Genomic DNA, 72,089 nt, shown 5'->3' on the forward strand with positions numbered 1-72,089 from the left:
TTGATTCATTTTGACTTTACTTTAGTATGAGTCTAGTTTTAGTCTTCGGCCTGTGGGAAACCAGTATTTCTAGCACCATTTATTAAAGAGGCTGTCTTTCTTCCAGTGAACATGTTTGCCTTGTTTGTCAAAGATGAGGTGGCTGATTGTCTTTGTAGCTGTGTCTGCATCTTCTAATCTATTCCACTAATCCTCAGGTCTGTTTTTTTTTTTTTGCTAGTATCATGCTGATTTTATCACTGTAGCTTTGTAGTATAATTTCAAGTCAGGTATTGTGATGCACCCTGCCTTGCCTTTGTTGACCCCCCCTTTTTTTGGAGGGGGTACCAGGGATTGAACTCACAACCTTATACTTGCCAGGCAGGCATTTAGGCCACTGAGCTAAATCCCTGGCCCCAAGGATTGCCTTTGGTATTCAAGGTCTCTTCTGCTTATTTTTTAAAATTTTATTTTAGAGAGGGAAAGACAAAATGAAAAAAAAAATACAAGAAAACAAGAAACAAAAGAGACAGATAAACAACAATAACAAGAAACCCAAAACAATAACAATATAGGCTTCCCAAACAAGGTGGTAGAAATTTAACAAAGGTTATTATTTTGCATAGTTATCTTCAAAAGAGTTACTCATATTGCTAGATATAGACATACAAAATTGATCTAATCCTATTAGAGTTAACTGTTTTGTTTCAAGAACTAATAAAATTAGTAGTACAATCATCTTAGCTATCTTAAGTGTATGTATACAAATTTTTATCTTTTTCCCTTCTTTTCTCCTTTTCCTTATTTGAGTTTGAGCAATGTATTTGCTTCCTTTTGAGCAATTTCTTAGCTTTTCACAATATTTGTTGAAGATCTTGGATCTTGTTTACTGTTTCAGTTTCTTACACTAGAGAGAAAAAACAGTATTTACACATGTGAGTTTTATTTATTTCACTTGTGAGAATGGTCTGAAGCGACATCCATTTATCGATGAAAGCCTCAAGTGTTCCTTCTTAATAGCTGAGTAGCATTCCATTGTATACAAATACCACATCTTTTTGACCCATTCCTCAATTGATGGACACTTAGGTTGTTTCCAAGATCTGGCTACTACAAATTGTGCTGTTATAAACATGGGTACATGTATGCCACTCTGGTATGATGCTTTCGATTCTTCTGGAAATATACCGAGAAGCAGGATAGCTGAGTCAAATGGTACCTACAAATCCGTCTTTTTGAGGATCCTCTACACTGATGTTCACAGTGGTTGAACCAGTCTACATTCCCACCAACAGTGCAGAAACGTTCCTTTTCCCCCGTAACCTCTCCATCATTCGTTATTAGTTGATTTCATGATGATAGCCATTCTTTTTGAAGTGAGATGGAATCTCAGTGTTATTTAAATTTGCATTTCTTTAATGATCGATGGTGCTGAACATTTTTTCATGTATTTATTTTCCATTTGTACTTCTTCATCTGAGAAGTATGTATTCATCTTAGATGCCCATTTTTGGATTGTGCCTTTGAATTTTGGAGGCCTGAGTTTGTAAAATTCTTTATATGTTCTAGATAGAAGTCCTTAGTCAGTTGACTAAGATTTTTTCCCCCAATTTGTGTGTTTTCTTTTCACTCTGTTGGAGATTTCTTTTGACATGCTAAAATTTTTTAATAAGAGGAGATCCCAGTTATTGATTCTGGGAATTTTTTCTCATGCAGATTGATTTTTGTTCCTGAATTCTCTGTCTATTCCTTTGTCTTCAATGTTTCTACCTTCTTTGTCTTCAAGCAGATTTAGTGTTTCTGTTTTAATATTTAGGTCTTTGATGAAGGTCTCTTCTCTTTCCAAATTAATTTTAGAAATGTTTTCTGTAGTTCTGTGAGGTGTGCTAATGACAGTTTGACCAAGATTGCTTTTAATCTGTATAACAGTTTTGGGAGCATAGCCATTTTCATTATGCTGCTTTTTCCTATTTATGAGTAATGGATAACTTTTCATTTTCTGATATTCTCTTCAATTTCCTTTTTCAGAGTACTGTTAGTTTCTCACATGTAGCTCTTTCACGTTGTTTGTTAGGTTGATTTCTGAGCATTTCATATTTTTGGATGCTATTGTGGAGGGTGTGGTTTCTCTAATTTCTCTATCAGTGAGTTTATTGTGAATTGTATAGGAATGGTATTGGGTTTTTAGTGTTGACTTTGTATCCAGTTATACTACTGAATTTGATTATTAACTTTAGTAGTCTTTTAATGAAGTTTTTGGAGGTCTTCTAGGTATAGTATCATATCATTTGCAAATAATGATGTTTTACTTCTTTTGTTATGCTTAGTCCCTTTATTTCTCTATTATCTAATTACTCTGCCTAATGTTTTCAGAACTATATCAAATAGCAATGGATATCCTTGTCTTGTTTTTGATTTTAGAGTGAAAGATTTCAGTTTTTGTCCATTTAGTATGATGTTGTTTGTTTTAGTTTTTATCAAATTGAGGTAGAGACCATCTATTCCAATTTTCTATAGGATTTTTTAAAATCATAAACAAATGTTTATAAAAAGCTTTTTCTGCATCTATTAGATGACCATGTGATTTTTGTCTTTGCTCTGTTGATATTATACATTACATTTATTAATTTGTGTATGTTGAGCATTCCTGCATTCTTGGGATGAATCCCACTTGGTCATGATGTATAATCTTCTTGATGATTTGCTGCATTCTGTTTGCAAGCATTTTATTGTGGATTTTTGCATGAGTGTTCATTAGGGAGATTTGCTGTAGTTCTCCTTTTTGGTTGAGTCTTTCTCTGTTTATTTGTCAGAGTTATACTTGCCTCCAGAATGAGTTAGGGAGGACCGCTTCTCTTTCAATTTCATTAAAGAATTTGAGGACTATTGGCATTGAATCTTCTCTAAATTTCTTGTAGAAGTCAGCAGTAAGTCCACCAGGACCTAGACTTTTAAGTGTTGGTAAGTTTTTGATCATGTTTGCAATTTCAGGTATTGGGTTATTCAAAATTTTTGTATCTTCTTAATCCAGCTTTGGTAATTCATGTTTCTAGGAATCTGTCCATTTCTTCTGTGTTTTCCAGCCTATATGAGTAAAGATTTTCAAAGTAAGTATTCACAATCTTCTGAATTTCCACAGAATCTGTAGTCATTTCACCCTTTTCATTGCTCATTTCATGAAATTGAGTTTTTTCTTCCCTTTTTTGATAAGGTTGGCTAGAGTTTTATCAATTCTGTTAATTCTTTCAAAGAACCAACTCTTAGATTCATTAATTCTTTGTATTTTTTTAGTGTCAACTGTGTTAATTCATGGTCCAATTTTTATAATTTTCCCCTTCGGTGAGCTTTGTGCTCGATTTATTCTTCTTTTTGTAGAAGATTGAAGTGTAGCATTAGGTTATTTGTGCTCATTCTATTTTCATGATATGAAAATTCACTGCTAGATTTCCCTCTTCAGACAATCATTGTGTCCTCTGAGTTCTAGTATATTGTATCTGCATATTCATTTAATTGTACATACTATTTAATTTCTTCTTTAATTTCATCTGTGATCCATTAAGTTCTGTTGATTGAAGGTATTATTTAATTTCTATGCTTAAATAGCTTTTACACTTTCTTTTGTCATTAATTTCCAGTTTCAGTGCACTATGGTCAGATAATATGCATGGGATAATATAATTTCTTTGCATTTAAGCATATTCTATGGGATAATACATGGTCTGTGTTAGAGAACTTCCCAAGTGTAGCTGAGAAAAACGTATATTTTGATGTTTTTGGATGGAACACTCTGTAAATATCTAGTAAGTCCATTTGTTCATGGGTTTGATTCAGTTCTATTATTTCTTTGCTGACTTTTTGTCTAGTCTATCTACCTGTTTGTGAAAACAGGGTATTAAGGTCCCCCATTACAAATATGTTATTGCATACTTGATTTTTCATGTCTGTTAATATTTGTCTTATATAGTTGGATGCTCCCATATTTGGTGCATATATATTTATGACTGCCATTTCTTCCTGTTGAATATTTCCTTTAATGATTAGGTAATGACCTTCTTTATCTCTTTTGATCATTTTTGGTTTGAAATTCCATTGTCTGCAAACAGAATAGCTACCCCTGCTTTTTCTGGGTTCCTGTCACATGGAATATTGTTTTCCATCCTTTGACTTTCAGTCTTTTTTAGTTAGATGTGTTTCTTGTATACAGCATATTGTTGGATCCTGTTTCTTGATCCATTCTTTCAACCTATTTCTTTTGAAAGGTGAATTGAGGCCATTTGCATTATTGGATATATCTGATATATATTGCTTAAACTTTGTCATGTTGTGTTCCTGTTGTTGGTTTTCTGCTTTTCCTCCTTGTTTAATTGCTTTCCCTGCCTGGTGGTTTCTTTGTGGCCATTTTTATCTCTATCTGGTATGTTTTTCAGTACTCTCTCTAGGGTTGGGTTGGTTGATACGAATTTCTTCAGCTTTCTTTGTCCTTGAAGTATCTTATTTCTTTATTAATTTTGAGAGATAACTGTGTAGGGTACATCAATGTAGATAGGAAGCTGTTTTCTTTTAGGGATTGAAATACTTCATACCAATCTCTTTTTGACTTGAGGGTTTGTGTTAAAAATTCATCATGATTCTAATGGATTTTCCTTGAAAGGTGAATGTGTCTTTTCTCTAACAATGTTTTAATAGTCTGTTTTTATGCTGAATTTCTGGGATCTTCACTTTTATGTCCAGGTGTAGATTTGTTTTGGTTATGGCTGCTTGCAGTTCTGTATACTTCACTTATCTGTTTTTCCCATGCTTTGGAAATTTTGTATTATTTCTTCTGGAAAAAAGTTTTTCTTTGTGTCATTTGCATTGATTTCTGCATTTTCATTGACACCTATCAGTCTTATATTGTTTTTCTTTGTATTGTCTTGGAGCTATAGAATTGTTATTTCATCTTCCCTTGTTATTTTTAAGAGTTCTTACCTTTCTTGATTACCAGCTGTGATCCTGTCTTCAAGATCTGAAGGTCTATCTTCAGTTTCATTCAAGCAGTTTTTCTGGCTTTCAGTGGAGTTTTTTATTTCCTGAATATCTCTTTGAGTCTGTTACATGCAGTGTATTTCTTTGCTATATTGTTCATTCAAATTTTCCATCATTTTTCCATGCTCCTGTACTTCTAAAAAAATCTATGTGTTTTCTTGCTATGCTAACCAATTTCTTTATTAAGGTTGTCATTTCTTTCTTTACCTGAGGGATTATTTCTGATCTGATTTCCTCATAGACTCATGGATTTGTTTTTTACTTCACTTGTTATCTTTTAAGGGTTTCTTATATAAGAAAAACTATGTGATATTATGCTTGTGTGTCTGATTTACTTCACTTAACATTGTGATTCAAAGTACATTTATTTTGCTACAATTGATTTAAGCCTATCTTTCTTTAAGGCAGAGTAATACTCCATGATGTATAAATACTATATTTTCTTTATTAATTTGTCTTTTGATGAACATTTAGACTGCTACAAAGGTTTACCAATTTTGAATTGTGCTGCTATAAACTTGCATATGTATATATGTTACTGTGGTATGATTTCTTTAACTATTTTGGGAGAGATACTTAAAAAGGGAGTTCCTCAATCAATTGGAATTTCTAGTTTTCTTTTTTTGAGGATTCTAATACTGATTTCCATAGTGGTTCTACCAGTTTTCACACCCACTAACAATGAAGAAGAGGTCCTTTTCTCCACCAAAAGCCTCACCAGCATTTCTCAATAATAACCATTTTTAGAATGAGGACAGAAAATATGCAATATCAGACATGGCACCAATAGACATAAACAGATATCTCTGGAGCCTCATAGACGAGTTCAAAAGTGAAGTATTTAACAAAGTAAAGCAAGATATAAGTAGAATAGTTAGAGAAACACTAAGCACTGCCCAATTAAAAACAGATGGTGGAATGGAAGAACAGAAAAAAAGACGAGAATTGTTTGATGGAGAAAATAGAGAAAATATAGAATATGCAAAGCAGGTTGAAAGAGATTACCAAGAAACTAAAAACTCTGTTGAAAGCTGGCATAACAGCTTGAAAGAAACTAAGGATAGATTATCTGAACTGGAAGAAAGATTTGTAATGTGGGAACATGAAATGAAAAACTTCTTAAAAATAACAAGGAAACAAACAACAATAATACAAAGGCTAGAAGATGATAAGAGGATCTATAACTTAAGAATTAAGAACATAAAGGAAGAAGTAGGGACACAAACAAATGAACTGCAAAGGCTATTCTCAGAAATAATCCAGGAGAATTTCCCTAATTTAGCAAAAGGTAAAGATACTCAGATGTATGAGGCATACAGGACCCCAGCCACCTACAACCCAAACAGAATTACACCCAGGCATATAATAATCAAAATTCCAGAGATCCAATATAAGAACAGAATATGAAAAGCCATCAGAGACAAGAAACAGATCACTTACAAGGGAACACCCATCAGAATTACGGCAGACTTCTCGGCCTCAAACTGTCAAATCATGAAGAGTGTGGGGTGAAATAATTCAAGCTTTGAAAGATAATAATCTCCAGCCAAGATTGATATATCCTGCACAACTCAACCCTAGAAATTAACGAAGAAACAAGGTGCTTCCAGGATAAAGAGGAACTAGGGGAATTTGCAACCACAAATTCAACTCTACAGAGAATACTGCAGGACATTCTAAAAAAGAAAAATACCAATATTCCAGAAACAGTGGCAGAGAGGCCACAATGAATGGAGCAGAAAGTGAAATGAAGAAGACAAACTGACAACTAATGACAGAAAAAGAGCTCAACAGAAATGAGGCAGAGAAGGTTGAATGATATGAACAGCTATTTTGGAGAAAACAAGACACCATAATAGCTAGTGCTGATTTAATATCATCTTGTTTTGAAGTCCCATCAAGCTTTTGTTCTTCTGCCTCCATTGGTCTTAACATGTTGTATCTTATTGGATATTATTATATGTGATAATATAAACAAAACTTTTATAGACAAGGAGATATACAGAAACCATTGTTCATTTTCTGTTAGTTGGTTCTAAATACCCTGTAATATGGTCATTCTCTTGAATGGTTTTACATTGTCTTGATATGTTTGATGGTACAGTATATGAAGTTATACTCAAAGATTTCAAGGAAAGAGCCACTATGGTAACTACTTTTATGTTGGGATATCTTGTGGTGAAACACTATTTTGCTTAAATGATTATGTTTTGACCTGTGCTGTTTTGTTATTATATCCTCTTTTATTCAATCTCCTTTTTTATTACTTACTTTTTAATTTTTATCTTTATAGTTAATGGAAAAATAAATAAAAAGTAGCAGAATATATTATAGTAACCCACTTGGATTTCCTATTAACTTGATTTGAAACCCTGTATTGCTCGCACCATCTTGTTTTGACTGATTTTCCTCTATTGTGTTTTGGTTGATAGTACCAAGTTTGAGAGTATAGGCAACAACTGTGAAGACAATAAGATTCACTATGACACCCATTCTGGTTTGACTATTATCTTCTTTTGAAGTCATGTAATGTCTCTAATGTTTTGGTTTTATTGGTTTTGTTCTTTACTGTTTTGTTCAATTTTATTATAATGGATGATATAGGCAATTTTTTTAAAGATAGCAAAGGCATTATGGTAACCATTGTTGATCACCTTGTATTCTGTTTTTACATTATGTATTATGTCCATCCTTTTGATTTGACTGACTCTGTTTTGTTATGTCACATTTGGTTTTATTCTCCCAAGAACTGTGGGAGTAGTAAAACCCAAAATGTGTAATTGTCATTGTAAAAAAGAGAGGGAAAGAAAGTGCTCCAAAGGATATAACTGCATGTATATTTAAGTATATAAGATGGATAACCATATTACTGAGTTTTTGTTGGATCATTGAACAGAACTGTTTGCAGTCTCACTGTTTCAATGTCTACTTTATGTGCTTTAATTTTGTAACTTGAACAACTATTTCTAAGATGACAATATGTAATCTATTAACTAGTGATTTCCTACTGTTTATTTTTTGAAATTCTGTATAACTTGTACCCTTTTTCTGTTTTTTCTTTTTCTCCTTAAATAAAATTTATAAAAAGAGATAAGAAGGATTACAACTCCATGAACCCCAATAGATTAAAGCCACCAGACAAGACAAAGAATTAAACAGAGGGGGAAAAATGGGAGCAAACAACAGCAAAATAACATGACAAGGATAATTCGGTACATATCAGTTATAACCATCACTGATAATGGTTAATTCAATAATCAAAAGAAACAGATTGGCAGAATGGATCAAGAAGCTAGATCCTACAATATGTTATATTCAAGGAACACATTTAATTAATGAAAATAGACTCATAGACTGAAAGTCAAGGGATGGAAAACAATACTCCATGCCACAGGCACCCAGAGAAAAGCAGAGGTAGCTATACTATTTGCAGACGTATGAATTTCAAGCTATGATTAATTAAGAGAAACAAAGGTCACCAAATCTTGTAAAAGGAACAATCTAAAAGGAAGAAATAACAACCATCTATCTATCTATATATCTATCTCTATATATCTATATATCCATCAGAGCATGCAACTACTTAATACAAATGTTAACAAGCATTTAAAATGAAATGAGCACTAATAAAGTTGTAATGGGAGACCTGAATACTGCACTGTTAAATAGACAGAATAACTAGATAATCAATCAAGAGTGAAATATTGGAACTGAACCAAACTTTTGAACAAATGAAATTATAGGTCTACAGAGTGTTCCATCCCACAACATTAGACTACATATTCTTTTCAACTGCATGTGGGACATTCTCCAAAATATACCATGTACTAGATCATAGAACTTATTTAAGGAAATGCAAAAGAATTGAAATTGTCCCACGTATATTATCAGATCATAGTGCAATGAATTTGGAAGTCAATGGCAAAATAAACCATGAGAACCTTATAAATACATGGAAATTAAACACACCCTACTGAACAACAATGGGTCACACATGAAAGAAAATTATACAGTTTCTACAATTAAATGATAATTCCAGTATAATATACTAGACTTTATGGAACACAATGAAAGCAGCCTTACAAAGGAAATTTATAGAAGTGAATACCCATGTCAGAGAATGGAGCAAGCTCAAATAAAACACCTAACACTGAAAATTAAGCTTCTAGAAAAAGAAGAGCAAGTCAAGCCCAAAGCTTGTATTATGAGGCTTAGAGCAGCAATTAATGCAAAGGAGACAAAGGAAGTAATGCAAAGAGCCAATGAACTCGAGGATTGGTTCTTTGAAAGGTTAAGTGAAATTGACAAATCCTTAGCTGGTTTTACCAAAAACAGGAAAGAAAAGGCTTAAATTCATGTAATTAAGAGTGAAAAGTTTGAAATCACAACAGATCCTGCAGAAACCAGAAAAAATTGGGCTGGGGCTTTAGCTCAGTGGTGCAGTACTTGCCTGGCAGGCATGAGGTCCTGAGTTTGATTCCTGATTATTATTTCTTGTACAACTGAAGCTCTATTCAGAGTCTTTGCTTGCACATAGTCCTTCAAGTGTTCTACCTACTTTTTCTTCCAGTGAATTCACTGTTTCTAATGGATCTTTGATCCATTTGGATTTTTAGTCTAGTGCATGATGAGAGATATGAGTCTAGGTTTAATCTTTGACATGTGGCTAGCCAGTTTCCCCAGGAACATTTGTTAAAGAGGCCATCTTTCTTCCAGCAAAAGTATTTGACCCTTTTGTAAAAGATAAGATAACCAAGTGTGCCTGGAGTTGTTTCTGCATCCTCCACTCTGTTCATCAATGCATTAAGTCTCAATTTCTCTCTTTCTCTTTACAATGCCATGTTACTTTTATCACTGTAGTTTTGTGGTATAACTTAAAGCCTGGGATTATGATGTGCCCTATCTTGCCTTTGTTATCCAGAATTGCTTTTGCTATTCTCGGTCTCTTCTGGTTACATAAGAATTTTAGGATTGCTTTCCCTAGTTCTACAAGGAATCTTATTGGCATTTTGATTTGGATTGCATTACATATGTATAACAGCTTAGCAAATATGGCCATTTTCACTATTTTGAATCTTCCTATTCATGAACAGATGATATTTTCCACTTTCTGATATCCTGTTTTGGTCTCCTGTTTCAGAGTACTATAGTTTTCAATGTAAAAGTATTTTACTTCCCTCGTTAGATTGATTCCTAAGTATTTCATTTTTCTTGTTACTATTGTGAAAGGTGGTTTTTTACCTCCTGATTTCTCTATCAATGAGTTTGTTATTGGTGTAGAGAAATGCTATTGAGTTTTGAATGTTGACTTTGTATCCTGCGTTGTTACCCAGTTTGGTTACTAATTCCAGTGTGAGGAGTGGCTGAAGCTGGAGGTTGGTCACACATGTACAGCTAAAGCAAAAACAGCCCCTGAGAACACAGAGAGCCTGAGATGAGCCAAATAAACAAGCTGTTCCAGATATGAGAACACAAGGTGCTCAGGTCAGCCATACAAAGTTACAAAGCAGAGAGGTTGAAACTGACATTGATTTCCTGAGTGTGTGAGTAGGTGAGCTGTGGTAGTTAAGCAGTTATTTCCCTCCCATCCAGAGAAAGGGTTCCATCTGATATTGGCTTTCCATGTCTTACCTTTATTTTTTCACCTTCTTGCCACCCTTCATTGTCCTCACCCCAGGAAATCTGAAAGCCACGCAGGTCATGGCATTCTAGGAGTCTCTTGGTGGAGAATTTTTGGTTTTCTATGATGAGTATCATGTTATCAGCAAATAATGGTAATTTAAGTTCTTCCTTTCCTATCCATATTTCTTCTCCATTAAAATGTAATTGCTCTGATTAATGATTATAGAACTGCATTGAACAGGAGTGTAAAATCAGTTTTCTATTTCTTAGGTACTTAGAAAACTGCATTGTACAACCTTGTCATATTCCTGATTTTAGAGTGAAAATTTCCATTTCTGATCATTTAGTGTGATGTTGGTTGTTGATTTGTTGTAGATGGTTTTTTATCACATTGAGATGAAAACCTTGTATTTCAATTTTCTGTAGGATTTTAATCATGAATTGGTGTTGGATTTTGTCAAATGCTTCTTCTACATTGACTACAATGATCATGTGGATTTTGTCTTTGGTTCTATTAATGTGGTATAATAAGTTTATTGATTTTCATATGTTGAATCATCCCTGTGTCCCTGGGCTGAATCCTAATTGGTCAATATATATAATCTTCTTAGTGATTTGAATTCTGTTTGCAAGTATATTTTTGAGGGTTTTTTGCATCTGTGTTCACTAAGGAGGTTACTTTTTTGTTCACTTTTTTTGGTTAGATCTTTCTCTGGGTTTGCAATCAGGGTGATGTTTGCATCCAGGAATAACTTTGGGAGTATTGCTTCCTTTTCAATTTCATTAAAGAGTTTGACAAATAGTGGCATTACATCTTTTCTAAGTTTCTTGTAGAATTCAGCAGTGAGTCTTTCAGGACCTGGACATTTGTTTGTTCATAGTTTAAAAAATTTTTTTTGGTACTCAGAATCAAACTCATGACCCTGCACTTGCCAGGCTCGACTGTGCAGCTGAGCCGTATTCCCAGCCCCTGTCCATAGGTTTTTAGTTATATCTATAATTTAATTGATCGATATTAGGTTATTTGGAGTTTTTATATCTTCTTGATTCAACTTTGATAATTTATAATTTCTAGGAATCTGTCCATTTCTTTTGTGTTTTCCATCTTTTAAAAATTTTATTTAAAGAAAGACAAAACAAAACAGAAAATGGATAGAACTAATACATACTTTCAAAGAAAAAAATAGTAATAAATCACTTGTTAATGTTTACATATTGTCCTCTTACAAATAATTGTTCAAGATACAAAAGTGGTACATATAAATAGGATTTCAAGCAGTGAGACTGCAAATAGTTCTGTTCAACTATCAAACAGTAATATGGTTATCAATCCTATACACTTAAACATACACACATTTATCCATATCTTCATTTATGTTGAGATTAAATAAACCAAAGCAGACTAAAATCACTCTAAACAAAGAATAATAGTATTGCTGGGTTTCACATCATGACACTCCGAAATCATCACTGCGTACTGTAGTGTCTTTTTTTCCTTCAAAGTATTTGTTCATTTCATCATGTGTCATAAGATCAGTTCTAATAATCTGTTTGTAGGTTTTACACAAGCATGGGTCTTAACATGTATTTCTATCCTTTCTATATTAGAGGGAGAAACAGAACAAAGCAGGACAGAACAAAACATATTCCTATAGACACATAAAACTAAAAAGACATATAATACTACTGTATAAGGAATTCTACCATGGTTACTGTGTTGTCTCTTGTTATCATCAATAGGATTGGCTATATCATCAGATATAGTATAATTTAATACATCAGTAAATTACAGTATTGATAGAAATACAACTTTTTAGATAGTGTAGAACTACAAAAACAGGTAGTAATAAAACCAGAATGGGTATCATAGTGAATCATTGTCATTTTCAGTATAGTTGTCTATACTATCAGACTTGATACTATCAACCTTAACAGTTTTGAATAAACTCTGTCAATAACAAACAGCAATCAAACAAATCAGATTTAACTAAGATCAGTCATGATATTGCAGTATAAGTTATACAGGGATCCAGATTTAATAGGAAATTAAAGATGATTACTGTGCTATGTCCTGATATTTTTGGGATAGCTGTCTGTGCCCTCAGATCTAGTGCTTGTACACAAACTGGGATGGAATAAGTTCTATCTAAGCAGAGTGGTGCAAGTAATATGGGGTTTAATTCCTGATACACTATTAACTACATCTTCTGCTGTTTTTTTTAAAGACTATTCTTCCCCTTTCACTCCCCCAGGGTGTAATGTGCATTTTTGGGTCTCCCCAGTATCCTTGGTTTTATATTGTGGGAAGCAACCTGCTATTTACCTAAGTGATTCCGAACCTTCTCACTCCTGGACTTGATCTCTAGTTGTATTTCTTTACCTATTAAAGCCTGTCTTTCCAACCTATCCATAAATACTGGTCCAGTTGCCCCTATTACTCTCTGGTTCCCTATCACATAGAGCATTGTTTTCTCATATTTGAATTTTGGTCCATATACCCTTCTTCAGGTTAATTATATTTCCTATAAAGAGCATCTTGGTGGACCCTACCTCTTAATCCACTCTGCCTGCAATTCTTTCCTTTTCCCCTTAATTTAGTGTATCTAGGTCATCTATATTATAAATTATGTCCAACTTTCCCTGCCTCATTTGTGTTGTGCTCTTTTTCCATCATTAGTTGTCTGTTTGTCTTCTTCCTTTCACTTCCTGCTCCATTCATTGAGGCCTCTCTGCCATTGTTCCTGATATCCTGGTACTTTTCTCTCTCTTTAGAATGTCCTGCAGTATTCTCTGTAGAGTTGGATTGGTGGTCGCAGAGTCCCCCAGTTCCTTTTTATCTTGGAAGCAACTTGTTTCTCCATGAATTTCTAGAGAGTTTTTCAGGGTATATCAATCTGGGTTGGAGGTTATTTTCTTTCAGGCCTTGGAATATTTAGCTCCAGGCTTTTCTTGACTTGATGGTTTGCATCAAGAAGTCTGCTGTTATTCTGATGAGCCTTCCTTTATAGGTTATCTGTTTTTTTTTGTCTCTGACAGCTTTTAATATTCTGTTCTTATATTGGATTTCTGGGATCTTGATTATTATGTGCTTGGGTGTAGCTCTGTTTTGGTTGTAGGTGGCTGGAATTGTGAATACCTCATATTTCTGAATATCACTTCCTTTTCTTATATTTGGGAAGTTTTCCTGAATTATTTCTGTGAATAAACTTTGTAGTTCCTTTGTTTGTACCCCTGCTTCTTCATTCATTCTTTATTCTTAAGTTACAAAACCTCTTGCTGTCTTCTAGCCTTTGTATTGTTACTGCTTGTTTCTTTGTTATTTTTAAGAAATTTTTCCTTTCATGATCCCACATTGCAAACCTGTCCTCCAGTTTGGATAATCTGTCCCTACTTTCTTTCAAGCAGTTTTGCCACCTTTCAATGGAGTTTTTAATTTCCTGGTGATCTCTTTGAACCTGCTTCATGTATTCTATGTTTTCTTTATATTCTTCATCAAATGGTTCTCCCCCTTTTTTGTGTTCCTCCATTCTTCCATCTGTGTCTTCTTGAAAGGTGCTTAGCATTTCTTTTATTAATCTATTTATATCTTGCTTTGCTTGGTTAAATATTTCACTTTTGAACTTGTCTCTGAGGTCCTGAAGATATCACTTTGTATCCACTGGTGCTGTGTCTGATATTGCATCTTTACTGTCCTCAATCTCCTTTGTATTTACCTTTCCTGGATCAATGTTCTCAGGGTTGGGGGCTGGGGACCTTTTTTGTTGCTTCCTCTTCTCATATTTTTTGTTCCTTCCATATAGGTGTATATAGGAGGCCCCAGGGTCTTTCTTCGTTGGTTACAGTTCACCTAAGTGCGCTGACTAGGTGCTTATGCCCACTGCAGTGTACTATGGAGGTACAAACAGGGGCAGCCTATACTGGGTCCTCCCTTCTGGGTCAGTCAACCTGCTGAGGCTTCACTGCATTAGGGTGTGCTGCCAGGCATAGGAACTTGGCTTGGGGTAACCTATTGGGTCTCAGCCTGGGGTGTGACCCAGGCCAAGCACACCCCACCAATGCCACTTGAGAAGAGAGCAGTTGACTGAAGTTACTGCTGCTCCTTGTTCTCGCCAGTCTGCCTGGCCCCAGAATGTCATCTGTTGGAGCCCCTTTTTCTGTGGTTTGGTTTTATTCCTCTCACTCACCGCAGGTTGATGCATGTTCCCTGCTAGCTCAGCTCTCAGTTTGGCTCGTCGACCCCCAACCTCAGTGTGAGTGCGTCTCCAGTGAGTTGAAGCAGTGGGCCTTCAGGTAGCTCGGTAAGTCTTGGCTGCATGAGTTCAAGCACTGCAGCAGGAGCACTGTGCCTTTAGCTGTTCCAATATTAACACTGGGACTGTACGTTTAATTGATTTCTCTCAGCTTAGTTTGTTCCTGGGTCGGGAGGATCCATCTCCCTCTGTTTGGGACTCCCCACACTGTATTATTTTTGGAATCTAAGTTGACTATCTCAGGGAGCCTCTGTAGCCTGCTGTTATCTATCTGCCATCTTTACTGGAACCTGTGTTTTCCATCTTATTAAAATATAAAGTAGGTAATGATGATCTTCTGGTCATCTGCAGAGTCTTTTTGATTTCACCCTTTTCATACCTAATTGAATGAATTTAAGTTTTTTCTTTCCTTTTTTTGATAAAGTTGGCTAAGGGTTCATCAATTTTATTTAATCTTTCAAAGAGCAAACTCTTCAACTTATTTATTTTTTGTATTGCTTTCTTAGTCTCAATTGCATTAATTTCTGCTCTGATCTTTATAAATTCCTCCCTTGCATGTGCTTTTGCAATGGCAAGCAGAAACATTGAAATGATGCCCAGGATTTGGAGGCAGATTTATTTACACTGACAGGCACTGGTCAGGATCACTCACAAAATATCTGGCCTTGATCTCAGGTAGTCTAGGGCTTATATGGGATAAGCAAGCAGGAAGTACAAAGGCAGAGTAATTGGCCATCTTTGATTGGTTCTTACTAAATGCAACATAGTGACCAATTATGTATCACAGTGACCAGCCATTCCTAGGAAACAGAAGCAACTGGAACTGCAGCAGGAACTACTACCTGGGTAACTGAAGTATACCATTTGGGGGAGTGTTTTACATTACTTATCTCCTCTCTTTTAGTTTCCCTGGCAAATCTTATCTGAGCATATTACATGTGATCTTCTGAAACAAGACCCACTAGAAGCAACAGCTATCAGGGGAGTGGGGGAGCAAGGACTGGGCAAGGGGAATAGGTATGGAACAATCTCATAAATAGTGTTCTCAAGTTTTAGCCATGCGTGGACTGATCCGCATCCAGAGTGACCAGAGCAAGGCTTTGAGTGCATCATCTCTTCAGAGTGAGCTCCAGAGGAACCGTCTAGGTAAACTCTGGAATGGGAATCTAATGTTGGATTTCTGAAACTTTAAGAGCTCTAGAGGTAATTATTATGTATTCAGGTTATATGTATGTGCAGGAGTGTCTTCAGGTCAACCTGAGTAGATGCAGATGAGCACTAACAATTTGGGATAAACATATTTATAATCTCTGTAAGGCTTTACTTTTGTGGTCTATCTGTATATCTGTAAACAGGAAGAGTTTACTATATTGCATGAAGTCAGGGCCAGCAACACACATGCTGAAGCCTGAGCTGGCTTCAGGGATTTGGGTGCCAGCACTGCAGTTTGACCTTGCAGAACAAATAGTGGGAGCACCTCTGAATCTGTTCTTCTGGGAGTACTGGGTAAAGATTTTTTTGGCTGGGGTTGATTTTCAGTCAGTTGGATCCCCATAGGGCACTGAAGAGCACTGTAGGTTTGGCATCATAGGTGGTAATTTTCCAAACAGCATCAGGAAGCAGTAGCAGAAGAACTTTGGCCAAAATAGCTTTGCCCATGGTGACCACAGCATATCTAGCCTGTCAGATTGCATTCCTAACAGAGCTACTTCCATCTGTAAGGACGGTGTACTCTGCATCTGTCAGCTTTATTTTTCAGTCACAGTCTGATGGGCCAAGCCTGGTAGGCAGATACATGGCAGGACTGAGTGGTCCACAGTTATTCAGGAGATCCAGTACAGCACGGAGCACCTAGACAGTTAGGTCTCTGCCAAAAGTGAGCTTGTCAGCTTTCTTGATCAGAAGGATACTGGGTATCAGTGCAAAGGCAAAGAGGAGGAGGGAACCCTAAGTGACTGGGTCCAAGTATTTGCACAGGTAGATCACTGGACACTCCCAGGGGATGATAGTCTGAGTAAACACCATTGTTTTTGTGAACTCAAGGATCCAGATTGTGTAGAAGCCAGTAATTCCAAGAAAATTGTAGAGCTTTTTTTCTTGTAAGCAGAATATCAGATATCGTAGTAGAGCTTTTATGCTTTCCAGCAGGTAACTTTGGTGTCATTAATCAGAAGTGCAGTGATAGTAAACTAACAAGTTCAGTTTTGTATGGGCTTTGTTTATCCAAAGAGGATAAACAAGTTTTTGAACCTCTGGGAGGCTGAGTCCAGATAAGTTGACTTTTGAGTCCAGAAAGGGGACCTTTCCATTTAACAGTTAAGAGGGGATGACTGACATGTGCCAATCAAAGGCAGAGGAAGGCATTCTTTCGGCTAGGTAAGTATACCATCAGAACATAGGTGGCAGAATACTGAGGCAATGTATACAGAAGGCACTTGGGGTAGCTTTGGCACCTTGGAGATCTTGACCTGGCTTTACAAGCAAAGAGGTGTATTTTAGCAGTTTGATAGTCTATAAACATCTTGTGGTTTCAAAGCCTCATTGTTTTTCTTGGGGGACCATGACACAGCTGGAAGGTACAGAGAAGCAGGCTGTCTCAGAGCCAAATATGTTGCTTGGGTCCCTGTGAAACTTGTGGGAGAGTTCTCAAACCCTTGTGGCAATTGAGTGACAGTCAAAAAAGAGTGTATGGGTTGGGTACCACAGAATGCAGGTGATGGTTGTGTTGTTGATGACACAGAGTTCTTGCCCAGGGTAATTAGCAGTCTCTCAGGCTGATGCATGACTGGACGTCTATTTGTATTTTCTGTAGCATCTGACAGCAATAGGAGTTGTAATGAGGCAGCACGATTGGTGGCCAGGCCTGGAAGTGAGTATTTAGTTCATAGCCCTGGGAGGAGAGTTTTCAGAATTTCAGGATTGTGGTTATTGGTGGTTGTAGGCTGATGCAGGTGTCATCTTTCTTTTAGGGATCAGTCAAAGCTTACTTGTTTTCTGCGTTGAAAGGCAAATTCTTCAGTTAGACAAAGAATACAAAAGAAAGCCAGGAAACATTTAGGAGTGAGAGAAGGTGGGCTGGAGGCAGGTCTGAAAGGGTGACATAAATCTTACTAGGAGTCTGGCCTCGTTTAATCCAAGAGAGCTCAATTGGAGACCCTTAAAGGAGAAAGAGATATGATAAGCTTGAGACTTGAGAGGTCCTAACCTGATTGCAGTGTGAAGATTCATTGTTGGTGCTCAAATTTGAGTCACAAGAATTTCATGACTTATAGGTAGTTGAAGAAATGATGAGACGTTAGACACAAGATGAGAGCCCAAAAAGGCATAGTGTGAATGCAAAAAGACAATGTGGGACTCTCAGGTGATGGAGAATTCTTAGATGGTGACTATTTAGCATGCTACTCCTGATTGAGCTTGAGGAACAGTACGGGGACCAAGAGAAGAAGGTCAGGTGAGTACGAGAATACTCTGGGACGTGAAAGCGAGTAGTCTTGCTGTTTGATCCACTGTTTCCTCTCATGGTTGGAGTTTACTTTGCTTGCTGAAAATATGAGAAAAATAATTGAGAGATGATGGATTAAAATAATTTATAAATGAATTGGAAAAGGTATACTTCAGTATGAAAAACTGTTGTAGGAAAATTGAAGTAGGAACTAAAAACAATAAGTTATGAATTTTTCTTATGAATACTTGTTGATTACAAAACCCTAATGTCTTTCTTGAGAAGATGGGTCAGTGGAGATTTCCAGTTGTTCATGGCCCCAGTTACACTTTTGCAGTAAAGTGGAAAATTTTCCATTAGCTCAGTTAAGTGACTTAAGTCTTTTCTTAGAAAGTCAATATAAATAATGATTTACTAGCAGCTTGAACTTATAAAACTCATAAAAGAGAACTTAACAAAGATTAAAGTTCATTTCTAAGCTCTTCAAATTCCCATACGATCTTTGTTAGTATAACACCCAGATATGTTTGCCTTGTTGCCTAGTTTCATACATCGAATTTTAGGACTCACTCAGACACTGAGATCTTGATTTCCCATCTGTTGTGCTGGTGCACTGCAAGAAATGTGTCCTAAGTGTGGTCATTCCTGCAGTTAGGAGTTTGTGGTTCACTCATAAGCTTTTAAGGTTAATATTTTTCTTTTTCATAAATTTGATGCAATTATTCAGAACTAGTCTTATTAAGCAACTAACTTTTATATTTATTAAAGTGGCCTCTGCAAATGCATTTAAGAGAAATTTTGTCAAAATCACTGCAGATGCTCTGTGGTTAGAAAAGAACAAGATTTTTTTAAGAGGCAGAGGAGCTGTTTTATGGTTACGTTTTAAGGAAAGATGCAGTATCATTGAACATGGTATCTTGAAGTACCCAATGAAATGCATTTTTAAATGAAGATTCACTTGATACTAATATTACAAATATAGACAAAGTGTATCAAGAACATGAAGTCTCTAAATGTTAATGGCCTTATTTCTGAAATTCAATTTTTAAACAATCAGTGATTGTCATTTGCTTTGGGCGAGTAGACCTCAAATGCACCTTCTGAATAGCTTCTAAATTCTAGTGCTGGGCAGTCTGAATGATGTCTCATCCTGTCCCCAGAATTGCCCTTCATGTATTTTTTTGCTCTCAGTCTGTTTATTATCCAGTAGTATCATTACTGGCTGTTTTGTAAATTGATGAATAATAGCTGCACATATTTGTGGAGTACAGTGTGATAATTTGATATTTGTATTATAATGTATCATAAGCAAATCAGGACAATTAGCACTTATCTGTCCTTAAATACTTTTTCTGTTGGAAACCTTCAAACTCCTCCATTCTAGTTCTTTATAAAACTTTTAGTAAATTTTTGTGAATTATGTTCAGTCTATTCTGCTGTATATCACTCCTCCCTTCTAACTGAACTTTAGTATTGTTACTGACTTCCCTTATCATTTTCATAATTTGTAGTTCTTTACTGTCCTAATTTACTAAAATAATGAAAAAGGAAAAACTAAAGAGATGATCCTGAATAGTTAGATCTCCTGATCTTGATCTTGTAGTAACTGAGAAACCAGCATCTAGTACTATGTGAAGGCCAGGAACTCAGGTAGGTAAATTTCCATTTCAAATATAATTTCCTGTGCTCACTTCGGCAGCACATATACTAAAAAATATAATTTCCTGAAATGAAAGTGGGATAACTTTTTTTTTTATCGGTACTGGGGATGGAACTCACGATTGCCTGCTTGCAAGGAAGGTGTTTATGCCACTGAGCTAAATCCCCAGCCCTAAAAGTGAGAAAACTTTTAACTTATTAAGTTGTGTACTGTTTGAATAAAAAGAATATTTTTGAAGGTGATCAATACTTTAAATTCTACCAGGATCATGGAAAGGCCGGAGAAATGATATGAATTTAAGATCATTTTAATTTATGGTTTATTCCTGTAAAAAGGGAAATTACTGCTTGTGTTTCTGAAATGAAGGAAAAAGAAGCGTCCTTCCTACCCTTGAGTTCTGTGGTGGCTTCCACTAGTGGCAAGCCATGTGAACTGTGTGCTGATTTTCAAGGCCAGCACAAGATCCTTCCAGATGGCTGGAATATTGTGGAAACTGCAATCGTAAATAAGGTACATGGGGTTCATTTGATCACTGAATTAATTTTCTGTTGCCACTGTATCAAGTTATCACAAAACTTGGTGACTTTGAGCAAAGTATATTTCTAAGGGTTATGAGTCTGAAATCAGTTTCATTGGTCCAAATCAAGGTGTTGGCAGAGCTCCCTTCCCTTGAAAGTTTCATGGAATCTATTTCCTCAATTTTCCCAGCTTTTAGAGTGGCACTGTCTGAATTCTTTGGCTCATGGCCTTTTCCTCCATCTTCAACTCCTTCTTTGTAGCATCTCGAAATCCTTCTCTGTAAAATTTTCTTATCATCTTCTCACCTGTCTAGCAGATTTTTCCTCTAACTGACTTTTATAAGGATACATATGATAACATTTAGGGTCTTCCTGGAGAATCCAGAATAATCTCCCCATTTAAAAATTCTTCATTTAATTATACTGAAGATGTTCCTATGATGGTATCAGTTGTCATTTATAGTCTCTAGAGGTTAGGACCTGAATATCTTTGGGGGCCATTATTCAGCCTATCACAGTCGTAATTTTTTGCCCTGTTCTCCTCTAATGCCTATAATGTGTCTAATGCTGTGACATATTATATGCTATTTCCTTAAAGATACATAGACAAATGGAGGTTTGCTTTTACTTTCAGGAAATTCACCTGAGATACAGAGCCTTACATGCATGTAAAAGATGTCAATACACAGGTGCTGCCAAAGAGATTTCCAACAATGTTTTCATAATATGGGTGGAGTCATTCTCTGAGGAACTGGGAGAGCTTTAGAGATCTGTTTTCCTTTGTTAAGTGAACCATTTCTAGGGGCTCCATAGTCCATTCACTAAAGCTCCTGGCCCCACTTTGAAATCAACCTCATTAGTTAAAAAACAAAGTATTGGGGAAGGGATACAATGGTCTTTTTGGTTCACTTGCTGTACAAGTTTGCTGGCCCAAGGATGTTTTGGCCAAAGAGCTGACCCTAGAATTATACTTTCTGGATATGCTGAACCAGCTCATATCAATAATTTCTTATTTGACCAGCAAAGAGAACTTTTGTCACATATGAGTATGCATTGAATCCTTGGTTAGACAATCAGTGTGTGTCTGCTAAATATATCAGTTTATGGAAGAAGCTGAAAAAGAAATCAAGGTTTAACTGTACTTAAAACTGGTCATAAGAAAACAGAAAAGAGAAAAAAGTTCGAAGAAAATGATGCATCTATTATTGATGGTTTCTTGGAACCATGGGAAAAATATGTGGATGAAAAGATGTAGCCAAAGCTTCAAAGGAAGAGCAAAATGAATTGGGTGAAATCACAGCAAACAGACAGAAAAAGGGCAAATAAGGAGAAGACAAACCTGGGGAGGAGAAGACAATCTAACAGGTTAAAGAAATGTGTGACATCAAGGCAGGTCCTTTTTTCATATTCTTCATGATGTTGGTGTTAATCTGTGGTCCAATGTGCCACCTGAAAAGTGTTATCTTCCCAGAGGAAAAGTAGATAAATAAACGTGTGTGGTCTGGACACAGAGTGTGCCAGCTAAATCAAGATATTTTCTCTTTCTTGCCATTTATTGCTGTCTTCTTCCATGCACTGTAAAATTAACCTGTGGGAGATTTATGGAGATTGGGCCATCTACAAACATTTATTGGTCACAGTAAAGCTGTTAGGGACATCTGCATCATTGTGGCAGAAACCCACTTCCTCAGGATAGCCTCTGACAGGTATAAACTCTGGGACACTGAGACCAGACAGTGTGTATCAAGAGTCACAAACCAAAATGTACCCCATTACGTCAAATTTGATTCTGATGAAGAAATATAAAATATCTTTGTGGCTAAGATGTCTGATAAAAAAGTTGTGCAATGAGACATTCAAAGTGGAAAAATTGTGCAGGAATCTGATTGGCATTTGGCAATTGGTCAACACCATTGTTTCTGTTGATGTGAACTGAAGATTTTTGAGTAGATCTGATGAAAAAGATAAAAATTTGGGGACAGGAAATCCCTGTGGATTTTAAGTGAGTATGTACCCAGTATGCACTTAATGCCTGCGATGATTTTGTCTCCAAATGGGGAAGTGGCTAGCATGCCAATCAGTGGACAACGAAATCTTAATTTGTGGAGTAAGATTCAGATTGAACAAGAAAAAAATTTTTAAAGGCCATATGGTAGCAGACCATGCTTGTCAAGCGGACTTTTCACCAGATGTGAGCTATGTGATTTCAGGTGATGTAAAAGGAAAGTTAAACATTTGGGCCTGCAAGACCACAAAAATCCTACAGTGGTTTTAAGCTCATGATAAAGTGTGGGTAGGTGCAGTGTGGCACCCTCTTGAAACACCTAAGGTCGCCACGTGTGATTAGGATGGTCTCATAAATTGTGGCATTATTTCTTAAACTATCAAAGATTAATCAAATACCATATTTAACTACATTTAATTATTAAATGTGTTGGATCACAACTTGATTTATAGGTAATGTTTTCCTTACATGATCTTATGAAATTGAGCTATTGTTAAAAAAAAACAAACTTTGTAAATTTGCCTCCTATAATGTCAATAATGGCAGCTTAATTTTGGTCTTTATGAATGTTTTCATTAACTTTCTATTTGATAAATACTCTATTGTTGGCAGGCAGTTTGGATTTATGCCCTATGATATTACTAAAAGGTTCTTTTTGAGTTTAAAAAAAAATCCGTACTAGATTTGGGATCCTCTAGAAAATAATGTAATTAATGACTAGATAGTGCCATATATTTACCTATTCAACAAGGAGGGCAGTAAAGAACAAAGATGACACAATCTAATATATATTTGAAAGAAAAATAAAACCACCCACACTTACTATTACCTTTATGTTCAGTAGGCCAACTACTAGACTTTTGGCTTCATGAATATAATGTTGTATATTCTTACCTGCAAATCAATAATCTCCTTTGAATACAACATTCCTCTAATTGTTAAACAATGTGAAATAAAAACCAGGTCAGAGTTCTTTGCTTGACTTTCTTCCTGATCAGTATAGACAGGACTTACATATTACATTACAGAGAATTAAATTATTTCTGAATATGAACTCAAGAGAATGACCCAAGTCTTGTGAATTTTGCTTCTGTTCATTTACTAGGACCTGGCCACACACCAAGGAACCAGAGTCTTCACCAGTGTCACTCCTGAAACCCTGCTCAGAGAACGCAGGGTATGAAAGTATAGTCCAAAAGCCACTTTGTAATTTACTGGAAGTCATGTTTTATCTTTAAAATTATTCTGATTTTGATTTTAAATACATATAACAGATTTTTTTTCACAGTTTCAACACTACTGTTTTAATAATATGAAATACAAATACAAAACATTGTACAAGTATAATTTTTACTACACAGAGGTGGAATAATACATTTGTATTTTTACTCAAATCTGTATTACTCAGTGCTTGCCACTGTACCAGAGGTTTTCCACAGGGATTTCTTTTCTTTTTACTATTCCTATACAGATTTATTGTGCATAAAAGGCTCACAGTTCTTTTCAACCATGGCAGATTTACATTTATCTTAACATCACTATGAGGGAATTGTTAAGAAATATAAAATTACCTTAGCTAAGTGTTTCCAATGCATACTACTCCACATTGGCTAAGATATACTTTATGCTTTTACTGGAAAGACATTTGCATTTACTTGGCATTAGAAGTAGTTGTAGCCCTTACTATTTAGGAAGACAAATAGGCATTTTCTGAAAAGTTCACAATATCATAATAGTTATTGTCAAGCAGTCACTCACAAAACTCCAATGACAGACGACAACAGCAACAATGGACTATAAATCTTACAAATACTAAAAAATTAAGTTTATAAATACTGAAACTGGCTGTCTTTTCTACCTTGAAAATGGTTTAACCACATAAGTCAGTAAGAAGTAAACTGTGCTAATGCCCAGCATTCAGCTTCCATAGCATATCTCAGTTTTCCACTGATTTTAGCTGAGTTGTGTTTATAACAGATGCAAAATGAAAAGACGAAAGCGCTATTAATTTGTTTGGAAATGTGAAAAATATTGTTAATTTGATAAAGTATTTGAAACTAATTTTGTTTTTATAAATAAAATGGTGTTCATCTTCAAAAACAGTTTTAATCATTCTTGCTCTTAAATCACTCAAAGTTATATCAATCTTGAAAGAAAAACGCTGGAGAATTTAAAGTTACATGTTTGGAAAAGTGAATGACATTTTTAATCGCCAACTAATACGACACTTTGTTCTTGGTAGATTCATTTTTGTTTCTTCTTTTGCTATCCCAATTACAAACTCTGGCCACAGTGACTTCTGTTGTAGTAAACTGATCTCGAAGAAAGTCAAGGTCTTCCTCAAGAGAATCAAGGTTCTTCATGGCAGCTGATAAATTCTTTTCCAACAAGGCCTGAGCTTCATCAATATCATACTCAAGCATTACGTTAGCTCCCAGCCACAAACACACTTTGTCAGTAGGAGGAACCCAAGCTTTGCAGTACAGGTAATCTGCCAGTAAGAACCTGGTCTCTAAGCAAGTGGTAGACTCCTTTCTCTTCTGCATGTATCTCAGAACTTCCAAAGTCTGCTTGATTTCAGGGATCTGACCTTTTAATCTCTCTTTCTTTTGAGCAAGATTGAGTTCCATGAATTTATACTTCTGGGCCTGTTCATCCAGCTTCTTTAGTACCGTTTCTGCGGTCTCATTCCCCGGCTGCTTCATGAAGGAGTCCACGTCGTCCACAAACACAGCCTCAGGAATCCCCAGGTGGAGGCGCTGCCCCTTTCCGGGGTCCACTTGCCCCTCACCGCAACGGTCCTTGGCTGCCGCCATCTTGCGGAAGTGAACCGCCATCTTGCGGAAGTGGGCACGGGAGTGACGTCATATAACAGAATTTTTAAGGTTAGAAAAAAATTGCGTTTTTTCAAAATCTTTGAAAACACTGCCTTACAAGAAGATATCTAGAGCTCCCTGGTTTTAAAAGCTGTGACTCTCATGTAAAGAAATGCTTAAAAGCTTCAGATTATTAAATCAAAAACAGCCTCTTGATTATAGTGCCTAATTCATTTGACAACCCAATTCTCTTGATTTATTGTATTGCTGTATTAGATGTTTTGAATGTTTGAAATGGTTTAGTACCAGGTTGGAAAACTTGAGTGATACCTGTTCTGAGTGCTGACTTGGGAAGCAAAATTATGTTGAGTATTGGTGACCCGTGAGGCTTAAGCTCCAAACCTTGTGCTATCTCAGCAGTGCAAGGCGCTTGTCTTCAGAGAGCTTCCATTGTTTAATATTAACCTTTTAAAAGGCCTGGCCAGCCAGGTATAATAGTACATGCCTTGTTATACAACAGTCTGGGAGGCTGAGACAGATCAAAAGTTTGAGTCAGCCTGGGAAATTTAAAAATTTGTGAGACCCTGTTATAAAATTTTAAAAGGGCTGGGTCTTAACTCACTGTCAAGGCCTTGGGGTGCAGTCCCAGGTACCATGGAAAGGGGAAGAAAGGAAGCTGATAAATATGACCAGGCCCGGTAGCCACATATAAATAAATTTCAAAGAAAATAAAAAAGAGGAAATAAAAGGAGATGTATTTTTTTGACACAGACACCCAAAGAACTAGAAGCACACTGCCTAACTGCTGCCATTTCTTTGTATCTATAGCCAGAAGAGTGGTAGCTAAGAAGAAAGAATTAGTCCCAGCCACTAGTTTTTTAGAAATGCGAATTATTGAAATGAGATGGCACAAAGATAATCATGTATCTGAAATATTGTTCAGCACCAGTATTGTTTATGTCACAGATCATAATGTTTAAATCTAGGTTTATTTTATTGTTTCTCACGTTTCTAAACTAAGTAGCTGTATATGGGTTTTTCTTTTTTGAAAATATTCTGTTTTTAAATAAAGCAGTTTTTGTAGAAAAAAAGTCTTAATGTATTTATCAGTTTGATTAAAATCAACTTCCCGTGCCAATAGCTGTATCCACAGTTCTTTTAAAAACACATCACTTAGATTTCTTACATTTTATTTCTCACTCCAATTTCTTTCTTGACATAACCTTCCATTTTTTTTTTTTTTGGTACCAGGAATTGAACTCAGGACCTTGCACTTGCCAGGCAGGCATTATGCCTCTGGGCTATAGTCCCAGCCCCAAAATAGCTTTTATAGTCCTTGAGTTTACTGGAAATCAGTGGGGTATTTTGTCTAATTTAAAGAAAAATTCCTTGAAGGAACATTTATCAGGGGTTTTTATTTTACTGGAAATAGTCTATTCAGAGGTGCAGCAATCAGTGTAGTGGCTTTTGATTTTATTCCTTCCTTCCTTCTGTTTGATTTGAGAAGCAATGGCCTTGTCCTGCCTTCTTAGACTGAATGTTCTCTTTCCTTTCAGATAGAAAAAAAATGCCAGAATTTTCCAGGTTCACTCTTTTTTTGGTAATCCTTTGCCTCATGCAGCAACAAATGCATCAGCTCTTTCTTTCTGTTTTCCTAGCTTTATATTCAATTTGTTGCACACATGGTTGCCTTACTGACGTTTTCAGATTACCAAACGATTTGTCCTTTGTCCCTTGGATCACCATCTTTCCAGCTTTCAGTATCAACTTTCTCACTTCTCATTGAGAGCTCTTATATTAAAGGCCACACATTTTAAACTTTGGTTTAACAACATCTCTTGTCCCACGTATTATCAATATCTGTATCAGTCAGAACAGATTATATTGTGACAGTAATAAACAATCTCCAATTTTTATGTCACTTTAGTCAGTAAAGATTTATTTCTTGCTTAAGTAAAGTCTGTGTGAGTCAAGGAAACTCTCCAGACCTAATCATCCACGGGATGGGTCAGAATCTCATCTTTAGGTCAGTACTGGGTTCTGTTACTACTTAAACAGAGGAGTTACTGGGTGGAGCACTGAGACCCCACAATTACAAGCTTCTGCATGGATTTTCTGAGATGAGGGATTAGGATTTGTGACTTCTGTTCCAATTTCTTCGACTAAATTAAGCTTTATTTAACCTCAAAGGAAACAAAAGGAAATTCTATAATAGACCTGGAAAACAGAGAAGAATTAGGAAACCCTGACAGTTAAGGTTTTAGGTAAAGGTTTTAAACACTCACATGCATGCATACACACTCACACAGATATTATTCTGCCCTGTAAAATGACCATTATCTCTTTAAATAAATTACTTTTTGATATAATACACAAAATTGTGTATTGAAAACTCAGTGTTCGTTTTTCTTTTTTATGTATTTTCCTGTATCTCAGAAACTGGAAACTTTTTGGAATTTCTTCAAGTGGGATTCTTCATTATATTCTATGAATAGTATTCACATGTGATTTGGAAGGTAGAAGAGAAGCAAAAACCATTATCACTAAAACTATTGTGGTGAGCAGGGGGTGGACTTTGATAAACAGAAAATGTGTTCTCAGTGACTCCTGAAAATTACCCACTCAGAACTCTAGACAGCTAAGATTTCTGGTAACATCTTTCTGAAATTGCTGCACTTTTGGTTCTAGGGATATTTTTACATTTTTGAAAGTTTCTGATCAGTTTTTCTCATCTGAGTCTTTTCTGATGTATAAAGTATGAGTAAGGCACAAATTCTCAAGTATGAGGATCTGACCTGGTTAGATTTTAAACAGTAATGACTTCATCCACTGGAGAAAAATAGATACTGGTAGGCCATGACATGTAACCGCAAAATAGCACTTAAATTACTGTGTGTAGATATCTATGACAAAGTGCCTGGTGAAGGTAAACCTTTGGGGTGACAAAATAGAGTATGATAGTGGATATGAGGACTGCAAGGATGTTAAAAAATGGTGACTACTTCTGACAGCATTAGAGAACATTTAAAAGGAATAGAAGGAACTCAAGACCTAAATTTCTTGGCTCAGAGTAGCCAGAAAACCAGAGAACTTTTTTGATTGCCTTTAAAGAAATTCTTATCTTTAATTGTATGAATTTTAGATCTGATCTTATTCCACAAAATCAGACCCAAAATTTAATGCTGCAGATTTTAGTGTTACGTAAATTTGGATTCATAGTTTACCACAGCTTTTTATGAAAGTTGAGCCGTTGATAAGAAAGACTAAAATACCCAAAACTAGAATCCAAATCTAGTGATCTGGATTCTTGGAATAATGTCCTTCTTTGAAAAGTTTCAATGACCTCAACTAATGTTATTTGAAAGGATTACGAATGAAGATGTGGTCACCTCCAGACTTTTCCTGCCCCTTTTTTATTATTTCCAGATTCTTTGGGAATCTCAATCAGATTCCCAAAGGCAGCAAAAATTCTGATTTTGAAGGAAGATTATCAGGTTGTACCAATTTATATTAGTCAGGAGTGAAGCCGTACTGAAATCATGATTTTAGCACTCTGGAGTCTTTTGAGATTTCTGACCTGCTGAAATGTAATACAATACATTTATGTCATTTTATGCCACTTAATGTATAGTAATTTGTTGCAGTATTGATAGGACACTAATATAATGTGACCTACTAATATTTTATTTAATAAGTACAGTAAAGAATTTAAATCTGGTTCATACAGATATGCTTAGCATCCATAACACAGAGCTTTATGCTAACATATACTTTTACTATTTTCCCCAAATATCACATCACCAATCAAAATGGAGTCTAAAGAGGGCTCAATCATCTCATATTCCTGTAGAATATCATGCTATCCACTATGTAGATAATATGACATTGACAGACTTAGTTAATGAGAATTAATAAAATTATAAAACCTATCCCCCAACCCATGAAGTTTCTAGAAAGTATAAAATCTATGGTATATAAAGATTATGTCCTTCAAAGTAAAAGTCACATTGCCGTATACCAAGTTCTATTATTAAAAATGTGACATAGCATTTGGTGGTATGTTTTGATTCAGGTAGCAACCTGGCTCTTACATTACTTTGCTACTCTACTTCATTTACCACACATCTATAAGGATAAACTGCCTTACTGCTTGGGTCTCTCAACATAGCTGGCTCAGTGATGCCTTAATTATCTGCTAGGAGTGTTCTGGAGCCTCTGGTGAGATCCTGTGGGAGAAACACATTGAAAGACATTTAGAAATTTGGATCTGTCATGCTTTATTCATGGAAACAAACTGCTGGGTTGCTATTGGGGCCTGGTAATATACAATTTTGATTATGGGGTCACAACTGATCATGTGATTTGAGCAGCCCAACATAAAGTACTGTGGTGTTGGGCATAAGCAGTAGCCTTCTGCTGTTAAGTGTCTGATACTTTTTATGTATCACTCCAGATGTTCTTTCCCTCAGAAGACTGCGGACAGTATAAATAGGCAATGCCAGTCAGATCCTTCCACCTCTGGCTTCTCATTGCATGCAGTCAGTTGGGAGCTGGCAGAAGACGTGAAGGAGGGATGAGGATTTCTCCTTCATACAAGGTTACCCTAGGTTGCTATGTATTTAATCTTTAACTTCTCTCGAGCCCTCTCTACATAAGTTGTCCTTTTTAAATGACTCTCTTCTCATTTTATTTCAGCTTTAGTAAAGATGCAAGGCCCAGGGCATACACCATCGTTTTCAGTCTTCTCATACTCTGCACATATATTTGTTAATAATTGTTTTACTGACTTTCTTGAAATGACCTTTTCATTTTTTTACATGTAATATGTTTATTTTAGACAGGCAAAAAAAGCCATTTCAAAATCTACAAATGTAAAGCAAATAGCTATATACAGATAACAAAGAGGTAACATTTTGTTACAAGCCAGCACACAGCATCAGAAGGAAAGAGGCATGAGAAAATACATATTTATACAGCATTAAAACCAGATGAACAACACATTGTGGGGCAGGGGGAGGGATGACCTATTTCTGATGGCATTCTCTATTTCTGGACCCAAACCATAATGGGTACTGGAAATAATCCTAGGAAACAGAATCTGAAAAATAGGATTCCAGTTTGCATTTGTTTATCCATCTGAGTAGTACTGAGGTAAATTACTTTCCAAGAAATATTGCATATAAGCTGTCCAGGGCATACGACTGCAGCAGAGTCACTCAAATTATCACTGATAGTTGCATGAGATAAAGTGTAAGTGAAGATTTTTCCTGGGATGGAGATGCTGGTGAGAGGATTGTAAGTTCATACTCCTCCTTCCTCCATCACCCTGGATGGTGTTAATGGCAAGAGGAGTCTGAGTTTGCCCTCTTCCCTTCCTCCAGAATCCTGGGACAGCACAGCTGGTGAGAGGAGTATGGTGCATCCGGTAAGAAGATTCCGAGTTTGCACTCCTCTTACTCCATTGCCTGGGTCAGTGCAGCTGGTGAGAAGAGTCTAAGATAATCTCCTCCACTTCCCCCCATTGACTGCGATGGTGTGGCTGGTGAGAAGAGTGACAACTCTGTGACTGGAAGGGCTCACAACCATCACCATAGTCCATTACCTATGGAATGGGGCCTAAGTCAAATAGAAAACAACTCCTCTGTCTTAGTACATTGGGAAGGTAGGCTCTAGATATTGACATAAAGACCAGGAACCACGTATATCTAGAAGACACCCAGAGGAACAGACATCTCCTAGGAAAGCCTTGGCACCAGTGATAAGGTTATCTAACATAAGAGATCTACAAGCCTCATCACAAAAGAACAAAAGAAAACAGAAAACAGACAATGACAAGATGAAGAAGCAAAATGTAATCCCAAACACTCTGTTCACCTAGGACAAGTCGAGAACACAAAGAGGTATGAGAGATTAGAAGCCAATGAATGGAACTTTCTGAAATGCTAGGAACATAAATGAGAAAACAAATGGAAGAAGTCCTAGAAAAAAATAATCTTTAATGTGCAAAAAAGGAATGACTATCAAGATAAAAAACATTAAAGCAGACACAGATAAACAAATAGAGGCAACAAGGAAAATGATTAAACCATGAGTGTCAAACGTATAAAAAAACGAAATCAATGAAACAGATCCAAACAGAAATGCAAGAGGTTAGAAACTCCATTGAAAGTATATGCAGCAAATTGAATGAAAGTGAATATAGAGTATCAGATCTAGAAGGCTGGAATATGACTAGTGACCAGGAAAAGAAAGATATCTTAAAAATTAATACAAAAGCTACAGCATGAAGTGAAGAAGAACAACATAAGATCTATTGGAATCATTGAGCAAGCTGGAGACAGTGCAAAAGCCATCAAAACCTCTGTACAGAAATAATGGCAGAAAACTTCCCAAACATGGATAAAGAATTTGACATACAAATAACTAAAACATATAGAAATCCAAACAGCCATGACCAAAACAAATCTACACTAAGACCTATAATAATCAAGATTCAAGAAATTCAGCACAAGAAAAAAATATTACAAATAGCTAGAAAAAAGACACATATTACCTATAATGGAAAACCCATTAGATTTACAGTAGACTTCTCAGCACAAACTCTCAAATTAAGGAGAGCTTGGAGTGGGGTATTTCAAAGTCTAAAGGGAAACAGTCTTCAACCAAGAATGATGTACCCTGAAAAGCTATCTTTCAAAAGTGATGGAGAAATGAGATACTTTCACGACAAAAAACAACTGAAGAAACTCATAAACACAAAACCAGCTCTACAGAATGCTCTGAAGGATGTATTAGAAAGAGATAATGAAAACTATAAAACATAAACACAAGTTAAAAGAAGTTTCCAGGTAGGGCAAACAATTAAACAGAATAGAAAGACAGGGAACAAACAACAGGAAAATAATACAAAAAAGATAGGCCAATAATATCATTTAAAGCAATGTAAATGGTCTCAATTCTCCAGTCAAAAGAGACATCCTGGCATAATGGACCAAGAAACAAGAGTTAACAATATACTGCATTCAAAAAACAAATTTAACCCCAAAAGAAATTCAAAATCTAAAAGTCAAAGGATAGAAAACAAATTCACTATGCTACAGGAACCCAGAAAACAGCAGAAGTAGCTATTCTATTTTCAGGCAATGCAAACTTTAAACCAGAACTGATCTAAAGAGACAAAGAAGATCACTACATTAAGGGAAAACTCCAAGAAGAAAAGACAACAATCATAAATATTTGTCCACCAAACACAGATTCATCTACCCACATAAAGCAAATATTAACAGACATGAAAAACCAAATAAACAGTAACAAATTATTGTAGGGAATCTTAATATCCCACTCTCACAAATATATAAATCAACTAGATAAAAAAATCAACAACGAAATATTCCAATTAAACCAAGCCTATGAACAAATGGATGTAATAGATGTCTACAGCGTGTTCCACCCCAAAACATCAGAATAAACACTTTTCTCAGCTTCACATGGGACATTCTCCAAAACAGACCACATATTATCTGACAAAGCATGTTTAAGTAAATTTAGAGGAATTTAAATTGTCCCATTCATACTATCTGACCACAGTGCAATGAAACTGCAATCAATGACAAAGGAAAACACAAAAACTCTATTAACACATGGAATTCAAGCAACACCCTTCTGAACAACCAATGAGTGACAGAGAAAATTTAAAATGAAATGAAACAGTAGTACAATTAAACAGTAATACTGATACACTGAAAATTATGGGATGTAAGGAAACCAGTCTTATGAGGAAAATTTATAGAAATGAACACACATCAGAAAAACAAAACAAGCTCAAATAAATAATCTATGTTAAACCTCAAAATTCTAGAAAAAGACCAAATCAAACCCAAAGTTCATATAAGAGAGGAAATTATAAAGATAAAAGCAGAATTTAATGCAATTGAGACTAAGAAAACAATATAAAGAATTAGTGAATCAAAAAGTTGGTTACTTTAAAGAGTAAATAAAATTGATAAACCATTAGCTGGCCTTATAAAAAAAGAGTAGAGAAAAAATTCAAGTAATTAAGAATGAAAATGGGCAAGTCACAATGAATCCCACAGAAATATAGGAGATTATCAATACATACAGTAAGAATCTATTTTATAATAAAATGCAAAACACAGAAGAAACAGACAGACTTATGGACACAGATTGTTAAAACTAAATAAAAAGACATAAAAATTCTGAATAACCCAATATTAGTCAATTAAATTAAAAATGAAATTTAAAATTTACCAATAAAGAAAAGCCTGGGCCCTGACGGATTCACTATTAAATTTTACAAGAAATTTAAAGAAAAATTAATGCCACTAATGCTGAAACTTTTAAGAAATTGAAAAGGAAACCGTACTTCTTGGAAGAAAATATTACTGTGATTCCAAAGCCAGAGAAGAACCTAACCAAACAAGAAAACTATAGTTTAATATCACTAATGAACATAGATGCAAAAATCCTTAATAAGATATTTGCAGAAAGAATGCAGCAAATCATCAAGAAGATTATACATCATGACCAACTAAGATTCATCCCAGGGATGCAGGGATGGTTCAACATATGCAAATCTATAAATGTAATACACCATATCAATAGAACCAAAGACAAAAGTCACATGATCATCTCAATAGATGCAGAAAAAGTGTTTGACAAAGTCCAACTCCATTCATGATAAAAACTACACAGAAAATTGGAATAATGGTCTTTACCTCAATCTTTTTTAAAAATTTTATTTAAACAAAGACTAAACAAAACAGAAAATGGTAGAAATAATACATACATTCAGAGAAAAACATAAACAGTAAGAAACCACTAGTTGATGTTTACATATTGTCATTTTACAAATAGCTGTTCAAGATACAAAAGTGAAGCATACAAAGTATAGATTCAAACAGTGAGACTGCAAACAGTTCTGTTCAACTGTTCAACAAAAAGTTAGTAACATGGTTGTCAATCCTATACACGTAAACATACATGCAGTTATCCATCTCTTCATTTATGTTTGGGTTAAACAAACTAAAGCAGGTCAAAATCATTCTGAACAAAGAATAATAGTATTGCTGGATTTCACATCATGACACTCTGTGATCAGCACTGGGTACTGTAGTGTCTTTTAAAAAAAACTTTAATTTAAAGAAAGACTAAACAAAACAGAAAATGGGTAGAAATAATACATAATTTCAAAGAAAAATAAACAGTAAGAAATCACTAGTTGATCATTACAGATTATTCTTACAAATAGTTATTCAAGATACTAAAGTGGAGCATATAAAGTGGGAATTCAAACAGTGAGACTGCAACCAGTTCTGTTCAACTATCCAACAAAAACTTAGAAATATGGTTATCAGTCTTATATACTTAAACATACATCCTGTTATCCATATCTTCAATTATGTTGAGATTGAATAAACCCAAGCAGGCTAATATCACTCTGAACAAAGAATAATACTATTGCTGGGTTTCACATTATGACACTCCAGGATAAGCACTGGGTATTTTAGTGTCTCTTTTTCTTCAAAGTATCTGTTCATTTCACCATGTGTCATGTAGTAAGTTCTCATATTATAGATTGTACACATGTATAAGTCTTCACATGTATTTTTATCCTTTCTATGTTAGAGGGAGAAACAAAACAAAGCAAGACAAAACAAAATGTATTCCTATAAACACATGAAATGAAATACACATATAAGACCATTATACAAAGAGTTCTACACTGGTTCCTGTGTTGTCTCTTGTTATCTCCAATAGAATTGGCTATATCATCAGACATAGTATAGTTGAATATATCAATACATAAAAGTATTAATAAAAACACAACTTTGTAGATAGTATAGAACTTCAAAAACTGGCAGTTATCAAACCAGAATGTGTATCGATGAGTCTTGTCATCTTCAGTGTGCTTGCCTATACTCTCAGACTTGATACTATCACTCATATCAGTTTTGAATAAAATCTTCTCTGCCTCATTTCTGTTATGCTCCATTTTTTGCTATCAGTTGTCTGTTTATCTTCATCATTCTGCTTTCTGCTCCATTCATTGAGGCCTCTCTGCCACTGTTCCTAGAATCCTAGTACTTTTCTCTCTCTAAAAATTCCCTGAAGTATTCTCTGTAGAGTTGGATTGGTGGTTGCAAATTTCCCAAGTTCCTCTTTCTCTTGGAAGCATCGTGTTTCTCCATTGATTTCTAGAGACAGTTTAGCAGGGTATATCAATCTGGGATGAAGGTTATTTTCTTTCAGGGCTTGGAATGTTTCACTCCAGGCTCTTCTTGACTTGATGGTTTGTGTTGAGAAGTCTGCCATTATTCTGATGGGCCTTCCTCTATAAGTTATCTGTTTTTTGTCTCTAATAGCTTTTAATATTCTGTTCTTATATTGAATTTCTGAGACTTGATTATTATATGCCTGGGTGTAGCTCTATTTTGGTTGTAGGTGGCTGGAGTTCTGTATGCCTCATATATCAGAATATCATTTCCTTTTCCTATGTTTGGGACGTTTTCCTTAATTATTTGTTTGTAGCTCGTTTGTTTTGTACCCCAGCTTCTTCATTCACATTCTTTATTCTCAAGTTATAGATCCTTTTGTCATCTTCTAGCCTTTGTATTGTTACTGCTTGTTTTCTTGTTATTTTAAAAATTTTTTCCTTTCATACTCCCACACTGCAAAATTATCCTCCAGTTTGGATTATCTGTCTTTAATTTCTTTCAAGCTGATTTGCCATCTTTCCATAGAGTTTTTAATTTCCTGTTGATCTCTTTTTTTTTTTTTTTTTTTTTGTCTTTTTCGTTTTTATCGGTACCGGGGATCGAACTCACGACCGCCTGCTTGCAAGGCAGGTGCTTATGCCGCTGAGCTAAATCCCCAGCCCCCTGTTGATCTCTTTGAATCTGCTTCATGTATTCTATATATTTTTATATTCTTCATCAAATCATTCTCTCCTTTGTTTGAGTTCTTCCCTTCTTCCATCTGTGTCTGCCTGAGGGGTGCTTAGTATCTCTTTTATTAATCTTCTTATATCTTGCTTTATTTGGCTAAATATTTCACTTTTGAACTCATCTATGAGGTTCTGAATATATCTTTTTATGTCCACTGGTGCCGTGTCTGATATTGCATGTTTGCTGTCCTCATTCTCCTTTGTATTTACCTGTCCTCGGTCAGTATTCTCAGGGTTGGGACCTGGGGACTTTTGTTGTTGCTTCCTCTTCTCACCTTTTTTGCTTCTTCCAGGAGGCCCCAGTTTCTTTCTTTGTTGCTTACAATTCTTCTGAAGTGCACTGGCTAGATGACCCTTCCCACTGCCTTGTGCTAGTGAGTTGCAGACAGGGCAGCATATGTTGGCCCCTCCCCTTTGGATCGGTCAAGCTGCTGTGGCCTGCAGTGTATTACTTTATGCCACCTCCCCTCTGGGTCAGTCCCATTTCTGAGGCTTCACTGGGTTAGTGTGGTTAGTGTGTGCCATTGCTGTAGGCACCTGATTTTGGATAACCTATTGGGTCTCAGCCAGGTCACGTGACCCAGGCCTAGTTCACTCCACTAATCCTGTTCAGGAGGGAAACAACTGACTGAAGTCACTGCTGCCCCTTGTACTTGCCAGTCCTGCCGGGTCCCAGAATGTCATCCGCCAGAGCCCCCCTATTTATGGAATGGCTCCATTCCTGTCACTCACCACAGGTTGGTGTAGGCACCCTGCCAATTCAACCCTGTGTTCTGCTCGCCGACCCCCGAACTCAGTGTAACTGCGGCTCCAGTGAGTCAAAGCGGCAGGACCTCGGGTGGCTTGCCAAGTCGAGGTGGGACCTCAGCAAGTCACAGAGGGACCTTGGCAAGTCGTAGCAGGACCTCAGATGGTCGGCAAGTCACCTTAATTTCTTCTTGGGATGAGAGAATTCATCTCCCTCTGTTTGGAACTCCCCACTCTGTATTATGTTGAATTCTAAGTTGACTATCTCATGGAGCCTCTGTAGCCAGTTGTTATCTATTAACCATCTTTGCTGAGTTTTTAATAGTGTCAGACTGATCTGAGTCACATCCAAGATCCACTCTGAGAGTGTGTGGGAGCTGATGACATACCAACAGAGAGCCCTGGAGGATTCTGCATTGGAAAATACGTTATTGTCCCATTCAGTTCTTAAGGCAAGCTTAAGAGAAATTTGGAGAGGTCAAGAATTTTGCTTGATCACCCCTTTCTTTGAGATCAAGTCTTGTTTGATCTTGCCCTTTGGAATTCAGTGTGGCAGAGGGCCAGGGATTTAGCTCAGTGGCATAAGCGCCTGCCTGGCAAATGAGAGGTCATGAGTTCCACCCAGTTTTTGGAGGTTTCAGTCCATACTCAGCTGGCTCCAAGGCAAGGTAGAATGGCTGAGGGACAGCTATTTGCGGCAGCCTATGGCCACTTCCTCCTTCTCCCCCTGCAACTGATTACAACTTCTCCTTCCTTTCCCCTTGAGTGGGAAGAAAATTCCAGTTGGCTCCTTGCCTGTCATAAATGCCCACCCCAAGCATCACATCCTTTACCTCAATATTATAAAAGCCATCTATTACAGACCAACAATTAACACCATATTAAATGGTCAAAACTGAAAACTTTTTCTCTAAAATGAAAAACAAGAAGAATGTTCATTATCATTACTGCTATTCAATATAGTTCTGGAAACAGCAATTAGACAAGAGAAACAAATAAAAGGAATAAACATAGGAAAAGAAGAAGTTAAATTATCATTATTTGCAGAAGATATGATATTCTAAATAGAGGACTCCAAAAACTCAATAAAAATTTTAGATTTAATATCCAAATTCAGTAGCGTAATGGGATACAAGTCAACACTCAAAACTCAATACCATTCTTGTACTTGGGCAACAAACTCACTGAGAGAGAAATTAAGCAAAATACACCCTTCACAATGGCATTCAAAAAAATGAAATACTTAGGAATTGATATAACAAAGGATGTAAAAGATCTATAGAATGGAAATTACAGCATTCTAAAAATGAGATTGAAGAGGAGATCAGAAAATGGAAAGATATCCCTTGCTTTTGGATAGGAAGAACCAACAAAATTAAAATGGCCATCCTCCCAAAACTTCTATACAGATTTAATACAATCCTAATTAAAATACCATTAGCTTACCTCACGTAACTAGAGAAAACATTTCTAAAATTCATGTAGAACCAGAAAAGACCTAGCATACTAAAAGCAATTCTGGGCAACTAATCAAGTGAGGCAAGGGACATCATAATCCCAGATCTGAAATGATAGCACAAACCTACTGTGGTAAAATCAGCATGGTATTGGCAAAAAATCAGGCCTGAAAAACAGTGTAACAGAATAGAAGATGCAGATGTTAACCTAAACACAAGCAGCCGACTCTCTTAACAAGAGAGCCAAACACGTTCACTGGAAGTCTCTTTAATAAATGGTGCTGGAAAAACTGGCTTTCCACATCTGAAGACTAAAACTAGACCCATGTCTATCACTATGCATGAGAGTAAACTCAAAATAGTCAAAGATATAAATGTTAAAATAGAAACACTAAATTTATTTGAAGAGAAAATAGATAGAAATCTTGAAGATGTAAGTGTAGGCAGAGACTTCATGAACAAAACCCAGACTGCAAGGGAAGTACTTCAAAGAATCAACATCTGGGGCCTCATCTTATTAGAAAGCTTTTAGACAACAAAAGAAATCACCATCAGAATGAAAAGACACCCCCAGAGTGGGAAAAAATTATAGCCAACTGTGCCACAAAGGGCTTATATTTAGAAATATAAAGAAATGAAATAAAATCAGACTTCCTAAATTCAAAGACCAAAACGACAACTGAGCATCTGAGATCAATACACAATTCTCAGGTGAATAAATACAAATGGCAAATAAATACATTAAAATGTTCAATATCATTGGTCATTCAAGAGATACAAACTTAAAATAACAATGAGATTCCATCTTATACCAGAAAGAATGACTGTCATCAAAAAATCAACCTACAGGGCTGGGGATATAGCTCAGTGGCACAACCATCTGCCTGGCAAGCATGAGGTCATGAGTTCAATTCCTGGTACAAAAAAAAATCAACCAATAACAAATGCTGGCAGGGCTGTGGGGAAAAATGAACCTTCTCTATTGTTGGTGAGACAGGTGCAACCAATATGGAAATCAGTGTGGAGTTTTCTTAAAAAACAAGGATTATAGGTCCCATTAAACCCAGCCATTCCTCTTCTGGGTATCTTCTTTGAAGAGTTAAAACCATCATACCACAGTGATATATGTGTACCCATGTTTATAGCAGCACAATTTGTAACAGCCAAAAGCTGGGAAACAACCTAAATGATTTTAAAACAAGGAATGGATAACAAAGATGCAGTCTTTTTATGTTTACTTTTAATTTTAAAGAGAATAAAAACTAACAAAGTAAAGAAGAATAAGGCAATCAAAGCAAAACAGTGAAAATAGTCCAGAATTTCAAAGCAGGATAACAGGAGATCAACAAATAGCTATTGTAATATATCTTATCTTCACAATAGTTATCTATACTATCAGACATAGTAAAATCAAGTAAAACAAAACAGAATAAAATCAATCAGAACAGATTATTAAATAAAACAAAATAATAAATTAGAACAAAACAAAACAGAGCAATATTGGATTTCAAAATTAAAAGGAAATCCCCCATGTTTGCCATATCGCATACTGTTATCCTCCTAACAGAGGCTCAGACTACCCACCTCAGGCCTGCAAAGTCAGTCAAAAAATACAAACATTGAGTTTTTTTGTACCTCAGTGTTATCAACTGACCCTGACCTTCAGACCAGCTGGTTGCTTATGAGAGGCAAGAGGTTTCTTAATTCTCAGCCTGTGTACTGGTCAGCTCTTGGAAAGGGTGAACTGGTTTCTCTTTTCCTGCCCACACGGTTTGAGTGGCTTCTGAGAAGGGCAAACTGGCTTCCTGTTGTACTCCTCCCAGACCCAGCACAGCTTCTGCCAACTCACAGGAAGGGCGAACTGTTTTCTCTCTTCCTGGGTGCTGCATGGGTTTGTGTGGCTTATGGGAAGGGCAAATTGGCTTCTTGTACTCTTCCCAGACTCAGTATGGCTTCTGCTCACTCATGGGAAGAGCGAACTGGCTTCTCTCTAATGTGGTCTTTTTATACAGTGGAGTACTACTCAGCCATAAAGAAGGATAAACTTGAGACTTTTCTAGGTAAATTGATGCAATATGACACCATACTTATAAGTGAAATAAATCAGAGGCCTATGTGTAAACATCACATTGTCTCACTAGTGTGATAAACAGAGTGTGTAAATAAGATCCAAAATGTACAATAGATATTGTGAACTGGGAGAAACTGTTTAAAACAAAACAAAAAACTGAGATGGGGAAAGAGTAAAGGTAGAAAGGTAAAAGATATGGGTATATCAAGATAGTTAAGATAGTTATCAAGATAGTTATACAGCTAGTTTCTCTTAATTAATTGAAAAGAAAGCTTTGTGCTAATATTGGACAAGAAATCATGCCTATATCTTATATTAAGAATCTCTACTATGAGGACACTAGTTTGCAATGTATTAATTATTGTAACTGTCCTACTATCCTGTTTTGAAAGTCTATTTCATTGTTATTTCTATCTTTTTTCTTTAAAAAAAGTGCAGATGAAGAGAAAAGTGTTGGCAGATCAAGTCCTAAATACACACAAATTGTACAAGCAGGTGGTTCAATCTCTCGACGAATTCCCTTCGATGAACATTACGGAAGGAGAAAGTTTTGATTTAGAGCCTACACAAGTGGTGACAAATCCATGACCTGTGTGTTATTGCATTTTTTAAAAGATAAAAGCTGTTAATGTATGGGTTGCTTTTTTTCTAAACTAAAACCTCAGTCTTCAGGTTTACCCACAGTGTTGGTGCTTTGTGATAAATGTGGGTTTTGGTCGCAGTTTGGCAGTTTGTCTCTAAAAGGCTCACCCTCACTGGCCTTTGCCGTAAGACCCACCCCAGTAACAGCCTTACAGCCCGTTCATGAGTGATCCTAGTAGTAAGGAAAGAATGCTCTATTTGCCTAGTTCTGTGCTCATTGGAAGATGGCATTTTGTATGGAGTGTTTTCCTGCAAGATGTGGAATGTGCTCTGAGCCAGAAATTTATGCACATAGATGCGTCAACCTTCCCACCCCTGGGACAAAATACCTGACACCAACTTAAAGGAGGAGAGGCTGAATTTATCTCACAGTTTCTGTCCAAGGTCAGCTGGCTCCAAAGCAGGAACCTCATGGTAGAAGGGCCTGGGGGAGCAAAGCTATGCCTGGGGAAGAACAGTGCCAGAGAGGAGGGGTCAGAGACCAAGGCCACCCCTCCATGACTCTCCTAGACGTGAGCTTTTCTAAACCTCTATCTGGCTCGCACACCGATGGACTTGACAGTACAGCTCTGGGTTCTGCTCTGAAGGGTCTCTGGAGTAGCTTCCATGCTCAGTCTGATTTTACAAATGAGGGAACCAAGTCAAACAGAAGTTAACAGTTTGTTTAAACTATATAACTGTAATACTGTGAGATTCAGTTCTCACAAGTCTGTTAGATTCCAAAGTCTGTTTTTTTTCCCCCTAATAAACTCCAAAGAGTACAGGCCAGGAATGTAAGCAAAGAGGAAGATAAATAGAATCGGGCAGAGGCTTGTGTTGAGTTTCAGTTACTTGGGGGAAAATCCCACCACACAGTATGATACCCTTCCCTTCACTGTGCAGTGAGGAGCACAGGTGAACTGTGTGGAGAACAGCACAGGTGAACTCAGGGAATAGCAAAGGAGACCTCGCAGTTGAGGAGCCATTGAGAATGGAGGGTAAGCACACTTGCTCACCACCACCCCACCCCTACTCTTCCCAGGAGACCACCCCCGAACACACGGATGTTAGGGAGCTAGTGTCAACATGCAGTTTGGAATTGAACCCATGTGTTCTTTGTGCATTCTGAAGTCTTATGCCACTGCTATGCTAAGGGAGGCTAAGTGCTTAGGGTATTGTAATGGGGCAAGACTTTACGGCAATCTGTTGGGGACAAATTTGAATTCTCTTCCATCTGGGATGCTGCTCAGAGGGAGTCAAGAATACAAAGAGCATATCTGGGTTTCAGCCTGGTATTTTTTTTGGAATGTAGGGCTGCTTTTGGTGTTACCGAAGAGCTGGAAGAGGATTTGGAGAGGTGCCTGGCTGCTTAGAAATCGCAGAAAGTTCTATCATTTCACCTCTCTAATGTGTTGCCAAAGCATTTCCCAAGCTCGGGCAGAGAGTGTTGATTCTAGACTTTGTTCCTTTGGAACAGCAGAAAGTATCAAAGCTTCTTACAAAAGCAGAGTATACATAGTGGATGAGCAGTGGCACTTGAAAATTGGAGCTGTGTGTCCTTATGAGAAAGTCTTATTTGGAGTGAAAAACTCTTAGTATCAACAGTACTGTGGTATCCTTATTAACCTCTCATTTGCTCTGCACAAGCCCAGGACTCTCCAGGATTACCTGCATCAGTGACATCTGTAGTAGTACTGAAATGCAGATTCTTCTGATCCAATTTAGACTTCCCCGACATCTGTACTCAGAGAAGCTTCCCTGGTGATTCTCACACATGACAATTGAGATCTACTTCTGCAGGGGATTCTCTTTTTTACCCTGTACTAACTGTTAACATCTAAGAATACTTATTGCATACTAGCTTTGTTCTGTGGTGTGTTGTTTCGTTTTACCTTGACAGTACTTCCTACGATAAGAGCAATAATTATCTTTAGAACTTTTACACAATCTGAATCCGAGCCCCAGGGAAAACAAATGACTTGCTTTGGGTCATACTGTAATTAGTAAAGTCAGGATTTGAACCAAGAAAACATGGTAGCCACCATGTTATATCCTGTGAATGCACTGATTTTTTCCCCTCCCTTTGATCAAGACCAAACTGGATTTCTTACAGATGAACTTCCCTTAGAGATAAAAGTAAAAAGTCATTCTCAGAGCGAGTTTCTTTATCTTTCATCACAAGATATGTGTGGGCACGGTTGGGTTGGTTGGCATGGCTTTTCTGGCACACAGTCCGCATCCATTTCCTGTTCTTACCTCCCAGGCAGACACTGTGTCCCAGTGCACTCCAACCTCCCTTCCAGCCTTGCCTCCAGGCCCCAGGCTGGCAGGTCTATGCACTTCCTCAGCCCTACCTGGCAAGAGACAGATACATCCTGATACAATCTTTAAAGACCAAGCACTTCAAATCCTCTTTCGTCAGAGAAGCCACAGAAGGTTTTCATGTGTGCAGCTCCAGCCACTACTTATCAGTCCTGGGTTAGATTTCTAGGCTTGTTTTATCTCCTAGAACAGGTGGCCACACTTACCCACCTCTCCTCCTAGAGCTTTTCTAACCCAAGGGGATATATCCTCTTCATGACAAATTGAAAATGGGACCAAGTTTCCCACTGCCCTGAAGGCAGACACGCTCATTCTCCTTTGAAGGGTCTATGTGTCATTTACTATGCAAGGGTGACCATTGCACAGTGTATGAGACCTTACTTATTCATCATTGTCTTCGGTGCACAGTTCTTAGTTTCCTTCCTGAAGTGGCTGCTGAGATAGACTTCTTTTCCCCCGAGGATGAAGTTTTCCTCTTCCTCTTGCCAACACCCACAAGTGGACGCAAGGCAGATCCCGTGCTCCTCAGGACTCTGTCCCAAGCATGGGGCTCACATCCCAACTGCATTTCATCTATTATATGATATGCTGAGGAAAGCCTACTTTGGGAGATTTTCTCTCAAAATCTGTCCTGTGCATTTTTCCCCCCTGGGGTGAACCTGTCAGTTCTTAGGTCAAGTATGAGAGGACAGCCTTACTTTATAATCGGTTACTTTTATGTCAATGCTTTACTCTAATATTGTGACATTATAAGAATTAAAACTGTGCAGGCCTATTCCTCCTCAAATGAAAGCAAGTGCAGTATAGAAGAGTCAATAGGACCTTATCAAGGCTCATGATCAATTCTCAGCCCAAAACACTGACATTTACCAGTGGATTTACAGGGAGCTTGCTCTCATTGTCTTTGGAGGAAGATGGAGTGTATCTTGGGAAGCACAGGCAAAGGGACTGAAGAGTGGACTCTGCAGTCCAGGGAGCTGGGTTGTCACCCGCTGCCCCACTCACTGGCTGTGGGAATTTCATGTGTACACATTAATGAACTGCAGTGTCAAGGGGACGAAAGGAGGAAGGGAAGGAGCGATGTGTATGGACAAGACAGAACTTCAAAGGTGGAGGGCTGTCAGGAAGACCAGAGCAAGCATCTGCTCAGCTGATTGAACAGAAAGTCTGGAAAGGTGCCTGGATCAGGAGGGGAAACAGCTATCTTCAGGTTTCAGGGTCTCAGGAATGCTTCTGAAAGAAGTCCATGAACAGAGAAGCAAAATGGTACCTCAAAGGTCCTGGAGGCTTGTGAGGAGTCTCAAAGAAGAGACAAAGAAGGAGCTGTGGATCTCATCAGACTTCAGAGTGGTGCCTCGTCAAAGGCTCTTCTTCTTAGGTATCCAAGACTAGGCTAGACTAGGGTACATCTGAGATGTAAGTGACAGAGTCTTGTAGAATTCAGGATGTGCCTGCCAGTCAAGCCAAGTTTTAGCCAGATTTCTATTACAAGAAGAAGGAGGAGGAAGTGGAGGAGGAGGAGGAGGCGGAGGAGGAAGAAGAGGAGGAGGAAGCGGAGGAGGAAGAAAAGCAGGAAGAGGAGGAGTAAAGAAGAGGAAGAGGAAGAGGAAGAAGAAGAAGAAACGAGAGAAAAACCTAGTGCTCCACCAAGAGGTACTTTTTGTTTGTGGCATGTTGCTGACCAAAACACCTTGTAGCTCAGTCTCATCCAAGCTCTGCTCCACTGCGCTGCTCTGGGAGTTACTTTCTCCCGCTGCAGCAGGCTCAGATGCAGACCTAGCCCCAATGGCTCTGTCCTGTGGCTTTTATGTATGGTTTTACTTCTCAATGCTTTTCAAGCTTTGATATATATGTGAGTCACCTGGGGAGTTTTTTTTAAAGTAAAGATTCTTCAAGTCCAAGTGGGGCTGAGATTTTACGTTGCTAGCAGTCTCCAGGTGATGCTGATGCTTGCTATCTGTTGGAGGACTACATTTTAAATAACAAGCCTGAGAACAGGTACTGAAATCAGAGGACAAATTCAGAAAAATCCTGGAACAATAGGGAGTGAGAGTGAGAATTAGGAGTAGAATAGCTAGACAGAGGTGTATTTGCTATTTTTTTATGTCATAAGTGCAGGCAGACTAGCTTAATGTAGAATCACCTGCCATACAGAGGCATTTACAGATTCCCAAATCCAGCTTTATGCCTACTGTGTTAGGATCTCGGGGGAGGGTTTGGGAAGTCTGCTTATCTTATAGGCACACTGAATGATCTGTCTCACTAGGCAAGTTTGGGAAACAGTGACAAAAATGTTGAGAAAGACAATTAAAAATTGCAGAGCTAGATTAAAATTTCAACTTTACAACCAAACACTCAACATGATACGTGTTTGGGGGGAATTTTCTGAGTCATGTGTAATTGTTTCATTCATTGCTTGGAGGAAAATTTCATTTTACTGCACATTGTTTAATATTTTATGTTAAAAATTCACATTAAATGTTATGGCTCTAAGTTCAGAATATAGGAACACAGGAAAACACTGGAGATGAGAAAAAATGGTAGCAAAAACTGCAAGTAAATACCTGAGAAAAATTTGAGCTTGCACAGGAAAATTGGCATTAACAAATGAAACAGTAAAGACCTACATGTGTTATGTATGAAATCACTGAAACCATAGTAAACTCTGATTTCAATTGTTGTCAGTGTAAGTCAGCGTTAAACTTTAATGTATTCTAGAAAATGTCTCTAGGCATGGTGAGCAAAATTGATTAATTGAGTAATGAATTTTATCATATTGGGGCCAAAGGGATGTTTTAAAAGTGATTCCAAGAACAAAAAGTGACTTGAGACTATCTTGGAGAAAGTGCTTAAGCTCAGAATAAGTGGCTGGTCTCACAAGAAAACTTGACTTTGGGTCTTTTGAGGATTCTTGGATTAGTGCAGGGAAGTTCAGCTACTAGCTTATACTTGACCTCGAAGTTTCCAAATATAACCTTCATCGTCCACGTTTTTTTCTCATTTAAATAATTAAATTAAGCAAAACAAAATGTATCTTACTTATTTTTAAGTGGCATTAGGTGCACCATTGTTGTGAACCATCACTATCATCTGTTACTGGAAGTCTTCATCTTGTAACAGCGAAACTCAGTTCCCATGAAATAACTCCTCACTTCTCCTTCTCCCCGGCCCAGTGTACCACCCTCCCATGTTTCATCTCTATCATTCTGTTTTAAGTAGTCATATAAGTACAATCACGCAGTATATTGCTTTGTGTAGTCTCTATGTACTTTTATTTTATTTTATTTCTATCTTAAAAAGCAAAACAGAAAAAAGGATAGAAATGATACAGAATTTTTAAAAAGTAGGAAATTACCACTGATTAATATATTGCATACTGTTGTTTTAGAAGTAGTTGTTTAAGTTACAAGATTCAGGCATGAAAAAAATGATCAAACAATAAAACAATGAAAGCAAAAACTGCTTTTTTTTGGGATGAACTAACAGAGACTAATAGTATAATTATCTATCATCTATATACATACATCATAAATACATATATGTGTACCTACGTACATATCATCTTTCCCCTTCTTTCTTTTCTCCTTTCCCTATCCGAGTTGTTTTTTCCTTTTGAGCACCTTCTTTCCCTTTCATTATCACAACACCTATTGTACATTTTATATATTATTACTCTTTCCATTTTTTTTACAATAGGGAAATAATATGATATTTACAAATGTGAAGTATAGTCTGTAGTTGCCTCCATTTATCTATAAAAGCCTCAAGATCATCTTTCTTTATAGCTGAGTAATATCCCATTGTATAAAAATATCACATTTTTTATCCATTCTTCAGTTGATGGGCATTTGGGTTGTTTTCAAGATTTAGTTATTACAAATTGTGCTGCTATAAACATGGGTGCACATGTATCATGGTAGCATTATATGTTCAATGTTTCTGGGAAAATACCCACAAGGGGAATAGCTGTATTGAATGGGAATTCCAATTCTAGTTTTTAAGGAATCTCCACACTGATTTCCACAGTGGTTGCACCAGTCTACACTCCCACCAACAGTGGAGAAGTATTCATTTTTCCCCACAGCCCCACCAACATTTGGTATCCATTGATTTCTTGATGGCAGCCATTCTTTCTGGAGTGAGATGGAATCTCAATGCTGTTTTAATTTGCATTTCTTGAATGACCAGTAGTGTTTAACATTTCTTCATGTATTTATTAGCCATTTGTATTTCTTCATCTGAGAAGTGCATCTTCATCTCAGATGCCCATTTTTGGATTGGGCTTTGAATTGATGGGCCAGGGGAGCTGATGTTTTTCAATTCTTTATGTGCTCTAGATATAAGTCCTTTGTCTCAGGGACAGCTGGTGCTAAAATTCTGTCCCATTCTGTGGCTTTCTTTTCAATCTGTTGATGATTTCTCTTGAAGTGCAAAAACTTTTTAATAAGATGAAATCCAGTTGTTGATTCTTTGACGTATTTCCCATGCGGTTTGCATTTTGTTCACGAACTCTTTGCCTACCTCTGTGTTTTCACAATTTCAACCTACCTTGTCTTCCAGTAATAAAAAAACTGAACGAGTCATAAGATCCAAAATGTACAATAGATATTATAATAATGAAAGGGCAAGTGCTCAAAAGGAAAGAACTTATAGTATACACATATAACTGAATGCATGTTTAAGTGTGCAAGATAGAGGTAACCATACTACTAACTCTCTGTTAGTTCATCAAAAAGAAGAGCTTATGACATCCCTGTTTGGTTGTCTGTTCCTTTTTTATGCTTTGATTTTGTAGCTTGAGCAACTACTTCTAAGATAACAATGTGTAATATATTAACTAGTGTTGATTTCTTGCTGTTATTTTAAAAAAATTTTGTATTATTTCTGCTCTTTTTGTTTTGCTTTCTAAAAATAAAAAAATTTAAAAAGCTGCCTCTGTGTATGTAACATTTGGAGACCTTATTTTTACGTGTTACAATTCAAAGAATCTTTCAAAGTCCTGTGAAGAGTACATCAAATACCAACTTGGTTTTAAATACTATTGTAGCCATTTTTACACATTACCTATTTTTCAGGGCAACCTCAGGCAGGTAATGTAGGAGGAAAATGAGGCTCCCAAAGGTTAAGTAAATGGCCCCACACCATCTGTTTAAAAGAAGAAACAAGAACTAGAAATACACAGTGGCACATTTCTGAAACCCCAGCTAAGTGTGATACTGAGTCAGGTAGATTGCACTATAGACATGCAGCACTATGCCTGGCTCTGGTGCTCTTCAAGCCATGCTGGTGCCTGATTGGTTTTGGACATCCCAACCCCGTAAGCCCCATAAAGTCTCTTGTATGGCCCTCTGTGGCTGGCAAGGCTGCAGAAAGCTGCCCTTCTTGGCTAGCTTCCCTGACCTGACTGAAGCCAATGTCTCTGCCAAGATCTTTATAGTTTCTGCCTCTTATTTATCGTTTCCCCTTCCCATGAAACAGAAGATTACATCAAAGCAAATGTTTATGAGTCAGATCTTTTAGATGAGTTTTTAAAGAAGTTTCCTTGAAATAGTTTAGTTCTCTGAAAATGTACCTTGTACTCATTAACAGAGCTGGTGGGGGCAGGAAATATGGCCAGGTGACTACCCGTGATGAACAGCGCAGTGGTCAGCTGGGAACTCTCTATGGAGCAGTCTGTGTTCTTTGACTTGGTAAATAAAGGCAGCCACCTTTGGGTCATGGTTTATGCCTAACAGCCTAAGCACACTGTGGTGAGTGTCAGGTTGCAAGGGCTTCTCCTGGTACCCACCCCACAACCCACAGTGCTCTGGGGACCCTCACTCAGATTTCTTCTTTACATACCTTCTTCAGTGAGGTACCTTCTGCTGGGCATGCTTTCTGATTTTTTGCCTCATCAATTCCTGTTCCTCCTCTAAAGGCAAATTCCAATTCAGCCTTTTTCATAAGAAAGACCCTCCCTGAGCCAAGCCTTTCCTGAGAAACATGGTCTGGCTAAACCATGTGATACTAAAGACCAGTGTGACACTAAAGACACACTTTAGTGTCAACAGCCTATGCCTATGCTTTTCCTCAGAAACATGAGTTTAAAATTTATAATCTAGTTCATAACCTACCATAATACAGCTACCTTACATAAATTGGAAATACAGTAATCTCTCCCTCAAAGTATCAGCAATTCAGAATTTTTCAAAAGTCCAATTCTCAGCCTCTTCTGAGACTCAAGGAGAGCTCCTAACTGTGAACATCTACAAAAATAAAAAACAAATTACAAAAACCTAAGGTATAGTGGCACAGGATAAACATTTTCATTTTAAAAGGGAGGATTATGGGAATAGGGAAAAAATCAGAACAGTGGAAGACAAACTCAGCAAGGAACACTTTAAGTCCTATAGCTCATGTTTGGCATCAAGGGTGGCAAAGTGTGTGTTCCAAAGAGCTGGGACAGCCCCATTTCTATCCCTTGCTAGTTACATCCAGGATGGCTCTCATCAGCTTGCCTCCCCTCACAGTCTATAGCCTTCTGTGGCAAATATTCCACAGTCTAAGCATCTCCAACTCATTGGGGTCTCCACTGCATCTTTGACTTCATCCCACAGCTTCAGGAATTGCCCTTTCCAAGGCTCTTTGCTTGGTCTTCCAGGACTTCTTTTGAAATATGTATGGTTCCCTCCCTGACTCAATAACTCTTGCATTTTGCACGCCAATAAAGCCAGCATCACAAAAGCATCACTAAAGTGTGTCAACAGCTTAGGCAGTAGCCAGACCTCCTCTGGCCATGGCTGCAGCAGCCTGTGAGTGCCTGATTGGGTAAACAGAGTGAAATTAATTTTAGAAAACCAGTGCCCTAGAGGGCCCTTCTTGAGTAAAGATTCCAGGAACTTTCTTCTTAAACAAGGATTATAATTTTGTCCACTTGAGCCTCAATTTTTGGGGGTCTTGATGATTCCTGGATGGTCTCAAGGCATCTGTCTTCCTGGATGTGTACAAAGTTTTCTTTCTTCCTTTTCCTTTAAATGTTTAATTTCCAACTATGACAATACAGTTTTTTTTTGGGGGGGGGGGACATCTTTACTACTTTCCAAAGATAGACCGGATTTCATTTACTAACAACAGCTAACATTTACTGAGTAATTCCTTCGGGAAAGTTTTGAAGCCATCTTACCAATTCTTAAAAAACAATAAAGTAGGTTGTATTATTATCATTTTCCTTTTACCAATTAGGAAATTAGGGCACAAAGTGAGATTAAGTAACTGGCTCATGATCATATTCAACATAGGAATAAAGGAGCCTCAATTATTTATTCCATTAACATTGACATCTGAAAATTAAAACTGTAAGTTTATATGTATGTTAAAAATTCATTTGAATCAATGAATTTTTGTTGATAGCCATTATGTGTAAATTATTAATGTAAACTAATAGATTGATTAATCAACATGGTAAGTATAAAGTCCTTTTAAATATCAGTATTACAATCTTTCTTTCAGTATTTCACCAAAAAATGTACTTTCAAATTAATTTTTAAAAGTTACAAAATGCCTCCTTTAAAAGAGAAGAGAATGGTTTCCATCAATGCTATTTTCAATACATTCATGATTTTTTAAACTCACTGGAGTACTTAGGAATATTCGCTGCAAGCTAGAGTCCTATGAAAATAAACCTTGACTTTACAGAAAAGTTTCTATTGATAAATACATACACAATTAATTAATTATTATTTATTACACCAAGATTTTATGCTCAGGTTTTTAAATTCTCTGATAAATGTCTCTTGGCACTGGGTCATCTAACTGTAATAGCAAAAGAGCTTAAATTTTTGTTGTTCTTCTACAGCTTGATTGTCATAATCTAACAGCATGCTGTTAGGTTTATGATGTGATCCTTGAATTTCCTTAGATCTAATCTGTAGTCCATATGTGTTCACAACTCTAGAAACACTTATATGAATTTTACATCGGGGTAAGGGATAAAAATAACATCACTTCTTGCATAACTATTTTCTTGATTGTAGTCACTGTAAAATTCCTTATTATTTTGTTGATTTATTCTTGCTTTCTTGCAATAAATGCAGATATTCTTCTGTCAGTGTTTGCTCTTCCAGCCTTTATGTAAATTACTTTTGGATTAAAATGGATCTGTGTCTTTTTCATCTCTCCTAAATCACAGTCTTTGTGTTTTTCTTCCTCTTGGAGGTCACCCATGGGAAATTTGGCATAGGGAATTAATTTGTTCCCTATTCCTGCTTTTCCTGTTTCTTCAATAGAAGCTGAATTCTTCTCTTTAATTATGGGTTTAAATTTTGCTAAAAAAGCTGTAAATATAAAATACGTTGCTCAAGTGCTTTTTAATGCAGGATGGAGTGTCAGGAGGCTGTGAATCTTGTTCTGAGTGACTGTATTTTTCACCACATCATCTTTGCGGTTAAGTTGTCCATGCAAGGTGTGCAGGGAGTGAGAGGTTTCACACAGCCCCTATCAGGAAAGATTGGGACTCTAGGCTCCTGTCATTGCTGCTTGGGAGACTAAGCTCTGTGGCAGCAGCCATGACACCTTACAGGTTTCCCCTACTATCACTGGGCTACTGTGAAAACTTCCTTAGTTTCTTTTTAATAGTGCTCATGTCTTTAGCAGTCATGATTTCTTTGGTTCCAACTTTATGTGTGGTTCCTCCCTGGCCAATATGTATTTCAAATTTTCCTGTGCTGAATTTTGTCCCTGATTCTTATTGTAAATCTGACTGAAAGTGGCCAGCGTACCCATGTGACAGCCTGAATGTTGGGCTGTCCTGAAATTTCCTCTGCCAGATTTTTTTAGTCCAGTGTCCTTAATCTCGGTCTTCTGCAAAATCTTAGGCAACATGTAGACAACTTTTCTGACATAGTGTAACACACACAGTTTCTAATATAAATGCCAATGGACTCTTAATTCTTAGTTAAAACTTTCTGCTTCTGGCTTTTGATATCTGCTTCCTATCAGCGTTCAGACTTTCTGACCTCTGAACAAAATTACCCATCAAACTGCGCATACTACATTTTAGTGCTTCTCTAGCTGGCCTATCCAAACTTTTCTACTCTGCCCCACCAATCTCAAAAATCCCTTTATCTGGTAAAGTCAGCAATAACCTTCCTCTTAGTACCAATTTTCTATATTAGTTTCTTTTCTATTGCTGGGACAAAATATCTAACAGTCACAATTTGAAAAATGGAGAGGTTTATTTTGACTTAGTTTCAGTAGGTTCTGTCCATGGTTGGTTAGCTGGCTCCAAGGTAGAAACAGCATGGTGGAAGTGTCTGGTGAATGAAATCTATATTTATGTGATGGCGGCCAGAAAGTGTAGAAAAGGACAGAGGGAGGAGCCAAGGATAAGAACACACCCTTTAAGTCACAACCCCAGTGATCTGTCTCCTCTGCCCTGGCCCTGCCTGGCACCAGCACATTCAGCCATAGCTTAATCTACCAATGAGTATAGCACCCCTGTGAACCAATCACTTCCAAACACATGAGACTTTGGAGGGTCATTTGAGTTCTATACCATAACATTAGATTTCTAGGTCTTAATCCAGTCAAGGAGACACTGAAAACTCACCATCGTCATATTCAGTAATGAATAGAATAGGTTGAATTAGAAGAATTCCCTCAAATGATTGTGTCAATCTTACTCTCTGTGCCCTTTATTATAGGGAACCTCCAAATATGATATTTTACTTTTCAGTTTTTTATTATCAATGAATGTTTGGAATATATAATGATTACCTTCCTTGTACATACCACATCATAATTCTCTTTTAAACCCCTTCCTTTCTCTTCCTTCCACCTTCTTCTATCTCCTCACGTTTTACACATTTGGAAAAGATCTACCTCCCTACTAGGAATTATCTATTTTTATTTTGCTTTTCATTTACATTTCTAGTTTCTTATATAGGAGAAACACGAATATTTAAGCCTTTGTTCCTGATTTATTTCACGTAGCATTATGTTCTCAAGGTGCATACATTTTTCTGTCAATGACTTAAATTCATCTTTTTTCCATTGTGTGTTAATACCAAATTTTCTTTCTTCATTCATCTCTTCATGAATGTATAAGCTATTCCCAACATTTAGCTATTAGGAATTGTATTCCTATTAACACAGTTATGCATGTGTCACTAAAATAGCATGACTTTAATTCTTTCAGGTGAATACCTAAAAAGGGAGAATCTGGGTCAAATGGACTTTATAGCTTTATCTATATCAGAAATCACCATACTGACTTTTGTGGTCTGATAATATGCTTGGGATAAGTTCACTTTGTTTGCATTTACTTAAGCATGATATGAGCTAGTATGTGGTCTATTTTGGAGAATAGACCACATGCAGTATTCTGATCTTGTGGGGTGGAAAATTCTGTAGACATCTACTGAGTCCATCTATTCAAAAGTTTGATTCAGTTCTTTGTTTTTTTAATTTAAAGAAAAAAACAAAACAAAACAGTAAAAGGGTACAAGTAATACAGAATTTAAAAAAAAATAAACAGGGAATCACTAGTTAATAGATTACATATTGTCATCTTAGAAATAGTTGATCAAGTTACAAAATTAAGCATACAAAGTGGACATTCAAACAGTGAGACTGTAAACAGTTGTGCTCAATGATACAACAAAAACTTAGTAATATATTCATCTATCTTATACACCTAAACACACTTGCAGTTGTGTCCTTCAGAGCACTTTCTTTTCCTCTCTTTTTTACAATAACATTTACACATTTTGGGCTTTATTACTCCCACAGCTCTTATTACTTTTTTTTGGAAGAGAATAAAACCAAATGTGACAAAACAAAGCAGTCAGTCAAAACAAAGGATGGACATAGTACATGATATAAAAACAGAATACAAGGTAATCAACAGTGGTTACCATAATGCCTCTTGCTACCTTAAAAAGAATTGCCTGTATCATTAGGTATAATAAAATTGAACTAAACAGTACAGAACAAAACCAATAAAATCTAATCATTTGAGACATTACTGAACTTCAAAAGAAGATAATAGTCAAGCCAGAATGGGCATCATAGTGAATCTTATTGCCTTCAAAGTAGTTGCCTATACCCTCAAAATTGATATCAAATAGAACAGAACAGAGTAAAATCAGTCAAAACAAGATGGTGAGAGCAATACAGGGCTTCAAATCAAGTTAATAGGAAATCAAAAAAGTTACTATAATATATCCTGCTAATTTTTAAAACATTTTTCCCTTAATTAAAAAAATAATAAAAAATAAATTAACTAAAAAAGGGAGGAGATTGAGATAAAAGAGGAAATAACAACATAACAAATACAGGTCAGAACAGAAAAATTTAAGCAACATAGTGTTTCACCACAAGATAACCCAACTTAATAGGAATTATCATATTGTCTCTTTCCTTGATATATTTGAATATAACTTTGTATACTATAGCATCGAACATATCAAGAAGTGTGAAACTATTCAAGAGGTTGAAAGTATTACAAAGTATTTAGAACCAGCTAACAGAAAATGAACAATGGTTTCTATATTATCTCTTTGCCTATAAAAAATTTTGTTTATACTATCACATATAATAAAATCCAATAAGACACAACATGATAAAAGCAATGGAGACAGAAGAACAACAGTTTGATGGGACTTCAAAACAAGCAGATATTAAATCAGCACTAGCTATTATGATATCTTGTTTTCTTCAAGATAGCTGTTCATATCATCACAGACAATAAAATCAAACATCCCAGAGTAAAACCATTCCAATTGATGAGTGAAAACTTTATAAGGCTTCAAAGCCATATAATGGGGAAATCATGACTACCACATACTTTTATGTATTTGTATCATTTCTTACACTAGGGAAACTATTTGGTATTCATACACGTGAGTCTGATTTATTTCACTTATGAGTATAGTCCCAAGCTGTGCCCATTTATTTATAAATATGTCAATGTGATCCTTCTTTATAGCTGAGTAGTACTCCATTGTATAAAAATAACACAACTTTTTTATCCATTCCTCAGTTGACGGACACTTAGGTTGTTTTCAAGATCTGGCTATTACTAATTGTGCTGCTATAAAGATGGGTGCACATATAGCACTATGGTATAATGTTTTCAGTTCTAGGTGCACGGGGCACTTACGCCAGGCAGCCCAGCCTCTGGAACTGATGGCGCCCGCTTGCCTGCTCAGAACTCCAGTCTGCCAAGCACTGCCAGGAGCAGGGAGGCTGCTGCAGGCCCACTCAGGATGCCCAGGATGTGCCACACTGGTCTGGCACACTGGGAAGCCACAAAGTTCCCTCTCTGGGGCTGAGCAAGGGTCCCAAACTCAATTCAGTTCTGATATTTCCTTGTTGATTGTCTTGTTGATCTGTCTGTTTGTGACAGTGAAGAATTGCAGTCTCCTATTATAAATGATAAGTGCAATTTGATTTTTCATATCCCTTGATATTTGTTTTTGTTGGATGTGCTGGCATTTGGTGCACAATATTTATGATTGCTGTTTCTTCTTCTTAGATTATTGCTTTTATAAATTTGGTGACCTTCTTTGTCTCTCTTAATCAGTTGTGGCTTGAAATCCACATTGTCCCTGCTCTTTTCTGTGTTCCTATTCTATGGAATATTGTTTTCTATCCTTTGATCTTTAGTCTGTGATATGTTTTTAATTGTGTTTCTTGTATGCAGTAGTATATGGTTGGATCTTGCTTCTTGATCTATTCTGCCAGCTGTTTCTTTTAATTGGTAAATTAAGACCATTAATTTTGAAAGCTATAACTGATCTGTATTGACTTACTGTCTTGGTTACTTTTCTCTCACTGCTGAGACAAAACACTTGACACCCAAAATGAAGGAAGGAAGGATTTATTTAGCTCACTGTTGTGGAGGTTTCAATCCATAATCAGCTGGCTCCAAGGCAGGGTGGCATGGCACTGGGGCAACACTTCAAGGTAGCAGCCAGGGCAAAAGGGAAGGAAACAAGCCTCTTCTCCTGACTTATATTGTACACAGGCCACCCCCAACCCCTCAGGTGGGTGTAGCACTCACAAATTCTGGCCCTCCTTTGCACAGGATGAGGATATTTACAAAGTAAGACCCCTGGCTCCCTGATGAGTCTGTCAGTTAAACTTCTGAACTTCTCAAGTTGGCACAATGTATCAACCATGACACTTATCCTCATGTTATTTTCCTGTTGATGGTTTCCCCCTTCTGTTTAATTGGTTGTTGTCTCATTCTAGAATGTCCTTCAGAACATTTTGGGATACTGTTTCAGTGGTCATGAATTTCTTCAAGTGTTCTGTGTCATAGAAGTACCTTCTTTCTCCATCAACTTTGAAAGATAGTTTTGCAGGTTACATCAATCTGGGTTGCAAGTTGTTTTCTCTCAGTTCTTGAAATATTTCACTCCAACCTCTCCTTCACTTGAGGGACTGTGTTGAAAAGTCAGCTGTGATTCTGATGAGCTTTCCTTTATATGTGATTTGTTTCTTTTAACAGCTTTTAATATTCTCTTCTTGTGTTGAATTTCTGAAATCTTGACTAATATATGCCTTGGAATTTTTTTATCATGGCTAATTGGAGCTCTATACACCTCAATTATCTGTGTGTCAAATTCTTTATCCCTACCAGGGAAGTTTTCTACTATGATGTTTGTGTACAAGTTTTTTTCTTAAATGTCATTTGTGCTATCTCCTGCTTTTTCATTGACTCTGGTCAATCTTATGTTACTTGCTTTGCATCATCTAGCAGCTCTTAGATTGTTTTCTTGTGATCCCTTGCTATTTTAAAGGTATCTTTCTTTTCATGATACCAACTACAATCCTGTCATCTATATCTGAGATTTTGTTCTCACACTGTCTCATTCTGCAGTGGATACTTCAGTGGAATTTTTAATCTTCTGAATATCTGTTTGAATCTGCTTCATGGTTCACACTTCTTGCTTATGTTGAATGTTCATGGTTTCCATCATTTTCCTAAGCAGCACTATTTTAAAAAATCTATACCTGTTCTAGAGTCAGTAATCATATTTTTCATTATGGTCAACATCTCAGTAGTTATCTGAGAAATTATTTCTGATTTCATTTTTTTTTGAGAGTTTACTTCATTTGCTTTGCTACTTTTGCTGTTAGCAGTTCAGAGTCCAGGTGGGTGTTGTTGGGCCTCCAGGTTTGCCTTTGGTGAGCTGGAAATCTGAGGTTGCATCTTGGTTAAGTTTTTTCATTTTTTTAGTTCAATTCCTGGGTTGATGCTTGTAAATTTCCTATAGTGAGTAGCTTTATTGTTAGTATTTAGAACCCTTGGGAAATGACTACTTCTCAGATGTATCTTTGAGGTATAACTGGCTTTTGCTTTTGAGTCTGTTGAAATATCTTGTGTCTTCAATTCACTGGAGATGAGAAGTTACTTCCTACTTGGCCTAGTCTCTGACTGTTTGACAATGGCCCACCATATTTTCTATGACACTTAGGCAATGTTGGCCTTGGCATACTAAGAAGAACACTGGTTAGAGAAATTATATCATTTTGGCTAAAATGGTACCATCAGCAATATCCATAGTATCATACACAGCCTAGAAAATGACAAATTGAGGAAACTATTAATTTGCCACCTTTAACCAAATGAAATAGATATGTGGTTACATAGCAAAATCTAAAACAAACCTGAAAATTGTATGCAGTAAGTAAGCCATTACTATGCTAATTTTACTTTATGGAGAGGAAATTTGAAAGGGATTAGGGAAAAAATAGAGAAATAAAAGAAGAGGAAGAGATTAGAAGCAAGACTGGAGGACAAAGGAGGACCATGCAGGCTTTGGGAAACTGGTATAATAGACAGGAGGGAAAGAGAGAGGAAGAAATAAAAACACGAACAGAATAGAACAACCACAAAACTAGAAACCATGTTCACACTCATATATAAACAAGATTAAATAATAACCCCCCCAAAAAAAACAAGAAAAGAGAGAGGGAGAATAAACACCTCCACCTCAAGTTATGTCCCTTCTGTCACTGGTAGACAGTGTGGGCAGACAGAGTCCGTGTCCATCTCGATCAATTCCTACAAACCAGTAGTAGCTCCACAATGGCATAGTGGAGCCCACACCTTAATCTCCTCTGAAGTTCAGGCTGGTTTGTGGCTGTGAGACTGGAACCAGACTAGTTCCCGCCTGCAGCATGACCTCTTGTGGGCCTGAAGCTGGCTCAGAGCCACTAGATAGCACCAGCAGCTGTTTTGCATTTACAAATTAGTTTGCCTCTCTCCATGATGACTCCTGATCACCTGTGGGATATCTGAACCCAAATGACTCACCAGCCACTGCGGTCTGTTGCTTTCACTGCTCTGTTCCACTGGGGCATTTCTCCATGGAGGTCCCTGAGGTCACCAGTAATTATTCAACATCCAAAGTTAAAGGAGGCAAAGTTCATTGTAGCTCACAGTTTACAGAGGTTTTATTCCATAGTTGGCTGGTGTCAGGCATGACAGAGGGACATCACAGAGGAAAAAGTTCATGGCAATAAAAGGTAGCAAAAGCAACAAGCAGCAAGCAACCATAACAGCCTACTTTCTGTCCTTATATTTTATCCAGACTACATGCCCTTAGAAAGGCCTTCCTGTTATTACAGCACAGGTGATGCTCAGCCAGTCAGAGGATTAATTTAGTAATATCCTTAATCATAGCATCACATCCCAGCATCACACATTCTATATCCAGCTATCTCTGAAAAGCCCTGCCTATGAATACATGAGGCTGGGGATGGGGGCAGAATATAGACATAAACATAAGTCCCTTTTCCTGCAGCTTCACCAGTATTTTTATTGTTGGATTTCTTTATGATGCCATTCTTTCTGGAATAATTTGGATGGAATCTCACTGTTCTTTTAATTTGCATTTTTATGTGTTTATTTTAAACAGAACAAAATAAAACAAAATAGAACAGAACAAAGCAGATCAGAAAAAAACAATTCAAACAACAGGATTTCAAAACAAAGCAACAGGAAATCAACAGTGGCTACCATAATGTCTCTTGTTTTCTTTGAAATAGTTATCCATATCTTCACACACAATGAATTCAAACAAGACAAAATAGTATAAAACCAATAAAAACAAAAGAATGAAAACATTACAGGTCTTCAAAACCAGCCAATAGGAAAATCAACTAATTTGCATTTCTATAAGGGCCAACAACATTGAACATTTTTTCATGTTTTATTGTCCATCTCTACTTCTGTGAAGTGTCTACTCATTTCACTTTCTATTTTTAAAAATTATGTCTTTCATTTAGGTGAATCTAATTTTGGGGGGTTCTTTTTTCTTTCTCTTTTGTAGTGGGAATCAAACTCAGGATCTTGTGCTTGTCAATAAGGTGCTTGCACTGCCTGAGCTCTATCTGCAGCCCTTAACTTTTTTTATATTCTAGATAATTAGTTATCTTTGTGGAATAGCTAGCAAAAATGTTTTCCCAGTCTGTTACCTTTTCACTGTGTTGGTTGTTTCCTTTGTTATGAAGGTTTTAAATTTGATATAATCTTATTTGTTGAATCAGTACTATTGCTTGTGTAACTGAAGTTTTGTTCAGAAAGTCCTTGCTTACATCTATGATTCAAGAGTTTTACCTAGAGTGACCCACCAAACCAGGAAACAGCTTGCTCCATCCAGAGCCCTGGGGAGACTTAAGAACATCTCTTCCAGAGCTCAATGACCTGCCCAGAGCCCAGCCACACTGGGCTGCACTTGGCAGGTTTCAGGCCTGCCCAGGAGAAGCCCAGTGACCTTCTCTCAAACCGGGACACTCAGTGGCAGTGGAGGTAAATTTGCATGACCCCAAGCCCTGAAAGACTTTGAGATCATCTCTTCCAGAGCTCAAGGACCCATCGGAGCCCAGGCACATTAGACTAGTCTTGGGAGGTTTGTGGACAAACTATATTATGCCCAGTGACCTTCTTCAATTACAGGATTTGAGATAGGTGAAGTGAGTTCTAGGGCATTGGTCTTCACCCAGGGAGAGTTTCAACCCATCATCCACAGTGGTTAGGTGCCTGCCCAGCTACCTGAAACACTAAAAGTTTGCACCAGAGGGCCTGAGGGCCTAACTGGACCAGGCTCAGCAACTCCTATTCAGTCCCAGGGCACGGGAGATGATTTCCAACACATCCAGGGGAAGCCTTGGAACCACACTAGAAGCATAGAAATATAGAAAAATGACAAAGCAAAAGACTAAAATGCAACCTCAAACCTCCAGCCCATCCCAAGAAACCTAAGGAGCTATGTACATAGAAGAAAATATATGCCATACACCTGAAATACCTGAAATAATAGCAGCTGAAATAAAGAAGCAACTCCAGGAAGCTTTAAAGGAATTCAAGCTAGAAATAATCTCCCAGGTAAAAGAAGAAATGATAAAAGTAATGAAAGAGATGCTGAACACACCTGAAGAAGACACAGTTAAAAAATTGGAGGAACTAAACAAAAAGATAGAGTCTCTGGATGAACAATATAAGAAACAAACAATACATAAAGCAGATGCAAAGAGATATACAGGAAATCAAAAATTACACTGAAAGTTGTCAAAACTACCTCAATGAAAATGAAGATAGAATGTCAGACCTCGAAGACGGGATTGCAGCTAGTGAACAGGAAAGGAAAGATCTTTTAAAAATAACAAGGAATCAAGAAATAACAATTCAACAACTGCAAGATGATGCAAAAAAAACAATGTAAGATTGATAGGGATTAATGAAAAATAAGAGGACAACCTAAAGGATGTCAAGAGGATATTTAGAGAAGTAATAGCTGAAAATTTCCCAAACATGAGAACAGAAACCAACATCAGGATCAGTGAAGCATATAGAACTCCAAAAAGTCATAACCAAAATAAAACTATATCCAGACATATAATAATCGTCATCCCAGAAATCCAACATAAGAATAGAACATTAAAAGCTGTCAGAGAGAAAAGACAGATCACTTATAAAGGAAAACCTATCAGAATCACAGCAGATTTCTCAGCACAAACAATAAAGTCAAGCATGGAGTGAAGTATTTCAGATCCTAAAGGAAAATGATGTCCAATCTAGCCTGCTATACCCTGCGAAACTGTCCTTCAAAATCAATGGAGAAATAAGATACTTCCATGACAAAGAACAGCTGAAGAACTTCATGATCACCAAGCCAACCCTGCAAAGAATACTGAAAGACAGTCTAGATACACTTAGGAAAAAAACACTATGCAAAGTAGACAGTTAAAGAGAATGGAAAGAAAGACACAAGAGCAGAAAGATAGCATGTCAATGATAAACCGACATATAACAGTTGTAAGCATTAATGTAAATGGTCTCAATGCCCCAATTAAAAGAAGCAGACTGGCAGAACGGATCAAGAAACAACATCCAACCATATGCTGTCTACAAGAAACCCATCTAACCCAAAAGGATACTTACAGACTGAAAGTCAAATGGAAAACAGTACTTGACACAAAAGGAACCCAAAATGAAGTGGGACAGCTATCCTGTTTGCAGACAATGTGAACTTCAAGCCAATAATGATCAGAAGAGATAAAGAAGGTCATTACATACTGTTTAGGGGAAAATTTCAAGAGGAAGAGATAACTATCTTAAATATATATGCACCAAATTCCAGAGCACCCAGTTATATAAAGCAAGTATTTACAGAAATAAAAATCCAAATTAACAGTAACACAATTATAACAAGAGACTTTAACACACTGTTGACATCAAGACACAGATCAACCAGACAGAAAATCAGCAAAGAAATAACAGAACTGAATCACACATGTGAACAAATGGACTTGATAGATATATACAGAGTGTTCCACCCAACAACATCTGAATACACATTCTTCTCATCATTACATGGTGCACTCTCTAAAATAGATCATATATTAGCCCACAGAACATATTTAAAGAAATGAAAAAGAGTTGAAATTATCCCATGTATGTTATCGAATCATTGTGACATGAAATTAGAAATTAATGATAAAAGATACTGCAAAAATCCCACAAATACATGGAAACTGAATAACATACTCTTGAGTAATCAGTGGCTCACAGGGAAAATTAATGAAGAAATTAAGTAATACCTACAAGCAAATGAAAATACAAATACAACTTAACGGAATCTGTGGGATGCAATGAAAGCTGTCCTTAGAGGGAAATTTATTGAACTGAGTTCCCACATCAGGAAAACAGAATGAATACAAATAAATAAACTGATGCTACACCTCAAACATCTAGAAAAAGAAGAGCAAGTCAAGCCCAAAGCCAAAAGAAGAGAGGAAATTATAAAAATCAGAACAGAAATTAATGCAATAGAGACTAAGAAAACAATCCAATGAATCAGAGTTGGTTCTTTGAAAGAATTAATAAAACTGATAATCCCTTAGCCAACCTTATTAAAAAAAAAGGGAAGAAAAAGCTCAAATTCATGCAATAAGAAATGAAAAAGGCAAAAATCACTACAGACTCTGTAGGAATACAGAAGATCATCAACACCTGTTTTGAAAACCTCTACTCTCATAGATTTGATAACAAAGAAGAAATAGATAGATTCCTAGAAACATATGAAGTACCAAAGCTAGGTCAAGAAGATGTGAAACTGCTGAATAACCCAATATCTATTAATGAAATCGATAATGTAATTAAGTCCTTACCTACAAAGAAGAGCCCAGGCCAGATGGATTCACTGCAGAATTCTACAAGAAGTACAAAGAAGACCTAATGCCGACACTCCTCAAACTCTTCAATGAAATTGAAAGGGAAGTAATCCTTCCTAAGTCATTCCTGGAACAAATATTACTCTAGTACCAAAACCTGAGAAAGACCCAACTAAAAAAGAGAACTACAGGCCAATATGCTTAATTAACACAGATGCAAAAATCCTCAAAAAATATTGGCTAATAGGATTCAGCAAATCATCAAGAAGATTATACACCATGACCAAGTGGGATTTGTCCCAGGCATGCAGGGATGGTTCAACATACGTAAATCAATAAATGTAATCCACCACATCAATAAAGCCAAAAGTAAGAAGCACATGATCATCTCTATAGATGCGGAAAAAGCTTTTGATAAGGTCTAACACTCATTTATGATAAAAACCTTATAGAAAATTGGAATAGATGGTCTTTATCTCAATATAATAAAGGCCATCTATGACAAACCAACAGTCAGTTTAATGCTAAATGCCCCAAAATTGAAGGCCTTTACCTTAAAATCAGGCACAAGACAAGGATGTTCCTTATCATCACCCCTATTTAATATAGTACTGGAAATACTAGTCAGAGCAATTAGATAAGAGATAGAAATAAAATGGGTAAAGATAGGAAAAGAAGAAGTTAAATTATCATAATTTGCAGATGACATGATACCCTACATAGAGGACCCCCAAATCTCCATTGAAGGACTCCTAGATATAATAAATAAATTCAGCAATGTAGCTGGATACAAAATCAATACTCAAAAATCAAAAACGTTTCTATACAGTAACAACAATATTACTGACAGAGAAATAAGAGAAGCCACACCCTTCACTAGCAACCAAAAAAATGAAATACTTAGGAATTACTCTGATGAAAGTGAAAGACCTATACAAGGAAAATTATAATACACTGAAAAAAGAAATTGAAGAGGATCTCAGAAAGTGGAAAGACATCCTTTGCTCATGGATAGGAAGAATAAATATTGTGAAAATGGCTGTTCTCCCAAAAGTCTTATACAGATTCAATGCAACCCCAATAAAAATACCACCTACATACCTTATGGATCTAGACAAATCACTCCTTAAATTCATCTGGAACCAGAAGAGACCTAGAATAACAAAGACTGTTCTAAGCAGCAAAGGCAAGGCAGGAGGCATCACAATCCCTGACTTGAAGTTATACTATAAAGCAACTATAATAAAGTCAACATGGTACTGGAATAAAAACAGAGCCGAAGATCAATGGAATAGATTGGAAGATACGACCACAACGACAAGCAAACTTAACCACCTTATTTTTGATAAAGGGACCAACATGTTCACTGGAAGAACGACAGCATCTTTATAAATGGTGTTGGAAAACCTGGGTCTCCACATGCCAAAAACTAAAACTAGACCCATGCCTATCACCGTATACTAAATTAAAATCTAAATGGATCAAAGATCTGAATATTAAAACAGAAACAGTAAGTCTATTGGAAGACAAATTGGGTAAAAACCTGGAAGATATAGGGGTAGGTAGAGAATTCATGAACAGGAATCAAACTGCATGGGAAATACTTCCCAGAATCAATAACTGGGATCACCTCTTATTAAAAAGTTTCTGCACGTCAAAAGATATCTCCAGCATAGTGAAAAGAATACCCACAAACTGGGAAAAAATCTTAGTGAACCGTCCCTCAGACAAAGGATTTCTGTCTAAAACATATAAAGAATTAAAAATATCAGACCCCCAAAATTCAAAGATCCAATCCAAAAATGGGCATCGGAGATAAATACACATTTCTCAGATGGAGAAATACAAATGGCAAATAAATACATGAAAAAATGTTCATCATCATTACTCATTAAAGAAATGCAAATTAAAACCACATTGAGATTCCATCTCACTCTGGAAAGAATGGCCAGGATCAAGAAAACTACCAACAACAAATGCTGGAGAGACCATGGGGAAAAGGGAACTCTCCTGCATTGTTGGTGGCAGTGTAGACTGGTGCAACCACTGTGGAGGTCAGTCTGGAGATTTCTCAAAAAGCTGGGATTGGAAGTCCCATTTTTTCCGGCTATTCCACTTCTAGGCATATTCCCAGAAGAACTGAAAACATCATACCACAGTGATATATGTGCACCCATGTTTATAGCAGCACAATTTGTAATAGCCAGATCTTGGAAACAGCCTAAGTGTCCATCAACTGAGTAATGGATAAAAAAGTTGTATTTTTATGCAATGGAGTACTACTCAGCTATAAAGAATGATCACATTGAGATATTTATAAACAAATGGGTGCAGCTTGCGACCATACCCATAAGCAAAATAAATCAAACTCACATGTATAAATAGCGAATAGTTTCCATAATGTAAGAAATGGTAAGAATACATAAAAGTATGTGGTAAACATGATTCCCCATTATATTACTTTGAAGCCTTATGATCTTTTCATTAATTGCAATGGTTCTATTCTGGGTTGTTTGATTTTATTGTCTGTGATGGTATGAACAGTCATTTTGGAGAAAACAAGACAGTATAATAGCTAGTGCTGATATAAAATCATCTTATTTTGAAGTGCCATGAAGTTTTTGTTCTTCTGTCTCCATTGGTTTATCATGTTGTATCTTATTGGATTTTATTATATGTGATAGTATAAACAAAATTTTTTATAGACAAGGAGATAATATAGAAACCATTGTTCATTTTCTGTTAACTGGTTCTAAATACTCTGTAATACTTTCATTCTCTTGAATGGTTTTACACTGTCATGTTGTGTTTGATGCTATAATATGAAGTTATACTCAAATATTTCAAGGAAAGAGATACTATGGTAGCTACTGTTATGTTGAGTTATCTTGTGGTGAAACACTATGTTGCTTAAATTGTTGTGTTCTGACCTGTTATTATGTTGTTATGTCCTCTTTAATCTTAATCTCCTTCTTTCTATTAATTTTTTTAATAAAAAATGTTTTAATAAAAAATGTTTATTAAAAAATGTTTTAATAAAAATGTTTTTTTAATAAAAAATGTTTACTATGTATTCCAGAAGATTGTTTCTGTTCTAACATTTTGATTTGTGATTCATTTTTATTTTTCTTTAGTAAATGTTGAGAGATATAAGCCTAGATTCGGTCTTTTGTATGTGGGTAGCCAATTTTACCAACATCATTTATTAGAGCTTGTGTTTCCTCCAATTAATATTTTGGGCCCTGTTGTCAAAAATCAGTTAGATGAATATGTGTGAGGTTGTTTTTGCATCCTTTATTCTGTTTCACTGATCCACGTATCTGTTTTTGTCCTACTAGCTTGCTTCTTTTTTTGTCACTATAGCTTTGTAGTATAAATTGAAACTCACATGGCAATGCCTCTCGCATTTTAGGAATGTCTTTCTCTAGTTATATGAGAAGTACTGTTGGTATTTTGATGGGAATTGCATTAAATCTGTATATCAGTTTTAGAAGTATGCCCATTTTGATTTTATTGCTTCTGCCTATCTAGGAAAAGGGCATATATTTCCATTTTCCATGATCTTCTTTTTCAGAGTACTGTAGTTTTTACTGTTATGATCTTTCACTTTCTTGGTTAGATTAATTCCAAGAACTGAATTTTAACGCTATTGTTAATGTTTTCCTAATTTTTTCTTGGTGGCGTGACTATTGGTGTAGAGGAATGCTATTGATTTTTTATCTTGATACATTGCTGAATGTGGTTATTAATGAGTGGGGTTTTTGGATTTTTATGTAGATGATCATATTTATTGCAAATAATAATTTGACTTTCTTTCCTACACATCACTTTTATTTCTTGCTTGGGTGTTTTGGCTAACATTTTGAGTATTGTGTTGAACATGAGTGGTGATAGTGGACAGCCTTGCCTTGTTCCTGATGCTAAAGGAAAAGAGTTCAGTTTTCCTCCTTATGGTATGATATTGGCAGACGGTGTGTTGTATATGGCTTTTGTCTGATTTGGATAATATCTTTCTATACCTATTTGCTTCAGGGCTTGTATCATAAATGGATGTTTGGTTCGGCTAAAGGTTTTTTTTCAGCCATTGAGACGATCATGTGAATTTATCCTTGCTTCTGATTATCTCATGTATTCTATTTATTGATTTGTTATGTTGAACCATCTGTCAACATCTGTCATCTGTTTGGGATGGAATCTTCTTCATCACTATGTATGATCTTCGATGATTTGTTGCTTTCTTTTTGCCAGTATTGTGGATTTTTGCATCTATGTTCATTAAAGAGATTGGCTTACATCTCTTTTTTAGTTGGATCTTTCTCTGTTTTGGAATTAAAGTAGTGCTAGTTTCTAGGAATTACTTTGGAATACTACTTATAAACTGTGCTGCTATAAAATGTGAATGCGTACATCACTGTGTTATGATGCTTTTAACTCTTGGGAAAATAAGGGTAATAAGTGGGTTGAATGGCACTTTTAGTTTTAAAAAAAATCTCCATACTAATTTTTGTAGTGATCGTACAATTTTACATTTGCACCTACAAAGAAAAAGTGTTTAACCAGTGATACTGAACATTTTTTCTTTATTTGCTGTCTGTACTTCCTCATCTGAAAAGTACTTATTAATTTTGGATGCCTATTTTTGGGGGGGCGGGTACTGAGGACTGAACTCAGGACCTCATGCTTGTCAGGTAGGTGCTTATGCCACTGAGCTAAATCCCTGGCCCATGGATGCTCATTTTTGGATTGGGTCTTTGAATTAAGGGGATCTGATTTTTTTGAGTTCTTTGTATATTCTACATTATCAGTGATTTGTCTGAGGAATAACTGGTAAATTCCCCTGCCCCATTCTTTGGGGTGTCTTTTTTACTCTGTTAGTGGTTTCCTTTGATGTGCAGTTTTTTTTAAATATGATGTGATCCCAGTTGATCCTTTGTAATATTTCCTGTGTCATTAGAATCTTGTTTGTGAAGTCTTTGCCTATATGTTTGTCTTTAAGAATTTTACTTATTATATCTTCCAAGAGAGCGTTTCTGTTTTTGTATTTAGGTCTTTGATTTATTTTTTATTTATTTATTTTTTGTCTTTTTCATTTTTATCGGTACCAGGGATCGAACTCATGACTGCCTGCTTGCAAGGCAGGCACTTATGCCGCTGAGCTAAATCCCCAGACCCGATTTATTTTTACTTTAATTTAGTGCTGGATGAGAGATATGGATCCAGGTTAAATCTTTGGCATGTGGAAAGCAGTTTTCTCAGGATTGTTTATTAAAGAGGAACCATGTTTAGCCAACAATCCAGTTCTTTATACCAGACTGTAGTATTGTTTATGCTCCCCCCCAGAAGATCAGTTATTCACAACTATATCACTTTAGCTAAAATGGTACAATCAGCAAGATCAATAGTATCAAAACACAGACTGGAAAGTGACAGGCTGTGATAACTAATAATTTGCCATGTTTAAACATAGGTACCAGATTTATGATTATATGGCAAAAATCTAAGATAAATCAGAAAATTATATTCAGACAACATCACACTTACCAGAGTGACTTAAGGGGAGAAGATTTTAATGAAAAAAGAGTAAATAATAGACAAATAAAAGGAAAAAAAAGATTAGAAGCAAGACTGAAGGACAGAGAAAGATTACCTAAGCTTTAGGAAACTGGTAAATAAGACAGGACTGAGTAAAAGAATTAAAAAGAAACATAAACAAGAAAAAAAAATAAAACAATAAACTACAAAGAACATTCACCCTCACAAACAAAAACAGACAATCAGAAAAAAATCCTGAAATGAATCCTGAATTGAAAATCCAAAAGCAAAGAAAGTATTTTTAAAAAGGAAGTAGTTTATCTGTTATTTCAAGTCTGTGGTTATCTCTTGGGGTCTACAGTTTTGTGACAGTATTCAGATCATGACTCCACTCTCCCTACTAAAGAAAGGAGGCAGATAGCCCACATCTATGCTGAATAATCCCAGCAAGCCAGCAGTAGCATTAGGACGTGGTGTTCATTCTGGGACTTTCAAATCCACGGTGGTTCAACTGAGCCTGGCCTCAGGTTGCTGGGTTTGGGCCTGATTCATTTAGTTTATAACAGTCGGGGTGTCTCTTGCCAGTCTGACCACTGCTCCCTGACTGTGAATGTCCCTCATGATTGTCCCTCACCTGGTCACTGTGGTGGTTTAACACTGGAGCCTTGAGACGTAGCTGACTCAAGGCTTCTCTCAGCCCTGGACTCAGCTGTTCCTTTCCTAACATGGGAACTGACTAAGCGCTCTTTCTAGGGGCCATGAAGTCACTGGGTTTGGAATCACTCACCAGCTGTCACAGTGCACAGCATACACTGCTCAGCTCCCCTGGTGCATTTCTTCCTGGAAGCCTCTGAAATCACCACTTTCACTGTCTCTGTAGATTCAATTTTCCTTTTCCACACCATGAACCAGGAGCCAGGGAGAAAACTGAGGTTGTTCTTTTTTTTTTTCTGCATTGTTGTCTAGCTTCACGATCTGTGGTTTCCCTTCAGGTCCTTCCTGGGTCTCTGTAATCCAAACTTATTATTTTTGTGTTTGTATTCTGACTCTTGGAGAGGTTTATTTGTTGCTGCTTGTGGTTCAGCCATCTTCCTGGCCAAATGTGTTTTTTGTTTACAGCAGAGTGATAGATTTTGTTTCTTGGTCTGTGTTACCAATCTTGTCATTTACTTTGGAATTGAACTGTTCTCACTGAGAGTTATGACTGAAAGAAATGGACTTATTTATTGCATTACTTTCCAGTTACTGATCATTTTTCATTCCCTTCTACTTAACTGTTTTTCCTACCTGGTATATTCATGCTATTGGATTTTAAAAAAAATTTAAAATTATTTTGAAGATAGTAAAATACAACAGAAGAAGACAAAAAAAGCCAATTTAGACAGTATAGTGAAATTGGCACAGAACTTCACAGCAGGTTACAAGGGATAACAGTAATAGGCACCACAATATATCTCATTATCTTCACAATAGTTGTTCTTTCAATCATGTATAGAAAAATAAAATGAAATACAGAAAATTATAGAAATTATGAAAAGAATATTCAATAGAGCAATACCATTAATCAGAATAAAGCAAAACAGTAGTAAAAATATTTGCCTTCAAAGAGATGGTAGAAGCAAATCCCCCTTATTTGCTATATTGCATATGGTTAACCTCCTAAGATGTGCTCAGATCTCTGGCTCCCATTTGATAATGGGGGCAGGGGGAGGTGGGAGGTTTGACTCTCAGCCCATGCACCAATAGACTCACTACCACTTAGCAGGGAGGCAGGCTGGTTGCTTGGTTTCCCAGCACCCTAAGTTCCAACATGGCGCACATCTCAGGAGTCACTGGTGGTTCTCCCCCTGGGGTAGCTGCAGCCTGCCACACCACAGCCACTTACTAGGGAGGCGAGCTTCCCTTACTTCTTGTGGCCTTCATGGGAGTTTACTGACTGCCATTAAAGCAAAACAGTCTCATTTACTTCTTTCTGTCTGGGCAGAGCCAAACACCTTTGACTTTCTGGAATATCACCACCACCAAACTCCCTTCCTCAAAGACTTCTTGGGTCCCTTTCCCAAAATGCCATTCCTCAGACCCCCACCTCTCTCCCCTGGAGATTAGAAGGCGTGAGATCCCCTCATGGCCATGGCCAATTAGCTATTGGATGTTTTGACATTGTGAACAACATCGTCTCTTTCTCGGATATCCTTGAGAATTTCTTGGAGTGCTGGTTTTGTGGTCATAAATTTTTTTGGGTGCTTTTAATTGTGGAAACATATTATTTCTCTATCAATTTTTTTTTATTTTGAAGGTAGTGAAAATACAACAGAACAAAGCCAATCAAGACAGTGCAGTGAAACTGGTACAGAACTTCACAGCAGGATACGCAGATAACAGTAATAGGTACCATAGTGTATCTTGTTTTCTTCCAATAGTTGTCCAGTCAGTTAGTTATAGCGAAATCAAATAAAAAACAGCATAAAACCATTAAAAGAGAATATTGAGTAGTGTAATACAATTAATCATAATGAAGCAAAAACAGTTAAAAACATTTGCTTTCATACAGAAGATGGAAGGAAATCCCCATATTTGCTATATTGCATATGGTCATCCTCTCAAGTCATGTTTAGACCTCTGTCCCCAATTGCTAATGGGGCTGAGGTTGGGATGTTTGATTCCCAGCCCACACCAGTAGGCTCATGGGAGCTGCTGACTAGGTCTCCTCCTGGCTTGCGCCAGTGGGAGGTGCTTACCTGGGGCCGGGTGGTGGTGAGTTGCCTTCTTCTGCAGCTTGCTGGGTTCCACCATGGCCGATTCTCAGTGGCTGCTGACTGGATCTCCTGGCTTGTGCCAGATCTCCATCAGTTTTTAAAGATTGGTATGCACAGGTCAGAAGTTGCTTTCTTTTAGGCCTTGAAAAGCTTCACTCTAAGCCCTCCTGGCTTTTAAGGTTTGTGTTGAGAAGTTTGTGGTAGTTCTAATGGTTTTACTTTTATAAGTGGTCAGTTGCTATTGTCTAATAGCTCTTGAGATTCTCTCCCTGTGTTCTACTTTTGCTATTTTGAGGGTGATGTGGCATAGAGCGCATCTTTTTTGATTGTGGATATTTGGGCTCTTACACACTTCCATTGTCTGTCTGATCTTTTCTACTATCATTCCTGCAAACAGAATTTTTTATGTCCTTTGTTCTGTCTTATTTGTTACTAATTCCAATTAATTTTCACAATTGACGCCCACGCATCACTTAGCAGCTATTGGAACCATTTTTCCTGTTCTCATCTTACTTGGGGCATCACAGTAAATGTTTTTAAAAGAATCATTGTGAATGACATACAATTCCCACATTTATTTTTTAAAGATTGTTTCTATTGATGCCTTATTTATTTTAATTTCATGAGTTTTATTATAC

The 72,089-nt window shown here is 36.7% G+C and overlaps 1 protein-coding gene and 2 pseudogenes across 1 annotated transcript; 1 reads left to right on the forward strand and 2 right to left on the reverse strand.

The window, feature by feature from the left end:
- Window positions 1-15,934: 15,934 nt before the first annotated feature.
- On the forward strand, window positions 15,935-22,876 carry LOC100733709 (pre-mRNA-processing factor 17-like; annotated as a pseudogene).
- A 1,020-nt stretch (window positions 22,877-23,896) lies between these two features.
- Window positions 23,897-25,326, reverse strand: LOC111757729 (prefoldin subunit 3-like). The gene has a single exon (XM_063243001.1). The coding sequence runs from the start codon at window positions 25,315-25,317 to the stop codon at window positions 24,718-24,720; it is 600 nt and encodes a 199-aa protein (XP_063099071.1). The 5' UTR covers window positions 25,318-25,326; the 3' UTR covers window positions 23,897-24,717.
- Window positions 25,327-51,220: 25,894 nt separating this feature from the next.
- On the reverse strand, window positions 51,221-52,043 carry LOC100733144 (MAP3K12-binding inhibitory protein 1-like; annotated as a pseudogene).
- Window positions 52,044-72,089: the final 20,046 nt, after the last annotated feature.

This window comes from Cavia porcellus, unplaced genomic scaffold (assembly GCF_034190915.1).
Source record: "Cavia porcellus strain 051 isolate PalLab524CR breed Dunkin Hartley unplaced genomic scaffold, mCavPor4.1 scaffold_1, whole genome shotgun sequence".
NCBI lineage: Eukaryota > Metazoa > Chordata > Mammalia > Rodentia > Caviidae > Cavia > Cavia porcellus.

Coding starts and splice junctions, on each gene's coding strand:
- LOC111757729 (XM_063243001.1), bottom strand. CDS start 25,317: ATGGCGGCAGCCAAGGACCGTTGCGGTGAGGGGCAAGTGGACCCCGGA.